We start from the raw sequence: 62,194 nt of genomic DNA on the forward strand, positions 1-62,194 counted from the left end.
AATATATAGAAATAAAACAATTTTTTCATGAGTAACATATTTGAATATAAATTTATTAATAAATTGAGATATATAATAATTATTTAAAAAACACACAACATTTTTACCCTTTTTCCACATATGCTCTACTATTTAATATCACACGCTATATGTCTAAGTGTAATACTGACTGTTATATAACTCGTGTGACACATATTGTGTCTCTCAGGGATTTTTCAGTCAGTCGTCTATTTTTGAAAGTTTTAATAATATTTATATTGTGTTTAACACTACTGTAGTTCAGTACTACTACTACTAATAATAATAATACCAGTCCTCAACTACTAATAACACAGACACCCGATGCCCAATGAGAGTGATTAACTCATGGCTTAATTTGACATCTGTTGTTATCTTGTATTACCTAATCATTGACTACAAGAGACTGATAATTAAATTATTAGTATTTTTAGTATTTTTTTAATTATTCAATTTTTGTTAATAATAAATTTAGTTAACACATTGTAATAATTAATTTAATTAAATTTTTGTAAAACAGTTGTCTATACAGTATATACTGTATATATATAGTCTGTAATGTTATTATAATTAATTGGTTACTTGACTTTAAAAATTATTTTATGCATCAGGAGATTACTGTTATAAACTGATGTATTTTACAAATAGAAATATGCAAATTAAATTCATAGGGATGTTTAAAAATTATTTTTGTTATTAAATAAATATAATTAAAAATTTAATCATTTTTAAGAATAATATATATATATATATATATATAACATACTCAAGTTTACGAAAAAAACATTATTACACAAATAAAGCACTTATAGTACAGTATAATAGTCGTGACAAATATATGGGAATTATTTTTAAGTAAAGACGACAACAACAAAATCAAAAGTAAACTTTTGACAGATAAGTATAGATTTTTTTTGAAATTTGATTACAAATATCGAGAGTAGTATTGTATGAGACAAACGATGACAACAACAACACCAGTCACTGGGTTTTCGGCCGCTTTTTCATAAGATTTTTGGTTTGGTTTTATCCAACAACAAAAAATTAAATAAAGACAAACACATACACAAAGTTTAATGTTAAATGACTGAAACACTTGTGATTAGATTAGAGAGAGAGAGAGAGAGAGAGAGAGAGAGAGAGAGAGAAACGGCACCATAAATAAATCAGCCACTAGTCGACCAACAAATGTATAACTTAAACATATATATATATATATATATATATATATATATATATATATATATATATATATATATATATATATATGTTTAAGTATATATATGGATGACCAACAAGATATATACGATAATAAGTATTGGATAATCTTTGACATTTAATTGTGATAATTAATTTTTTTATATATAATTGCATTAGTCTCTGATTAAACCTAAATTATTTCTAAGTTTTATATTTTCTAAAGCATTTTCCTAAATTAATTATTTGTGTGTATTAGTTGAAATTGTTGGAAATGTAAGATTTAAATCTGCTTTTATATTATTGGTTATTATTATACAATATAGTTATTTCTGTGTTAATTAATATTTAAATGTATTGATTAAAAACATTATTTAATTTATTTTACTGATTATATTTTTATTTTCAATAAATGTCGCTACAATTAATGGCGCCAACTATTATACGCTTTAATTACAGTATTTTATGCTAATTTAGTAAAAATAATAAATTAATAATATTAATAATAATAATAATATCTTTTTGTGTTTAAAGTTTTTATTGAAATTTATAATATTGTCAACAAAATGTATAATATAAAACAATAAATTTAGTTTATAATAAATATAAATAAACCAGTTAAGAATGCTAGAAAGCATTATTAGAAAAAAAACTTGAATATCATAAATATGTTGAAACCAAATAGTTGGTATAATTATATAGTATTAATTTATATAGTAACAAAAAATAAAAAACTGGTAAAATATACATAATTTAAATAATGTTATGTAGGTTATCAAATGACTCGGTATGACAAACAAAACTCAACTATAGTCATGTAGGGTATAAAATGACTCGGTATGACAAAATAAACTCAACCATAGTCATGTAGGGTATCAAATGACTCGGTATGACAAAATAAACTCAACCATAGTCATGTAGGGTATCAAATGACTCGGTATGACAAAACAAACTCAACCATAGTCATGTAGAGTATCAGATGATTAATATAATGAAATAAACAAATATAATCATGTTTGGTATTAAATGATTTAGTATAACAAAATAAACAGTTAAAATCATACTTTTGCTGCCATTTTTTGAAAAAATAATATAATTTTGATCTATTATATCTTATTTTTAATACTATATACAATTCTAAGCGCTAAAATTTACCTTAATTTTTTATACATGTCACCATTTTTTTTAAAAAAATAATTTTAATTTATTATATCTTATTTTTGATGCTCTATACAATTCTAAACGTTAAAATTTTTACCTAAATTTTTTTTTTATTTTGGCCGCCATTTTCTCTATGTTCCTGAAGAGATATCAAAATTTTAATGCATATTTTTATGCTTGCTTTTGATGCTCTATTCAAATTTATACTTAAAATATTTTTTCTTAAAATTTTCTTTACTTTGGCCGCCATTTTCTATATGATCCCGAAGAGATATCAAAATTTTAATGCATATTTTTATGCTTGCTTTTGATGCTCTATTCAAATTTATACTTAAAATATTTTTTCTTAAAATTTTCTTTACTTTGGCCGCCATTTTCTATATGATCCCGAAGAGATATCAAAATTTTAATGCAACTTTTCAATACATTATTAGTAGTCCTCTAACCGAATCTGAAGTCAGAATTTCAAAATTAGCAAAAAAATTGCTACACACACACACACACACACACAAAAAGGCTCGTATAGATTTCAGAAAACAAAACTTTTCAAGTTTTTTTTGAAAATTGTTTTCAATTAATTAATTTTAAGTTGGATTAAATAAAAGATACTTTTTCTATGTTGTCGTAAGACATTTGCATTTAATATGAAGTTAATTAATTGGGAAATCTCAACAAAATATGTTTTATATAACTATTATTATTATTATTATTATTATATAAATTTATATATTAGATCCTAATATAAATATTAGACTATTTTTTATAATAAAAATATACTTAAGTATTCTAAGACATAGGGATTAATTATATTAGAAATTTAATTTATGCAATGCATGTATATAAACATATAATAATATCAATTTTTTTATTAATTAATTAATTAAATAAATTAAGTTATTATTAATCTGCATACATAAATTTTGAAAAATAATATAAAAGTAATATACTAGATATTAACAAAACTATTATTTATTAACAAAACTATTGATAATATAATATTTTAATTTTTAATTCATAAATTTATCATTATTATTAATATATTATTAATATTAATAGTATTAATAATAGTACAGTAATTTAGTATATAATAATTTAGATTTAATAATTAAGTAAAATGCTAATTATTATTTTTTTTCAATTAAAAAATCACAGAATAATCTTTACTAACAATTAAAATATACAGATATTTGTTGGCAAAATGCTTTAAGCAGTACTAAACATAAGGCATAAGTTTTGTATTAATTATATTCACTGATCATATCTTACATTTGTTATGATATTAAAATAAATTTTATAATTTAAATATTTTTTTTAAATACGTGTTAATGACTTTTTCATGTTTGTCATTTATTATAAATATGCAAATATTATACGAAAATATTAATTTTAGACAAATTGATTTATATTATCAATGTTTATTTGAGATATAATTATTTAAATAAAAAAATATAAAATATATTTATAATAATTTAACATTGCACTTTATTTATTTAGTTTAAAAATTTCATGTAAAATAAATATTTTATTTTAATTAAAAAAATAATATTAATAATATATATTATATTAAAAATAATTTTTTAAATTAAAAAATATATATATTTTTAGTACATTTTTTAGACAACGTTTTTTAGACAATTATAAGAAATTAATAAAAAAATTATAATTTATAAAAATTATTGTAATATAAATCAATAAAATGTTTATACAATACAATAGTGTTTATTAACTTAATTTATATTTTAAAAAAAAAGTTTTATATATATATGCAATATGTTTGCCATCTATTGGTTGACTATTAGACAAAAAATAGTGTTTGAATTACGTTATCATTTGTTTATTATATAGTTATTTGTACTGTAATTATAGTTTAAATATTTATTTTAGTTTTTCAAAACACATCTTTACTTTTACTACTATTTTGATATAGAAATAGCTGTCAATTGAATTGTTTATCAAAATTTATTTTCATTTATTATTACATTAATTGAGCGTTTGTTTTGTTTTGAGACAACAGTTATATTAATATTAATAATAATAATAAAAAATACGTTTAAAATATCATTGGATTGACTGTCAAATCAATTGTTGTTTTATTTCTTTATAAAAACACGTGTTTTTTGTGGACAACATTTTAATCGGTAAATATTTTTTTGTTTACAGACGACTACACGAAAATTGTTTGACAATAACTGAATTATCGGTAATTTTTTTATGTCTATTATTTATCAGATGATAATGACATCCACGACGACGACGACGAAGATATCGATGGACTCGTCGGCGATGCCGACAACCCCTATCCGAAACACTTCTCAATTGGACAGACAATCGATGAGACAGAGTTTGGCCACCAGTCCGCGTAGTCCGTCGGCGGTCAACGATTCTTATCTCTACGAAAACGACTCAATCGAGAGGCCATACCTTCCCGAGTGTTGGACAGATACCAAACGCATGACATCGTTGATGGCTCCGTTCAGAGCCCGTGAGGCCAATCCGGAGGGCTGGGACTTGAAGATGAACTTTTGGATCAATTGTATTACCCGATGGTCATTGCAAACACATTCTGTGGTCTTCAATGTGGCCGACGTTACGAAAGCCTTTGAAAGAGGAGGCAAACGGCCGGACATTCAATGTTTACAACTGGTGTTCAGTCATTTGAAACGAAACAAAAGTGTTGTCTCATTGCACGATCTGAAGAGCAATCAATACAACAGCAGTTCATCCAAGAGTTGGATTAATTGGGGTTTTAGTACATTAGTGGTCAAACCGATTAGTTTTGGTCTGTCGATTGTCTCGAGCGGCGACAAAGATAGCGATGTATGCGAAGTTATTTTACCAGAAATCAGTTCCGACAGTAAACTAGTATTGAATGAATCACTGAAAGTGATGTCCGAAGAGATGAACAAATATCTAACGAATTTAGAAGACATCGATTGTATTCGTTTTGATAATCTTTTTAATAAATGCAAAAACAAGTTAAACATCGATTTGGAAACATTTTCGGTGATTATTAGCCAATTGGAGGCCAATAATAAACTCAAGATATTTGTCGAGAGTGGCATCAAAATTGTAAAAATCGGGAAAAACAGTGTAATCAGTGAATCGGACATCGGATTGATACGGTTGGAAACGGCCAAAGAGCTGCTCGAGTCCGAGATTGACAAACTTGAGTCGGAAATCGAGTCCATCAAAGACGAGGCCCGCGTTTGTGTCCGAAACAAAAATCGCGAGAAAGCCGTTATTTTGTTGCGACGCAAGAAGAGAGTGGAAGACAAACTCGGAAAGAAAGTGATTCAATTGGATAACGTGGACCTACTTATTGATCAATTAATGAACTCGAGTTCGCACAATATGCTTGTTCAGGCCTTCCAGAGAGCTAACGAAGCGCTAAAATTGGCCAATAATAGCCAGGATGACATCGAAAACACAATGAACGACGTCGAAGAAACTATCGAAACAGTCAACGAAATGGTCGCCGATGTTAGTCGACCACTGGTTGGTCAACCGATCGATGACGACATTGAAGAAGAGTTGGACGATCTGCTCAATGAGCTCAACGCTAGCGAACAACAGTCGAACAGTCAGTTATCAAAGCCGACGAAAATTATTGATAAAACCAAAGATGAAGAATTGGTTAACATTTTGAATAATTTGTCAGTTAATGATCAGTCAATTAATGAGTCCATTGAAGATACAGACAAACTACCAGTTTCTTTGGCAGCTAATTAACAGCCATTTATTATTGGTTTATGTTATTACTATTTATATATATATATATTATTGATAATTATGAGGTTTGAATGCATTTTTTAAAAGAACATTTTTTAATAGTTAATATTTCTATTATTATAAAATAAATTTGTATATTTTCAACGGCCAACTTAAAAATGTTTATATAATTTTGTGTTTTTTAAAAAAAATATTTGTTTTATTAATTTTTAATCATTTATAAATTATTGAATATTTTTAACTCTCTTTTTTTAAGTGCCTTACAAAAATGTTGTTAATATGCACTAATATTTGTTTTTTTAAATATATAAATTTTTTAATTGTAATAAATTGAAATAATTTTATTAAATATCTAGAATATATGCAAAGTATGGTATATCTGTTTGTTAATATTGTTTATAATTATTATTAAACTTATTTACTCATATAGTATACTGTACTATATTATGTTCTGTATAATAATATATATATATCATTTTATATATCATTATTATACTGTATATCATAATTATATTATAATATCACTATTACATATTAGTATATCCTTAATAAACAACTAACTCTAATATTGTCACAAATAATTTCCAAAAAAATAGTACCAAAATCCTAATCTCTGTGTTATTAAAGCCACTAAAACTGTTAGCAATATTTCATAATTGATATATTTCTTAATAAATTAAATACTTAATTATGAATTTGATAAATTGAATGTTTTGTGTGGCAACGATTTGACCATTTAATTGTTGGCCAAACTTAGTTAATCTCTATATAAAAAGCTATATAATGTTTATCATTAAGTGATGTTTAGATGCGAGGGTTAATATAGATAAAAAACAAACTATATATTAGTTTTAAGTAATTTAATATTTTTTCTATATTACCAATAAGTTTAAAATATAATTAAGAACTGATTATAATTTAAAGTACAATACAAAACGTATTATGCAATATAATACATGACAAATTTTGCATACAAACAAAATTTAGCGCCACCCAGTGTCAAAAGCATTGATATAATAAAAGTAAACCTTGTTTTAAAATAAATATAGATTTAGTAATAATTTTTTTATTGAATTTATATTATTTATTTTAAATTATTTTTTTGTTATTTAAAAACTACGATTATTATAGAAATAATGCATTTTCTATCAATTATATTTCTACTATATATTTTTAATAAATTTTTCAACATATTATATATTAGTTTTTTAAATTCTAGAATACAAACACTACAATGTATTATACAAAATGTAAATTCAAAACCCTGTATATTTCCAACACTGATATTGAGTATACAATAATTTATATAATAAATATGTTTAATAATTTTCTTTTCTTTTTATATTTTAAGCTTTAATCTAAACCAAACTAAACAATGTTGAATTCAATAGAAATTGTATAAATAAAATGCAAAAAGTATTGACTGTTAAGCCTATTAAAGTAAATAAATTTATCTCACTTTAGCTTTTAATTAACTAAGTCGTCAAACAAACTGAAATTGATTGCAAAAAACAAAATCAAAATTTAATCAATTTTTTTCAAAAACCACATTTTATAAGTATTTATATATTTATTAGTGACTCTAAAGATTTTTTTAAATATCTAATTTTAAATAGATTACTAAAGTATTTAAATTCATTTTTATTGTATTATTTTAATATGTTTATCAAATCATATGTTTTTTGTCATTTATTTCGACAAAAGCTTCTTACAAATAAAAATAAAATAAAAAGCATTATTTAAAAAGCATTTACTATTTATGACTTAATTTCATTGCATATTAATGTACATACAGTTACTTTCTATTAAAAAAAACTAAAACTTTCTATTCTATTGTATTGTATATATATATATACAGTATATACCGGTATATATTATAATATTAGTAAAATTTTATACATTACCGATATGTCCTAAAACATTTCAACTAATTAAATATAATAATATATATATATTGTATATATATATAAATTATTTGGTTTGTATATAATTTATATATATTCATAAGCCAAATTGCCTTTAGACACTGCATAAATTTATATTAAAGATAATGTATTATCAAATATAAGTAAACGAAATTAAATTATAAAACAATAAATTGGATTAGTTTATCTATTGTGAAAATAATAATAATTCTTATTTAATTATATAATTAATTAGCAAAATTTATTATTAATATATGTAGAAATAGAAACAAAAACAGATTCAAGTAGTGATAAAGAGAAAACAAAACTTAAAGAAATTATTCAATAAATAAAAGTAACGATGAATAAGGTCTATGATGTGCAACACATTTTAAGGAATAGTGTTCTCTATTTAATCTAGTTTTAGGTAAAAATTCAGGAAAATTTCTCGAAAATTTTTTATTGACAAAAAAGTTATCGAAACTGTATACCATATTTTATATTATATTATAACTTATTTAATATTTACTGTAGTTTCATTAAGCTATATTCTATTATTTAGTAAGTCTATACAATTAATTTTATATATATATATATATATATATATATATATATTGGATATTCATTAGGGATATCTGAGAGATTGATGATATGATTATTGATGACAATAGCACAGTAGACATCACTTAATCAGCGATTTGATTGTCAATTGGGTCACAGTTTTAATCTATAATATTACTAAAAGTTTTTCAAAGTAGATTAATGCAAATTAATATTATTATGTGATTGTGTCATAATGTATTTATTTATTTTTTTTGAATTATTTATTTTATTATAATTAGTTATTTATTGAGAATTTCATAAGTCAAGACATTTTCTAGTTTAAAATTAAAGAAAACTTTTTTTTAATTTCAAAAACTTTATAGAAATATTATCTGTATTATACAAATGAAAAACATTTATTCAGCAAACTCTAGTGTCCAATAGGGATGTCATGTCGACAAACCATTAATAGTAAAATACTGTATACAAAGTGAGAGAGAGTAGAACTATAGATACATTAGTAGTGGAGAGGAAAGAGTCTAAAAGTCAATATAGTAGTCAAAAGTATATAATATAAGAATATTCTGTGAGTTGATGTGTTTGCTAACGATTTTATTGGCAAACTATAAGCAAATAATAACCCTAACAATAGTCACAAAAGTATTAATACCGGAATTGTATACAATTTTATATAGTGTTTGTAATTAATTTTATAATTAATTATATCATTTTCATTAAGTCTATAATTATATATTCTGTTAATTTTAACAGACAGTTGTGACAGTTATGTTAACAAGTTTTATTATAATTAAATTTTAACAATTAATAAAAATAACGTTATAATTATTTTCAATGTTTTAGTTTTATATAATAAAATAATTAGATAATATATAATTTTTAAATAAAGATATATATCTGTATAAATCTGCTTAAAGTACATAATTTATTAATAATAAAAATATTTATAAAATTATAATAATAATTATAATGAGAAAGTTTTATATGTTGTTTCTATAAAATACTGCAAAAAAATATACAACAGTAATGTTTAATATCTATTACATTATTGAATTACCATAGTTTGAACAACAATATTGATATCATTTTTAAAACTATATATAATTTTTATAAATTTAAATATTTTGAATTTGACAAACAATAAAAAAAGATGTATGGATTAATATTAGAAAACATACATCAATATACGTGCAACAAATATGGCACTGATGTCTGGGATGAAATTAGACGACTGGCCAACATCAAGGAACCGACGTTTTCCATACATAAAATATATCCCGAAACATATGTACCACGAATTACTGCTCACGCTATGCAGGTATTTATTAATGTTGTTTTATTTATTTAAAAAATTATTTATCATCATTTTAATCAATAATTTTTTAAATAAAATCATAATTTTAAATGTTTAGCTAATTTTATTAAGTATTTTTGTTATTTATTTATTTTATTATTATTATTATCAATATAGATTTGTTACTTAGTTAAATTACTGGAAATTATGTTATAAATTATGATAAATATTAGATATTTAAAAGATAGTTATTTAGTGTTTAGTAGATCACACACATTGATAGAAATATAACATATAAATACAATTATTATTAATGCATACTATATTTTTTGCTGTTGTTGTTGTACCGGTATTTAATATAATCTGGAAGTAATAAATATTTATAATTTAATGTTAAGTATATTTTCATATAAGCATTAAAAGCAGTGTTAGAATCTATGTAACAAACAAATGAATTATTTATATATTAAATCGAAAATATATAAACATTTTATTTTTGTTTCTTTAGATAATAACCATTATTGACATATGATTTGTCAAATATTGAGATTAATTATCACAAACATTAAAATAATAGATTATTATGTTATTATGTCAATTGAGAAAATTTGATTATTAGTTAGTAAAAATTGTTCAGATATTAAAATAATATACATAGATTTATAAATATTTAATAATATTATAATAATATATAAATACTGATATATATACTGTATTAATAGTTTAGAATAAAAAATAATTAATTTATAAAATGCTGTATATTAAAATAAATATTTGTTAAATAAATTGTTTTTATTACGATACTGTGTTGTGTTAAAATTTTATTAAGATAATTAAATAAAAGTTTTAAACAGTTATAGATAAGCAACAATTGAGATTTTTAAAATTAAATTTTATTAAATAATTATATTAATATTTAACGAATAAATTTATATATGTATAAATAAATACAGTATAAATTAATATTGTTTTAAACAAATGCTATCTAACTAACTATAAAATCACTTTTTAACACTAATTATTCATAATTAAGTATTTTTTTTTTAAATAACTCAATAAAATTTAATTATCGCTAAATTGTTTTTATCGATTACTTGTAAAACACGAGGAAAAATTATAGATAAATATAATATTATAAAGATAATAAACACTATTATAATTATAAAAAATATTTAAAATAAAACTAATTTTCAAGTTTAAGTATTTAATCTACCCTTGTAAAAAAAATTGTATAATTATACAATTATTAAATCTGAATACTGTTTAAATAAAAAATAATTATAATGTTTGCTTGATTTTTTTTTTAAATATTAAAACCAATATGCAATATATTTTTTTACCAATAATACATAAAATAAAAATAAATTTTAAAACTAATCACTTTATTACAATAAATTTATAATTACAACAAAAAATAATAATTTTAATTGAATTTATTATAGTATCTATATATTATTTGCTTAATCTTAAGATAATATTATCGCTATTTTGATAAAATACATCCTAGAAATTATCCACAAAAAAATATTAATGTAATTATAATTAAAACAAATAATTGTTAGCTAAAGTCAAAAATTCTGTTTAATCTAAGTCTCTATCAATTCTCATGAGATTTTCAATATATAACACTTTGAACTTTTGTTTAGTTTGTCTGAACTAAATAAATCAATTTATCTTATTTCAAGCAATTTGACCCCAACTACAACAACAACAATAGCAACAATAACTGTTATGTTTTTAATTTAATGTGTTAATTATGTTCAACAAAAAATTAACACTATTTAAAAATTAATACTAAATAGAAATAGAAATCTTATCTAAATTAATACATACTGGTAATTATAATTAAAGGGTTTTTTTTAAATTATTTAAATTTTTATCATTATTTCTAATTAGATGTATAAGATAATTTTTATATTTTAACCATAAGAATACATTACTTGTTTTCATATTAAAAACAAATAATAATTATCAAATTTGATCAAGGTCAGTAATAATATTAATAATGACTATTTTTGTTGATTAAACTTATTATTGTCAGGTATTGGGAATAACTGAAAGAGAATATCTCTATAACATTGGTATCTCATTTGTATCAATGGTTGGCGCTTATGGTTATGACAAAGTATTATCAGTATTGGGTCAGTAGTTGTGATATATATATAATCATTGGGTTGACATTGATTGATGTCATTTTTTTAAGTAGTAAATATGACTATCAAGTTATCTGTTTTTTTATATATTCATCTAATAGGCCGACACTTTAGGGATTTTCTCAATGGTTTGGATAACTTACACGAATACTTACGGTTCAGTTATCCTAAACTAAAGCCTCCGTCATATTTTGTGAACAACGAGACTGATAAAGGAATGACACTTCACTACCGATCCAAACGACAGTACTTTCTATGGTATACTATCGGCCAGATTGAAGAAGTTGGCCGTCATTTCTATCAGACAAATGTCACCACAGATATTGTTACCGAAAGCTATGAAAATAATGAATATTATTATGTATTACAACTTTCGTTTGATAACAAAGGATACAATGATTGGCAACTGGTGTCCAACAGTAGGGTTGACACCCAGTCCTCTATATCGCAGTTACCATTAAGGGCTAACACTTTGCTCCAGATATTCCCGTTTTGTATTGTCTTTAATATTAATCTAACCATAAAAGCGGTCGGAGGTTGCCTTCAAGTATGACTATACTTTTTTTTAACTGTTTGGCATAAATAAACAATTAACCCATAATTTCAACATATAATTCACTTTTTCATCCCATTCCTCATCCAAAATAATATATCTAATTATTAAAGCAGATAATAAAAAATCATGATTTGTTATAAACAATATATTTTTTAAAAGGCATTAGCGTTTTTTGCCACTTATAGTAATTTATTAATTAATGATTTTTAAAATTTTTTGTACAGTGCTTATATTATAGTATAGTACAGTATATACTACTTATAATCAATATAAAAATTATAACTTATAGTCAAAACAAATTAACAAATTAGTTTTTTTTAATTATTTGATACAATAATTATAATTATTAATATATGATTTATACATTACATAATAACAAAAAACATATTTTTTATATTTGTAGGTTGTTTTACCCAATCTTGTAGGCAATGAATTGCCTAAAGTTTTTAAAATTTTAAAACCAAAGGTTGGCTATAATTGGTTTTCTGTAAGTTTTGTTATTTAATCAATATTTATTTTATAAAAAAAACTATAATTTTTTAAAAATAAAATAATAATGATAATAATTTTGAGTATTTTAATGCATGTATTTTATAACATATAATAACAGAAAATAAGTACATTGAGATTTTAATGTTTTATATAAACTTTTATAGATAAATATATATATATATATATAAAGTTAGATAAACAAATAGTGGTTAATCAACAACAAAAAAGTATTGATATACTGCTTACTGTATAAATAATACTCGTATTATATATAAAAACATATAATTTATTTTCAATTGATCTTTTAATGTTGTAATACAATGCCAGATATCGGGTCATTTGAACACAACCTTTGAATTGGCGTCAATTCAACCCTTAAAAAGGGATACATCTAAACATAATTTAGATTTTAAATGCGATATAAACTCGAGTGAAGATAATACCAATGATAGCATTGATAGCAATGAATGTAAGCATTAGTTTGTTTGTTAAATCTTTTTAATACTACAGTACTTTCATTGTTTTGTGTAATAATAATAATAATAATAATAAAATAACATACAATATTATAATTTATGTTTTCATTTTAATATTACTATGTATTTAAGTATTATTATTATTATTATATATATATATGTAATTTACATTTTTTATTGAAGTTGTTATACTTTAATATAAGAGAAAAAATTAAACTTTTTTTTAGGTCATGAATACTTGCTTAAACTTAAAGGCCAAATGTTATATATGGAAGAGTGGAAATGTATGATCTATTTGGCGGCACCCAAGTTAGTCATATATTATATATATATTAAATATTATCTCAATTAATAATATTTATATAATTTTTTTCCGGATTAATCATAATTAATTTCATATTTTATATACACTTATCGACACTTTTTAATCTTACATAAATATTTTTGTTTTTTGAAATTTTTTTGTTGTTGTAAAAATTATTATTTATTACTTAATAAAATATAAAATGACCATATATTTTTTTTAAAATATATAAATTATAATACTCTACATAGTTTCAGTAGAGTATAGTAGAAAACAATATTATAATTATTGACCACTACTAACCTAAATATTGTAACGTATATTGATGCCACTAAATTAATATTTAATTAACTTATATATATCCTAAATTGTATTATAATATAATATAATATTATAATATTAAATCATTTTATTATTATTATTATTTAAACAGTATTGCAGACATGGATGCCCTAACTCGTACCGGACTTTATTTAAATGATTTGAGTTTACATGACTTTAGTCGTGATATGGTATGAATTGTTTGATTAAAAATTGTTGTAAATAATATAATCAAACACACATACAGTACATAATTTTGTTTTATTATTATTATTCATGAAAAAACAATTATAATCTTCATGTTTTGTTTTTTGATATTATTATAAATATTTAATCTTAATATTATTGTAATATTTTTTTAAACAAAAAAAACTTTTTTTATATATAATTATGATTAGATTTTAAATATAAAAGCAAAATATTAATATAACCTTCTGTTAAAATACTTAGTTTTTATTATTAATTAAATCAAAACAATAATAATAATAATAATAAATCTAATGATTTTGATTTTGTTTACAAATATTATACAATTATCTAAATTTTTATCAAAAATAATAATTAAAGATTTGCAATTAAATATGAAAATTACTTAAATTGTAAATTATTAGCACAAATGTATAATTTATATTAATATTTTATTTTTTATGTAAAATACATATTAATATCATTTATAAATATAGTTTTATATTTATAAATGGAAAATATATCATTAAGCAATTTTAGTATAATTTGAAATTAATATATTCACTGTAAGTGTATGCAATAATTTATAATAAAATAGTATAAATATACTATACTGTATTTAACATACTATTAACTATGATATTAATATGATATATATTTATAAAAATCAAATCATAATTTTAATGAATTAATGTATAATACAGTAATATATAGTTAAGTACCAAAAACTATAATTTTTGCCAAATTTGCTTTTATAAGTCATTTATATATTTTAACAAAAATAGTTGCTTAACATTTTCAAAATGTATATATAATTTATGTTTGTATTTGTAGCCTTTTTATTATTTATTTTATTTAGTGATATAAAAGCTATAATAATATCAAATAACAATTTTATGGACATTTTAAGTAAATAGCCATTACGTGAGCTATAAATTTATCAATGGTAATTGACCAACAAAAAAATCAGCTTGCAGAAATATTAAACATTTTGCTTAATCAATAGTATTTTTTATAATAAATAATCATATTTACTGTACTATATATATATACTGTATATACAGTATATAAAATAATAATAATAATAATAATAAATAAAAACTAAAATACAGTATTTTATATTAGTTATATAAATATACGTATATTTATCATTATAGCCAAAACAATTAGATTACAGTTAGATTAGTAATACATTGTATATCAAGTATAATGTACAGTAAAATCTTTTAATGAGCTAAACTATTATATCTTTTGCAAATCTTTATCAACAAATTATTATTATAATTTAAATATTAAATCTATCAAAATATTAAACCTAAATATTTAGCCGATTTCTGTCTCTTTTGTGTCAAATATTGATTTAAGATATTGATTATATAAATGCTTAATATCAATATCAATATACAATATATACATTTGAGGAAACATGTTATTGAAGTCCCAATTTTATCGTTCAAACAGGTATTGGCCGGACAGCAACAAACAGCTGAACTTAAGTTGGCTTTAGGTATATATCTTTTATATCATACGATATATAATATTTGTGATACATATTTAATCTAAAAAAAATCCTGATTTAACGTATAATATTATTAACTGTTTTATAACTATATATTAAATCCTTAAACATAATATGTTCAGTGAATATAATTTTTTTGTTGTATATAAAAAATAATTAATTAATGCTTTTACTTAAATAATTTATTATATCTTTTATTATTGGTTGGTTATAAATATTATACATTTTACCTAAATAATAAAGAATTTATATATTTATAAAAAAATAAATAAACTTATATAAGTAATTGTATTAAGTATTGAATTTAAATATTTAACTATCAATTATAAAATCATTATAAAACTAAATTTTAAAAAAAATTATAGATCAAGAATTGCATAAAAGTAAACAATTAGAGGTATCAATGGTTAAATTGGATGAAGAAATGAAACGAACCGATGAATTACTTTATCAAATGATAAGTTTTTACAATAGAAAAAAATTTATATTATTATTAAAATTTTTATATTAGTTATTATAAAAGTTGATATAATTTCAATATATTTTTTCTTTTCAATAATAAATCCCCAAAAAGATTGCCGTTAGACTACGTAAAGGGGAGAATCCAATTGATACGTGTCAGGTATTGGTTACATATTTAGTAATCAAATGTTAAAATATTTATTTTTGAATAAAAATTTATAAAAAATAGTATTTAATTTTAATTACATTAATTTATTAGTACTTTTCATGTGTGACAATACTATTCTCGGATATCGTTAACTTTACGGTCATATGTAGTCGCATAACACCCATGCAAGTGGTCTCTATGCTTAACTCAATGTATAGTATGTTTGATGAGCTAACTGTCCGACACTGTGTCTATAAGGTATAAATATGAAAACTATTATTTATACTTTTAAAAAATAACTTATTATAATTTACAGTAATTATTAATTGTAATATATCTAATACTTTACAATATACAATATTATACTATAATATTATTATCATAGTAACCAAAAAAACCAATAGATTTTATATTGTATCAAATTTATCAAATTTCAACTTTTTTTGGTTTTCATTAATAATTATGAAAATTTATATTTATCCTTTAATTTTTTGATACACTTGTTTTATTTTGTTTTATATTTATTAAAGTATTGATTGTCTGATCAGATAAATACAAAAAAAAATAAATAAACTGTAATTGCTTGTTTCCAATTAAAATAGCGAGAAATAAAAAAATAATTTATAACTAATTATTAATTAAATAGATTTCTAATAGAAAAAACAAGTCATAAAAATTATAGTAATTATTTTAATAAAAATCTAATTTTAATTAAATAAAAAATTATTATAAATTTAAAAGCATTTATTTTTAATATATGCAAACTATATTGAATTAAAAAATCAATAATATGTTAAAATTTAACATATGATTACCAAGTGATCGGTTTTCAAGTAAGACTTTTGAATATTATACGAAAAAAACAAATAAATTAGAAATTAAGTGTAAAAATGAGCGATTGTTATGGTTGTCTCATTTAACTGACAATTTAAGTACATATTTTCCTTATGCTTATTTTAATAGGAAATATTGTGATTTTTTATGATTATTATTATAATTTATAGTTTTGATTAAATTAATTCAAATTAACATTTTTTTCTATTTAACTGTAGACACACATAAAATTGAATAATTACTGATAATCCAAACAAATGCAAATGTCTTATAAATAATAATGAATATATTAAGCAATAGTTTTAATCATTTTCTATTGTAATGTTTATATATATTTTATATTTAAATATATATGCATTCATTTCAAACTAATAAATATATATCGCATTTAACATCTATCTCTCTCTCTTTCTTTCTCTCTCTTTCTTTCTTTCTCTCTCTTTATCAAACAGTTATAATTGTTATTCAAATTATATATTTATACTGTATATAAATAATATTTACTATTTTTTTAAAGGTCGAAACAATAGGTGACGCATACATGATATGCAGTGGCGGCGGGATTCACGACTGTCAGGACGACAGTGTGAATCACGCGAACAAAGTGTGCCAAATAGCCATTGATATGATAAGAGTGACGTTCACACTGCCCGACCCCTCCGGTGACAATAATCTTAAAATCAGAATCGGTATTCAAAATATTTTAAATATATTGATTTTTATCAATTGATTTATTTTTATTTACAATAAAAAAACTACTGTACTGTATGTTTCCTAAGTGTAAACATTTTTGATATGATTGATTTTTTTATCCATTGATTAATATAATATAAATAGTATATTAAAAATTAAATAGATAGACAATAATTATAGAAATATTTATATAAAAAATAGATAAATTTAATAATAGTTTTAACTTAAACATTATATTTAATTTGATAATATATTTTTAGATATTCAATATAAACAATTTAAAATATTTATATTTACGTAGGATTTTTATCACTAATTTTTATATTTATATTGTTGTTTAAGCAATTAAAAATTATATTATATTATACATACAATTTTTAATTTATTATAGCATAAGTCTATTATCAAAAGTAACAAATACCAAAAAATACAATAAAAACAAGACATTTAATATTATACAATAAAATTCATTTTGTTTAAACATTGAACATATTGTTAAAAACAAATGGTTTTTATTTTATGATTATTGTTGTGTTGTTTTAAATCTCTCTCTCTCTCTCTCTCTCTCTCTCTCTCTCTCTCTCTCTCTCTCTCTCTCTCTAATGTTTAGATATATATTATTTATGAACTCATTTTTTAGTTTTTTAAAGGTATATATATATATATATATATATAATACACGTTGTTTTTACACTATTGAGAAAGTATTCAAAATGAAAATATAATCATTAAATAAAAAATATTATTTTATGTATTCATTTGTTTGAAGTTAAAGCCCTTGAAGTCTTAATAGTATTTAATATATTAAAAACAATTTGAATGTAGACTTTATAATTTATATACTGTATATACAGACATACTATTTATTTCTACAATAATTTTTAAGCAATTTTTTCTAATTAAAGTAAAAAGTAAATGTCAAACAAATAGATAGAAATTACTATTTTATGAATCATTCGTCAATTTTTTACAAATCTCTTGTTTGCTCTCAATTTGTATATAAAATAAATAAAAACCATTTTTTATGATTATTATACAACAACACACATATTTAATAATTATTATTTTTTTTATAAAAAATTATAATGAACTTGATTTCATTGTAAATTATTTAATGAAATGTTTACTAATTTTCAAATATTTTCCCTTTTCTCTTATATTTCTCATTAAAACAGGCATTCATACAGGTGTGGCCCAACAAATGTGTTGTATTAAATATTTAATTTATTATTATTATTATTTATATAAGTTTATTATTTTTAATAAACATTTATTATAAAACAAATTTATTTTTTTAATACTAGCCATAACAAAAAAATAATAATTTTATTGTATTAGTTTAATAAATTTACATTTAAATATTTATAATATATATATATATATATATTATATATATTATATATCATATTATAATAATATATACATACAGCAAAATGGTTAAAGTTTGATCTCAATTTTTTTGAACATTTTAATCAATCAATAATATTTATTACTATAACTAATTAGTATTTATTAGATTTTTACTTTTAATGATAATATGTATTTATTTCAGTAAATGTTTTATTCAAAAATAATATTAATTATAAATAGAAATATATAAATATCAAATTAATTAGAAAAATGATTTTAATAAGAAATAGATTTTACTATTAGATTTATTTTCTAAAAAAATAACTATTGATATAATAGATAAATTTTATAAAAAAATAATAATTATACATTTACGATCATATTTATAATAATAAAAATCTGACAATAATTTCCTATAATGAATATATTAGATATTAAAAGATTGTTAAAAATAAAATTAATATTATATATTATTACTTTATAATTAATAAATTACGAATAATATTATTTTTGTTTTTTGATTGCAATCAATTTGTAATTTGTATATAAATTTATTTTTCACGCAAACTATTAATTTAAGGCCCAGGTATGTTAAGCTCACGTGTGGTGATAATTTTTTTAGTTTTATAGTCATTTAATTGATATATAGATAACTAATAATATGCACGTTATTAACATTGACTTTTAATATTTTTACTTTTCTTGTTTTTATTTATTTTTGTTTTTTGAATTTTATTTATTTTTAACACTTATTTTTATTTTTCATCATCAATAAAAATTTATATTATATAATAATTTAATAATAAATAATTCAGTAGTAGGAGGTATAGTTGGTCAAAAAATGCCCAGGTAATTAATATTATGAATTTGCTTTAATTTTTTAAAAATAATAAAATTACTAAATTTTTTATTTATAGATATTGTTTATTTGGTGATACGGGTAAGTTTAATATCATTGATTATATATATATTTTTAATTATATTTATATACACATTGAAATGTACAGTCAATACGGCCAGTCGTATAGAGAGCTCGAGTGCGGCTCAAATGATTCAGATCAGCGAAAAAACAAAAGCAATGTTAGACCCAAACGAATGGGATATTTATGAAAGAGGAACCATACCATTGAAGGGAAAGGGATTTATGCAGGTTTGGTCATATAGTTTACTACAATATTATAATAAGATACTAATACATTACATAACATTACTAATACACTAATATTAATACATGTACTTATAATTATTACAGTATTTTATATTGCTAACAAAAATTTTGAGATTGATAGTCAAGTTTAGCTAAACAATAATTTTTAATAATAATAATAATAATACAGTAATTGTTGCATACATGCAAGGTTATTATTATTATTATTGATATTAAATTACCTTAAAGCTAAAGTTATTGATAGATTAACCTAATAATTTGTTGAAATATTATTATAATTATTATTATTTAAATAAACATATTTTTTATCAAATTCTAAGATAACATCTTAATGTTATTTATTTTGTTTTTTATTTTATTTATTTATCAAAAAATGTTTAGACCTATTGGCTATACGGAAGACATTCTAGAGATCAGTTGTCAGATAACAGCGACAACAATGATAGAGCAGTTGATAATAAAATGCTGATTCAAAAGGTATCGCCGTTTAATACAATTGTAAGCAGCGGTCAAATTAATGTCAGCAATGATTGTAAAAATTTAAACAACGATCAATTGAATTGCTTTTTAAATGTTAATTATGATAAACTACTACAACAACAGTCAGTATGTGATCTCATAAATAGTGACAATAAATCTAAAGACATTGTCGACAACAAAAATGCTGAGAAAAGTCTGTCATTGGTCTCTAGTATTGAAGGACAACATAACACTAAACAACACCACCGGGCAATAGATAGGGTTAATAGAGATAATAATAATACTATAATTAAGAATTCATGGATTTCTAATACGGGAGAACACGTGGATAGTAGTAGTGAAAGTCAACAAATTAAGGGAAAGGGATGCTTTAGGTTAAGCTCCTCTAAGCATAAGTCTAATAATGTTAACAACACTACTGGTTCAACAAGAAGGACACTGTCTTGTATTATCATTTAAATAAGTCATTAAATACTAATTATATATACTTTAAATATTATATTGAATTATATACAATAATATAATTGTCTTAAGAGAGATAACTCTTAAAAATTATTAATAGACACATAATTACATATGAAAAGGTCTTTTTTGTTTTGTTTTAATATAATACTTAATATAATACAATTGCAAAGATTAATTTATTTTAAAAAATTTTAATTATTTTATTTAATTTGCATATACAAGTATATAAGAATACAAATATACAGTATATTGCATAAAATCTCGGCTATTTACTACTTTCACTAAAAGTGGTATAACTTTAAATATAAAAAATATAGAAAGGGGTGATATATATCATTGGAAAGGTAATTATACATATTATTAATTATTATATACTTATTTATTAATTTTAAAAATTATTTTTTTCCTGTGATTTATTTACCGATTTTTATGAGCAGTTAAAAAAAGCCGAGATTTTATGAAATATACTGTATATATATATATATATATATATATATATATATATATATATATATATATATATTATATAAAAATTAAATATTTAAAAATATTTCTAACTAATAAATACTGTATAATTTTTCTTTGTGTTATTAGTGATAAAAATTTGTTGTTTTCTAAAGAAATATTTTATGTAATTAAACTATTTGATACATTGTTTAATGTGAACATTCATTTATTTTGACATTTTAAATAAAATTTATGTTGAAATAAATCTTTTTAGAAATTCAAAACTTATAAATTTTGTCATTTATTATTACAAATGTAGTTAAAAACTATTTAAAAAAAACTATACATTCTTTAAATTATATAGTAATATACAATACAAACACAAATGATTCATTAACCTTAAAAATTCATTAGTTATGGTTATAACAATATATTTATATTTTTTATTAAAAAATTAATTGATATTTTAAAATCATACAAATATTCAACACATTCATCAAATATAGACATACCATTACAACTCCCTATCGTTTCGTAAATAACATTCAATATAACTGTATATAATGTTATTTTAAAAAAACAAAAATATTATTATTATACAGTTATACAAAACCAAATACAGGTATTAATCTGCTATTATAAATACTAACCAAATATTTTATCAAAATTGTTTTTATTAACAAATAACGCAATCGATCCATTTTATTATTTAGAAATTTATCAAATATATCAAAACATGGCATAAATATTTTGTTTATACAATTGAAATAAATAAAATAAAAAAATTATACTTTTACTTTTAATAATTTTTTTAAAAATCAAATTTGTATTTATGAGATTAGATTTGTACGATAATCACTATTTTAAAAGTATAATTTTTATACATTAATGAAATAAATTATTTTTGTATAACAAACAAAATTTATAGTTTATATATTAAAAATTTTAATTATAAACTTTCACATTTAATATTTAAATTTCAAATAATATTTAATAATATTATTTTAATAAAATTAAAAATTATAAAATATTTTTTTACATAGAAATGTTAATTTAGATATATTAAATGCAAATAATGTATAATATAATATAAAAACTACATATAACTATTTTATACAGAATTTAGTTATTAATTTTTTAATATTTACTAAATAATTTTTAAAAAATAATTTATATAAATATAATAGTTATTTTATTGTATATTTAAAGTTTATATTAAATACAATTACATTGTTATGATTGACAGATATTAAATAATAATTAGCTATTTTTTATATAATTCAGTAATAATTTATATTATTTAAAATTAATTATGGGTAAAAGATAGTTAGAAATTCATTTAAAAATTGCATTATTTTGTGAATCATAATTTAGATTAAAATAATAATAATAAACATAAGTAGGTTAAATGTGATAGAAAATTATTTTATTTTTATTTCTTACATTGATCAATTTATATTTCAAAATTTATTTTACAAATACACTATATAAGTAATACATATAGTACTCTATATTATTATTATTATTAATATTATTTTTTTACTTATACTTTTACATTATCTTTCTTAGTGAAACATCTTTATTAAATAACATATAATTTATTATCCAAATTATGTGATCATTTAAATTTAAAATAATAAAGAATTTATATTAAAATAAATAAATTATGTGCCATTATTTAAAACAATTTGTAATATTATTATATAAATTTTAAAAATTTAATATTAATAGATAAATTATAATTAATTATGTATTCTAATGTGTAATATTAGCCAATGTTTTAGATTAGTTATAAAATTATATTATGCTTTTGTGTTTATATTTTTATTAAGAATAATTGTTTTACATTTTTAAATATTTAATGATTTTAAACATTTTAAAAATTTATATTTCTTATATAATTTATCGTATCATTTACTAAATATCTATTCATAATAGCTATAGTTTATTTAGTATTAATATAATTGATTAATGAATTATATTAAAACAAAATTCTCATTAAAAACAATATAGTTATTATTGTTTTATTTATTTATAAGTTTACTTAAACAAGTTATGAATACATATACAGTAACTAATAACTAATTTAGTAGAAAATATAAACAATAATATATAACAATATCTTTAAAAATATAAATTTTAATAAATCAAACAAATTTTCTTTTTATTTATTATATAAACTCAATAGTCTTAAGTTTTTTTAATACTTTTTAGAAAATACTTAAATATTGCATAACAAATACTAATTAACACATGTATAATATATATATATATATATATTAATCTAGTTTTTATGTAAAATTTTACACATTTATTGTAAAATATTCTATTTGCATAATATATAAACATAAATTAAATTTATGTATATTTGTATTACTTTATTTATAATAAAAACATAAATTTTGATATTACGTAGAAATTAAATATTTAACAAAAATATAAATATTATATAAAGTTGTTTGATATAAAATAAAAATTATATATATATTCAATTATATTATTTATACAAAATATACTTTATTTTTATTTAAATAAAGCTATGATGTATAATATAAAATCATATGAATATTTAATACGATAAGGCAAACACACATTAAAAAAATATAAGAAATAATATATAGTGAATATATCGGTATTAATGGCCGTTAAATTACTTACACTTTTGAACCGCTAAAAACACATAACAAATTCATGACTTTTATGGCAATCACATAAACCGATAGACATTATATGGTTAAGATTTTTTTTCTCTCAATAAAAATCTTATAGACATGTCTTTTATTATAAAGTTATATAATTCATAAACAGTTTTTTTATAATAAATGATCTGAGAATTCAATTATGACCCAAATATCAATCTTTGATTTTAATTTAGTCTCTCTCTCTCTCTCTCTCTCTCTCTCTCTCTCTTTATTTCTCTTTCTCTTACTCTCTAACTCTCACTCACTCAATGTCTGAGACCGACAACGCCTTTATGTCGACTTATAGTTAATATAATAAAATTATTTTATTTTGATGATTGACTATAAGTTTTGCGAATTTTTTGTTTACGACTAAAAACAAAAAATTGATGGCTTAAACAACAACAAAAAATGTTTGTATTTAGTAGAGTAACAAAATAAATAAATATTTACTAAATAAATTTTTAATTTGCTTTTAATGTTTTTTTTTAATTTTAAATAAAATATTTTAATATAGTCTACTAGTATACATACTAATTGCATATAATATTTATAAAAAAATAATATAAAATAATAAAATATTCTAATTTAATAAATTAATTTAATAGAATCATTACAATTGTATTGTTAAATATATTTTTTTTAATAAATATTTTATATACTGTATCTGTATAGTAAATATACATTTTTTTTAAAAAATTTTACTTAATTAAAAAATTTAATATACTATAAAATTCATGATTATGTTAAAAAGAGACGTGATTTCAATTTAAACAATAATAATTGATAATTTACTTTTTAAGTATTGTACAACAATTGTCGATTTATTTATTTTTTTTTATTTTATTTATCAGCCAAAAGGTATATATCAATAACACTGTGTGTTTGTTGTTAATGAATGTTGGTTTGGGAGGGCAGCTGTCAAAACATACCGTTTGCTTCAATTATTTGTTCACGTTTTTTGGTTTAAAGGGCACACAAATCAGTTTCGCATTTATTTTCTCATAACAATTGATTTTAATCGGACGGTTAATATTCAAATATATATATATATATATATATATTATTGATATATACAGTACAATAAACGTATTATTGTAAACATCTAGTGTTAACAATATACAACTATAATATACTGTATATATATATACTATTATATTATAACATTACTACATCATTACATACTACAGTAGAAAATTAATATTCAATAGACAATCAATTATTTTGATACAATTGTTTTTCTTGCATAATAGCTAACCAATGCTTATTATTATTCAAAACATTTAATTTACTCGTCAAGCGTATCAATGTAATGCATTTGTCATTTATATATATATAAATTATATATTTAATTGTTAAATCAAATAAGCATATTGAGTTTATTGAGCCAGGTTAACAATTTTATTGACAGCTGGGGTAATGGGAACAAGCATTTAATACAAACTATTTTTTTTAATTTTAAGCAAATTTTTTGATACTATAATAAATATTATAATATAAGTTTTTTTATATAAAAATTCTTGAATTTCATTGACAAACTATTTTTAATCTATTGTTTTTTTATTCACTCATAAATATGTACATAAAATTTATATTATCTTAATTACAGTATTATACAGTAGTACTGTATAAGATTAATCATTATACTTTTAGTATGATATAATAGGTGTATATTAATCTCATACTCACGTTATTAATAAGTACTGTATATAAACAGTTGAAACTGATAGATAATACTAAATAAATAGGAAAAATGTAACAATAATAATAATAATATGTATGTTTAAATAGTGGCCATAAGATTATTAGGTCACTTGTGGTTATTGAAAAGCCTTACATCTAATTGAACACAAAATTAAAACTTAACACTTAGTTAATATTAAGCCATATTAAAACAGTTGGTTTTTTGTAATAGTAATAGTGATAGAAAATGTGCATAAATTATTCAGGTTAAGGTTAGACCAAAAATTATTTCACGTGATTATAATATTATTATTCTCTCTCTCTCTCTCTCTCTCTCTCTCTCTCTCTCTCTCTCTCTCTCTCTCTCTCTCTCTCTCAACTCATTTAAGGGGAAAGTTGTCTATAAGTTTTTATATATATTTTTTTCAATGCAATCCACGCCTGGCTATCATAATTAAAACGCCCGTTAGATAACTGAATAGCAATAATAATAATAATATTGAATAGCAATGTATAAGAAAAATCGGAAGAATTTCTAGAGTAATCCTATGAGTGGTTTGGATTTGTTTGTAGTGCCGTATAAAGTATACTATAGTTTTATGTATTAATATTTTAATACATATACAGTATATAAAATAAATGAGAGTAAAAAAAAAGTCGGACATTGCCTTCGGATTGTTTCGTAATTGTATGGCTGTGTGTGTGTGTGTGTGTATGTGTAGTGAAAGTGTTTTTTTTGTACAGGTATTTGAAAGCCAACACTCCTGTAATACTTGACTTTCAACTGGCTTTGGACGGCTATGTCTTTAATAGTATATATTTTACTACTACTTTCACTTTGAAGAGAAGGGCGTGTGTCTCGTGAGACTCAGATGCCAATTGAATGAACCGTTTTTTTCTCTCAAAGAAAAACATAGGTAACTGTGCTTTACATCAAAGACATCGATGGTATATAAAAGCCAATGATTTGGTGTTTACTTTCATCAGTCAGTTTTCTCTGAGTTTTCTTATCATTTCATTAGTATTTAATACTTAAATTTAAAAAACCTCAAAATGAAGGTATATTGTAATATATAAAAAAAAGTTTGAAATTGGTTTAAAATTTAATCGTTAATATTGTGTTTTTATTATTATTATTTTCTGTTAGTTCTTCATCCCATTAGTGTGTTGTATAGCCCTATCCCAGGCTCTTCCAGGCGGACAATCAGTCTCGAGCCGAACCCAAGATGTAAAGCGACATAATAATGAAAAAATGTTTTTTTTATTAATTAAGTGATTGTTTTGTTTTTTATTTATTTCTATAAAGGATTGGGGAAACTATGCTTTCGGATATGATATCGTTGACGAAGTAAGCGATTAATCATTCATTCAAAAAAAAAAACAGTTTAAAAATTTGAAACAATTAATATATTGTTTGTTATGTCCCAATCACATAGTATGGCGCACAAAATGGTCGGGAAGAGAAAGGTGATGCTCACGGAAACAAAGTCGGTTCGTATACCATTAAGGACTCCGACGGCAGATCCAGACGTGTCGACTATGTTGCCGATGCCCACGGTTTCAGAGCCACCATCGGAACCAACGAAGTGAGACATTCAGATCTGAATACAAAAAAATGAGTTATTTATGAAAACAAATTATTTATATATAGCCCGGAACCGCCACCTCAAACGTTGGTGATGCCACTTACTTGAGCTCTGCACCGGTCATAACTGCTGAGCCCGCCAAGATCTTGGCCGCTGCCCCCGCCTACCACGCACCAACTTTGTTGGCCGCCCCCGCCGCCTACCACGCTGCCCCTGCTTACAGATCATACGCCGCTCCATTGGCTGTGGCCCATTCAGCCCCCCTGTTGGCCCACTCAGCTCCACTTATCAATTCTTACTCAGCCCCACTCATCAAATCTTATTCGGCTCCATTAGTGTCCCGATTGTCCGCCCCAGTTGCCTATGGTCACGGACCCGCTTTGTTGGCCGCCGATCCCTGGGCTAAAGCCTGGTAATCAATTATTACCATAGCTTTTAGATACCATTGATTTTAATTATATATTAATGACAAAGAAAAACCACTTTCTTATTATTGATTACTTATTTCTCATCTTTAAGTTATCTAATCATTTGATTTTTAAAGAATTATTATTTTTTAATATCTCTCAATTCAATTCAAATGTTATTATTTTATATATATTTGTTGTTATAATTTAAATAATTGTTGTTTTTTGAGATAAACTTGTAATTTATATAGAAATATTTGTAAAAATAAATGAGCATTTTTTAAAAGCCAAAAACATAATATAATTAATTAATTATAAAAACTTTTAACTATTTTAAACTATTTTTAAAACTACTTGCATAAAAAGTTTAATCTAATTTTTATTAATATTTTTTACTTAATATTTTTAATGTTATCAATAATGTTATAATTATTAATAATATTTTGTTATTATTAAGATTTCCATATAAATACAATATTTTTAATAAATTCCATTATTTTTATTAATTATTAATAAATTTGTTTAATTTTAATTTTAAAAATAACAAATAGTTTTGCATTGAAAATGTTGAATTTAAAAGACAATACAAACATTACCTTGTACAATTTATTTTTAAATTTATATTCTAATTATTTTGAAATCATATTTTACTTATAATATAACTATTTTATTTTGACAAATATAATTTATTTTTAATTGTTTAGTTATACTGTATATATATTAAAATAATGTTATATTTAGAATATTATTAAAGGAATTTAATTTTATTTAACAATTTAATTTAATTAAGTAATAAAACACTATAAAAAGTAATTAGCAAAGAGGGGGTCAATTTCTCTGCATTTACAATTTTTTTTTAATTTGACGTAATAAAATCTAGTGCTGGAAAAAGAGAAATTTCTAGAAAGTTTCTAAAATAAATTTCTATCTATGGCATCACCATGTTAATTTTGTTCTCTCGATATTTGATATATTTTAACAATATATTAAATATTATTATAAGTATTTTAATTATTAAATAAAGTTAAAAAAAATAATTAATTTAATTGTCAATATATTAAATTATGATATATTAATACATATATATAATAAAATGGCGAATAAAATTTTATGAAACTGATTATTATTAAATAATTATAATTATTTTATATATAGGTATCTCATTTTGTATAGTATTGTATATTAGTACAATAGCTATAGCCTATAGATATAACATAATGTAACAATAGAGATAAATTTCTATAGAAATTTATTCCTGAGAAATTTATTAGAAACTTTCTATTTTCCCATCTTTAATAAAATCATTAAAAAAACTTTTATCACATAAGGATGGTTGGACTTACCCCTCCCTACCCCACAGATTAAAACCTTGATTAATATGCAATAATTTTTATTTATTAATTTATTTATAATATATGCATTTAATTAATACGAAATTTTTAACTTACAACACATAAATCAAATATAGTTTTCACTCAATTTAACTCATAATTATTGTTAAGATTAACAAATATATATACTGTATATATAATTAATTTATTTTTTATTAAATTTCATTTTATTTCATCATAAAATATATTAAATTTTCAAATAATTTTTATAAAAAAAATAATTATAGATAAATATACTGTACTGTAATACTTGACATTCAAGTGGGCTTTGAGACGGCTATGTCTTTAATAGTACAGGTATTTACTAATACTTTCACTTAGAGTGTAAGGGCGTGTGTCTCGTTAGACTCAGATACCAATTGTATGAACCGTTTAAAAAACAGCATAACTGTGCTTTAAAATCAAAGACATCGATGGTATATAAAAGCCAGTGATTTTGTATAGACTTTCATCAGTCAGTTTTATCTCCTTTGAGTTTTCATTAGTATTTAATACTTAAATTTTTGTAAAATCTCAAAATGAAGGTATACTGAAATATTTAAAAAAAACTTATATTTTTTTTAAAAAAAAAGTTTGAAATTGATTTTTTAAAATAATAATTTTATTAATAATATTGTGTTTATTATTATTTTCTGTTAGTTCTTCATCCCATTAGTGTGTTGTATAGCCCTATCACAGGCTCTTCCAGGCGGACAGTCAGTCTCGAGCCGAAGCCAAGATGTAAAGCAACATAAAAATGAAAATTTTTTGTTTGTTTGTTAATTAAGTGATTGTTTTGTTTTTTTCTATAAAGGATTTGGGAAACTATGCTTTCGGTTATGATATCGCTGACGAAGTGAGTGATTTGTCATTCAAAAAAAAAAAATGTTTACAAAAATTAAATAAATATATTGTTTGTTATGTCCCAATCACATAGTATGGCGCACAAAATGGTCGGGAAGAGAAAGGTGATGCTCACGGAAACAAAGTCGGTTCGTATACCATTAGAGACGCCGACGGCAGATCCAGACGTGTCGACTATGTTGCCGATGCCCACGGTTTCAGAGCCACCATCGGAACCAACGAAGTGAGACATTCAGATCTGAATACAAAAAAAATGAGTTATTTATGAATACAAATTATTTATATATAGCCCGGAACCGCCACCTCAAACGTTGGTGATGCCACTTACCTGAGCTCTGCACCGGTCATAACTGCTGAGCCCGCCAAGGTCTTGTCCGTTGCCCCCGCCTACCACGCACCAACTTTGTTGGCCGCCCCCGCCGCCTACCACGCTGCCCCTGCTTACAGATCATACGCCGCTCCATTGGCTGTGGCCCATTCAGCCCCCCTGTTGGCCCACTCAGCTCCACTCATCAATTCTTACTCGGCCCCAATAGTGTCCCGATTGTCCGCCCCAGTTGCCTATGGTCACGGACCCGCTTTGTTGGCCGCCGATCCCTGGGCTAAAGCCTGGTAATCAATTATTACCATAGCTTTTAGATACCATTGAAATTGATTATCATAAATATGTTTGTTATAATTTAAATAGTTGTTGTTATTTGAGATAACTTGTAATTTATATATAGAAGTATTTGTAAAAATAAATGAACATTTTAAAAAAAAAACCAAAATCATTATATAATTAATTTTTATTCTTTTATAACTTTTAACTATTCATTATTTGAGTAAAAAACTATTTTTTAAATTAGATCAAATTATTTTTAATAATTATTTTATTTTTGTCAATAGTTTTTGCATAATGTATGTGATGGTCAATACTACTGTATTATATCTATAATAATAATTATAAATATTAATACTATTTATATTTAGTCATTATTTAGATCATTAAATAATTACTATAAAATCCTTTAATTTAATTACCGGTTATATCAGACATATTGAATTAATTTTATTACTATTAATATGTAATGATTTTTATAATTTATATTATATTCTTTAATTAATACAAAACCTTACAACACATAAATCAAATATAACTTTTAATTTAACTCAAGATTATTGTTCAGATTTTTTTTACAAATATATAAATTTATTTTATTTTATTAAGTCTTTATTTTTTAATATTAAATTTTTATAATTTTTTCAAATAAACATAGAAAAATATACTTTATAAAAAAACAATATAAAATGTTATATCATATATTTTTGTTAAAACACAAAATATAATTATAACATATAAACTATTTATTTCTTTTATTATTTATTTGCTAAAATAAATTAATATTCAATTATTTTTAAAAAATGTATAAAAAATTACATAATAATACACGAGTCGTGTTGATTGTTATTATTTTTGTCATCGTTTAGATTGAGTGGCAATAGACGTGCCGGCGGTTCCAAGCAATGGCCGTCCAAATAGATACGATATATTGTCAGGTGATGTCCGGCCACCGATAGGTTTGATTTGAGACACGAGTCAACTGTAGTGGCGATAGAGCTCGAGCTGAATGGGATCGATATGACAGTGGTTTCAGCTGACAATACATGAGCGCCTAATATAGATAGATATATAATATATATATATATATATATATATATATAGGTTTGGATGTCATATAAAATATAAAATATTTTGAATTAATGTTTTTTGAGTTCACATTTACAATGTTAAACAAAAGTTGTAAATTAACTATCATTAATAATGTTTCTCAAAATACTGTAATTATATATTACTGTAAATAATACCTATTATATAAAATTCTCATATAATCTGCAGTTAATATATTATTTAAATGAATGCTATTTAATATCATTATTATTATTATTCCTAATCCTAAGTTTAAATGTAAGTTATAGATATATACTGTAAATTTATGACATTTAAAATATGTACATTAAATAATTATATGAATTTAGATGCTATATTTTAAAATTATTACTAAAATTTTAATATTTTACGTTTTTAATTAATATTAATATATATATATATATTATTTAAAAACTACAACAATAAATGTCATACCTGTAGCCATAAGCCAGGCCTCGATTTTACGTTTACTTGAGGTCACGCTTTCAAATTCAGGTGAATTTGTATTCAAAGGGTTTGCAATTTTTGTTGGCACAAAGATTTTGCTATAAAATATTAATAAAATAGACATTTAATAATTAAAATTCACTATATATATTGTACTGTATATACAATATAAGATTGTTAAAAATTTAACAATTATTTTAACTATTTAGAAATAAAATCGATAACAATTATTTATTTAAATACAATATGTATGCTAATTAAAATCTTTTTAAATTGTTTAAACTTGAATTTTCTCTTAAATCTAACAAAAATAATTTAACTATACATCTATTATATATTATTTTTTATATATATATATAAACAAGTAATGTTTATAACAATAAAAATGTCAAATGTCTAAATTTATCATTTGATAATATCTTATATATTCATAAACAAATAAGTAATATATTCCCATAATACAAATGGTAAGCAAAAAAAATAATTTGATAATACAATAAAAGCTGATATCAGAAAAATTTACATAATATTCATAAATAATTAATTATTTTGTGCACTAAAAATGACAAACAAACAACAAAAAACAATGGATTGATTGTAAAAAAATTAATTGAATTATAAAATGTCTACAAAAAATAATTGTTATGAGAAAAGTATTCATAAATTGTATACCAATTTAATATCACAGGACTCGAGTCAGGACACGGCTCTTGTTGTTGTTGTTTAGCTACGGCTAGTCGTAAAAATTTCAATGAAAACTCATTGGTTACGACACCATTGGGTTTATCACCGCCAGTGACCAAACTATTATTATTATTATTATTATTTATATAAAACATTTTACGGCTATCGATACTATCATTGTCTTCGTTTAAGTTTTCTTTAATAGATTCGGTATTAACTGAGAGAAGTGGGAAAAAATAATATAATATAATAATAATATAACTAAAATATGAATCATTTTGAAAATTGTTTGAATGCAATATTCAACAACAAAAAAACTATTTATTTATCAATATATAATACATGCATAATCTATGGGTGTCTCCACAGTATTGGATGATAAAAATCTAATGTTTTGGCTCTCATTTCTTAGCCATTGCGACGACCGACTCAATAAACTATTTAACAAAAAAATGTATAAATTTTATTTTCAATTATTATTATTGTTATTTTTGTTGTTGTAATAAAAAAATGTGTCCACATTTTTTATCACTTTAATAAAATTATTATTTAAAATAAAATATATGTTTAATAAAATGATAAATTTGTTTTTTTCTCTAAGACAATAAATTTGCATAATATATCGTATTGTATATACTTAATAATAATAATAATAATAAATACCCACGTTTCAATTTTAATTTTTTTTAGAAAATAAAAATATTTATCATTTTGATACATAAATTAAAATCTTAAATTTGCATAAATAGGATTTAATAAATATATATATAAACAATTATATATTAAAATTTAGACTATTATTCATATAAACAATTTAAATATATTTTTTTAAAATAAAAATAATTTATAATAATATTAAACACTTTAATATTTTAATTTAAAGTATTGTAAATTATGTCAAACCTGGAAAACGATTCATAGACGGGTACAGCCAAAGGTGTGTCCCATATTTGGACTTTTGGTATAAAATCGATAATTTCTAACCTCTCATAAGCGGGGTTTCCGTATTCAAAATAAATCCTCAAAATATAGACAGTGTTATTATTTTTTTGATAGTCATACGACCAGTAAGAGGTCTCAGTGTTGACCGACCAGTTGGTACTCTCGACAGGTATGGGCACTGTCTCTACACTCAATATTCGTCCTAATAGTTCATAAATAATTTTATGAAACATTAAAATAAACAGATAATATTTTTCTATAAATATTTATAACAGTTTTAACATTAATTTATATAATTTTTTTGTAAATCTGTTTAATATAACTCTAAAAAAATTTACAAATAAAAAATAGAATAAAGAATATTCTATGAAATGTTATAGTATAACAAACATTAAATATTTTTTCATTTATATATTTCATACAATTTTTTTTTATATATTTAATTCTTTAAAAAAACTAATAATTTTTTACAGTATATCAATAATTTTAAAATAAATAAAAATTAAAAAAATATATTTAAGTTATACGATATAATAATAACTATTATTAGACATTTGTATTATATAACTAACCTTCTAATGGTTTTGTAGCAAATAAATCATTGACGCGAACCAGCATTTCATCTAATGATTCATATACTGGTTTTGACGATAACAACGATGATTGAGTGCTTTCATTAATTATATCAATCGGTGGCGACGATTGTGTCTCACTATCGATGTCTATATTATCTAAGTTTAAATCAGTCGACAAAATATCACTTTTGTCTGTGTCGTCGGTGTTATTAATATTAATATTATTAATATTGTTATTATTATTATTATTATTATTATTATTAGTAATTTTAATTCTGGGCACAACATTAATGCATCCAATTTTTTGTGGACTATTTCGTTGATGTGGTTGTCGTGGTATTAGCCATAACCTAATGTATAGACACGTATTTTTTTAGTTTTTAATCGTTTGTAATAAATGTTATCATTTTAAATAATCTGAAACTACATACATAAATTTAAACATAATTTAAATTCAATTTTATAAATACAATATAAAAATATATATACAGTATATTTTATTATAGCTTTTGTTAAATAAAATATAAATAAATAAAATTATTTTATTTGATAAATATAATGCTACTATATTTATTAATTGTATTTAGATTAAAATATACTAGTTCAATTTAACAATTTATCGGCAATTAAATTAATTAAAATATAATTAATAAATACTACATTTAATAAAAAAATATATATAAATAAAAAAAAATTTTAAATTTACTGTACTTTCTTAATATATGATTAAAAGTGACGACTATTTTATTACTATTATTATTAGTATATCTAAATAAAACTTTAATAAAAATCTTATTAAAAATGCAAACTTCGTATTTTAATATACAAAATAATGTTTAATATTATTTTATATCCGTTATAAAGTTTAACCAACAAAAAATAACAAAATTTAAAATACTCTCATTTTTAATATTTTGTAGACACTATTAGCACATTAAATCATATATACAGTATATGTCAAATATATCAAATATATAGTAGTGTAGTACATATATCAATGTATTATCTTTGATCATTTTGATATCAATAAATTTTTATTATTGTTTAGCGTCATTGTATATATACCAGTATATCTATACAAATATACAGTATCAACAAATAAATAAAATTTTTATAAATTATTGGTTTGTATAATATAAATAGTTTATATATATTTATCAATAATATTGATTCAATATAATAAATCTACTGTATGTATATATATATATATATATATATAGAGAGAGAGAGAGAGAGAGAGAGAAATAGAGTATATATATTGTATATTATATATAGTATATATTATTTTTATTTAGTCAAGACATATAAATCAAATGTTTTTATATTTAAAATAAATAGTTTTTATTTGTATGTATTTTAATTAATAACTTTAATACATATATTTTATCGGATCTAACTTAAACTATTCAATAGATTTTGACAAATCAAATAAAATATTCAAATTTAATTTGTTTTGAATTTTTAATTTTTATTATATGCTATTCAGTTAAAATTCAATAATTTAAATATTATTATGATTTATGCTATAATATAATAAAATGTTTGACATAAATATATACTATACATATCATATGTATTACACACAAACACATCAATTTTATAATAAATGACACCATTTTGTATGTAAATTTGATTGATGTTATTGAATATTGTATAAAACAAAATTAAAATTCATAACATTTTTCACGTTTTATTGAAAAAGACAATATTAGACAATATTAGATGTCTTATCAAATTTTATATATTTAATATATTGCTGTCTATTTTTAAAAAAGTATTTATCAAACAATCTATTATAATCACTGTATATTCTATTACTTTCTAAAAACTTAATTAAAGTTTTATTATTGTCTGCTCATTACTAATTTTAATTAGCATATTAAAGTATTATTGCATAATAGGTATAATAGCATTAATTAGTATAAATTACTTAATAAGTATTATGTAAAATAAAAATTATGCTAAAATCCATTATTAATTTTAGAGTTTTATTAAATATTCCTAATATTTAATAAATAATATTCACTGTAAAAACATACAGCGTCCGGCATAAAGAGCGCACGTAAATAAAAATTAATATCTCGAAAACTACAAATGATAAAAATCTGAAATAAATTTTATTAAAATCACATATAAATAGGGTTTAGTGTATTAGGTTTTAAAAATGTTTTCCATCATTAACTGCTGAAGATGCTGAAGAAGTTCTTGAAAGGAAACACAAACACGACGTCTCAACTCATCAGGAATTCCCAAAATGACTAGTAATGCGTTCTTCCAGTTCCTCCAAATTCTCCATACTCTTTTCATAGACTATCTTTGACATAACCCCAGATAAAAAATCTCAAGCATTTAGTCATTTTGGGAATTCCTGATGAGTTGAGACGTCGTGTTTGTGTTTCCTTTCAAGAACTTCTTCAGCATCTTCAGCAGTTAATGATGGAAAACATTTTTAAAACCTAATACACTAAACCCTATTTATATGTGATTTTAATAAAATTTATTTCAGATTTTTATCATTTGTAGTTTTCGAGATATTAATTTTTATTTACGTGCGCTCTTTATGCCGGACGCTGTATATTACTTTCAAGTGTATATTAATATACAAGTGTATAAGTGTATGTAATTTACATGTGTATTATTTTTTAAAATTTAATGCACCACTATATTAATGATAAACAGTATGTTTGAATATATTATAATTTATAAACTAAAGTTTAACAGTTTTTTTAATTAAACTTTTTATTTTTTGGTACAGTACAGTTTAATTTATACAGGTATGTCATAAACTAAAAAGTAACAAAAAAACTGATACCTGATTCCCCTAAGATTTCGTTTGAGTTGTTTACCGGCAAAAAACGGTAGTCTTTGACCGAAACCATTGGTCGAGTCATAAATCAGTGTCTCTGCTGTCTTCACCTGCCATTTGGGATTATCACTCAACCATTCATTGATTTGATGAAACACTTCACTATAATTAATATTTAGTTTTTTATATATAAATAAATTTTCAGATAGTGTTGTAAATATATTTTTATTTATATAGAAAAATATATAATACTAAATGTAATAATAATAATAATAATAAGGAATAGGTATTACAAACAAACCTAAATGTTTGATAGTCTGCCTGAAAGAACCAGGAGTCGGGTTTTCGTCGATATTGTGGACAAAAATCGATAAAAGTAAATGAGCCGAAAGGCTGACCTGTCTTGGATGAGACACTTGTGTTGTCGTCAACTGGTGTGGCACTGGTGTCGGGTTCGGGATAGGCATCCACTGAGGTGTCCATAGCGTCAAACTCGTCGCCAGCAAAAGCCATGTTATAGTGAGCCATAACTCATTATATGACACATACAGACACACAACTATACTATACATCTAACCATACCTTACAATGCAATTTATCAATTTATTTGGTGATTACATTAATAACACACAAAGTGTCATAAAAAATACATATTATACTCTACATTGAAATATACTGTATATATATACATGCATTTACAATATAAAAGTAAAAGATATACCGTAATACAGGTATAAACAAAATATTTAAACAATATATATGATATGTGTGTCTATTGTGTTTTTAGACTAAAAAATAATAATTAACTTTCGCTAAATAGATTGTTATGGGAAACGGTAGATAAATGACAGCCTTTTTCCATGAAAAGTGTTGGATTTACTCTGTATATACAGTCTTGTAGTTAGTCGTTGATTATCTCTCTCTCTCTCTCTCTCTCTCTCTCTCTCTCTCTCTCTCTCTCTTTGACTAAACAGATAATAAATGAAAACCAATGCAAAAGCCACTCATTATAACTGATATGACAGCCGTTTGCCAACCATTTGATGATAACAACGACTTTCTTTAGCAACACAATCATTAAAAATGCCTTTTGGTTACATTTTTTAAAACTTATTATATATATATAATATATAATATACACTATAATATACAGTATATATACTACATATTACTATAGTTATTATAGTAAAACACGATTACATAAAAAACTCAAAGAATCATAACTCATATTAAATGTAATGAAATCTAAAATTATGTTTACTTCACATAACTTTTATTATATAGAAATTTATTTTTATTTTTATTTTGTTCACTGATAACAATAGTACTTCAATGGAAATTGTGATAAAACCAACAAAAATAAATAAACAACTTAATAAAGAAACCCAATATTGTTATTATTATTACAATAATTAACAACTTTTTATATACCTGTATACAGTACTATAGTTATAATTATTATGCACTTTGTATTCAATAATATAACAAAATGCTAATAAAAGTAACTTTTTATTTAATTATTTAGATATATTTCTATAGACAAAGTTAATGCATTATGCATTATATTATATAATAATTTAATAATTAATTTTAAAAATAATAATTAAAATTATTTAATGTGCAAAATAAAATAAAATAAAATGTTTTTTTTGTGTGCCAAACATTGTATAAACATTTAATTTTTATTGCCATAGAATTTAATTTAAAGATAAAGGTGCTGATTGACCTTGAACTTGACCTCTAAGCCACGCCCCCAAGGTCGTCAAGGTCATTCAAGTCATATGAGAATGACGTCACTTTGATAAGGTACTCAGATAAATAATGTGACATTGGAATTAATGATGACGACATCCTAATGACCATCACGGTCATCACTTTCTAATTTTAAATTTAATATAGTACTAATAATACTTCTATTGCATAATTGATTAATAATTACAACTACTTCTACTACTAGTACTACTAAATAGCTTATTTCATTAATAATAAAACTACTACTACATTTCTTTTATTTCATTAATAATTACTACTACTATTACATTACAACTATATATACCATATTTCATTAGCAACAAATACTATTATAAAAACTACTAAACTTTTAATTACTATTACTTATACTACATTGCTTACAATAAAGTAATAAAGTTATAAATTATTGATACATTTTATATATTTACTTAAAATTATTATAAATTCTACTATTGTGTGTATATTTTATTAATAATAATTTAGATTCGTACTAAATTGCTTATAATTCATTTTTTCTATATAAAAGAATTACTATTAATAATGCCAAATGTATTTCATTTATAAATATAAATACTAACAATAAAACACATGTATTTTACTAAAACTTATTTTACACTAATATTTATTAATTTTACTATAATAATGTTTATATTTTATTAAAGATAACTTACAATTCTTATTCTTATTATATTATAATTATAATCATTTAATACTAATATTTTACATTATTTAATAAATATTAATTATTCCATTGCAATACTTATATTTTAATTAATTTTTATTAAATATTACTACTACAGTCTCTATATTTTTCAATATACTACTAAAAATATTAAGATAATGTTTACATTTCAATAATAATTACTAATATAGTCTCTATTTAATTAAAGTTACTAATACATTTTTAAGTTTACTTATATTTTATTTATATTAATCTTTTAAATACTAATAAATTTTCTATATTTATTTTAAAAAATCAATAATATTAAGATAATCCTTATATTTTAATAAAAATTATTAGTACATTGTTAATTTATTAAATATTTCTAATATTTGACTTATATTTACTAATTACTGATATGCAATTACTGCTATGTTAATTATTATTATACTTTAAGAACTACTAATGATAATAGAATGATTATATTTTATTAATTATTAATTAATTAATACTATTACTTCAACTACATAGTTTAAATCTAACTAATAATTACTATAAATAATTATAAAATAAGTATATTTTTAAATATTTATTATTAATGCTATTATATTGATTATATTTTTATTAAAAATTACTTATACTTAATTAATTTTACTATTAAATTACTTGACTTATACAGTACTAATAGTAAATTACTTTATTTTTTAGATTATTAAACACAATTACTACATCTAAATAACATATATTTTACTTAAAATTATTATAAATAGTAATAACTTCATTATAAATAATCTACTTTTTAAATAATAATAAATAAATAGTTTATATTTGTTTACAAAAATGTAAACAATCCATAAAAATAGTTTGCTTTTGTATTAAAAAATGTAAACAAACCATAAAAATAGTTTGTTATTGTATTCAAAAACGTAAACAAACTACCCTACTTTATAACTACTCGTAAACAAACTACCCTACTGTATAACTACTTGTAAACAAAACATATAAATAGTTTGTTATTGTATTCAAAAATGTAAACAAACCATAAAAATAGTTTGTTATTGTATTCAAAAATGTAAACAAACCTTAAAAATAGTTTGTTATTGTATTCAAAAATGTAAACAAACCTTAAAAATAGTTTGTTATTGTATTCAAAAACGTAAACAAACTACCCTACTTTATAACTACTCGTAAACAAACTACCCTACTGTATAACTACTTGTAAACAAAACATATAAATAGTTTATATTTGTTTACAAAAATGTAAACAAACCATAAAAATAGTTTGCTTTTGTATTAAAAAATGTAAACAAACCATAAAAATAGTTTGTTATTGTATTCAAAAACGTAAACAAACTACCCTACTTTATAACTACTCGTAAACAAACCACCCTACTGTATAACTACTTGTAAACAAAACATATAAATAGTTTGTTATTGTATCCAAAAATGTAAACAAACCATAAAAATAGTTTGTTATTGTATTCAAAAATGTAAACAAACCTTAAAAATAGTTTGTTATTGTTCAAAAATGTAAACAAACTACCCTACTTTATAACTACTCGTAAACAAACTACCCTACTGTATAACTACTTGTAAACAAAACATATAAATAGTTTATATTTGTTTACAAAAATGTAAACAAACCATAAAAATAGTTTGCTTTTGTATTAAAAAATGTAAACAAACCATAAAAATAGTTTGTTATTGTATTCAAAATCGTAAACAAACTACCCTACTTTATAACTACTCGTAAACAAACTACCCTACTGTATAACTACTTGTAAACAAAACATATAAATAGTTTGTTATTGTATTCAAAAATGTAAACAAACCATAAAAATAGTTTGTTATTGTATTCAAAAATGTAAACAAACCTTAAAAATAGTTTGTTATTGTATTCAAAAATGTAAACAAACCTTAAAAATAGTTTGTTATTGTATTCAAAAATGTAAACAAACCTTAAAAATAGTTTGTTATTGTATTCAAAAATGTAAACAAACCTTAAAAATAGTTTGTTATTGTATCCAAAAATGTAAACAAACCATAAAAATAGTTTATTATTGTATCCAAAAATGTAAACAAACCATAAATATAGTTTGTTATTGTATCCAAAAATGTAAACAAACCATAAAAATAGTTTATTATTGTATTCAAAAATGTAAACAAACCATAAATATAGTTTGTTATTGTATCCAAAAATGTAAACAAACCATAAAAATAGTTTATTATTGTATCCAAAAATGTTAACAAACCATAAATATAGTTTATTATTGTATCCAAAAATGTAAACAAACCATAAATATAGTTTATTATTGTATCCAAAAATGTAAACAAACCCTAAAAATAGTTTGTTATTGTATCCAAAAATGTAAACAAACCTTAAAAATAGTTTGTTATTGTATCCAAAAATGTAAACAAACCATAAAAATAGTTTGTTATTGTATTCAAAAATGTAAATAAAAACGTTAATTAACTATAAAAAAATTCATTGGTTATAAAAATGTATAAAGTATTTTATAATATAAATAAAGAAATTTTAATTAATTTGATAATTTTATTTATAAACAATAGCCATAAGGAATAGTTTGGTATACATCATGTGATTGTACTATTATACGTTTATCGGATACTGCTTGATATTTTTTATTAAATACTGCTGTGTTAATGTTATGAAATTTATCGCATCTAAATTGTTGTTGTGGTACTTGACGACTATCATAAATACCTCTACTGTATTTATCAGCAATATCTACTACTGTATAATAATTAACAATATGTTTAGCTTTTTCTGTTATTGCTAAACCTTTAACTTTCAATTTGTTTATTTCATTACCATTTGGTAACACGACTTTGTAACCATAGTTTTTTGGACCGCACGATACAAACTCCTTGATGTACGCTTCACTTCCAAAGTCTTTTTCTATTTCATCTGTAAGTTGACCCAAAAAATTACCAACTGTTGGTACACTCCAGTTTTGTGACGCGTTGTGTTTGAAGATAACAGAGTCGGTGTCAAAATATAATACACGTCCGTCAGCTTCTGATTCAATTGAATGTAGTATACTATACAGATGTAGTCTAGCGTAAGCAGTTACCATGGCAGCCAATGCCACTGATGTGTTACCAGGCTTTGATAAGATGTCGTCAACTAACTTATAGTTAACTATAAGTTTTTCACTATTGGGATGTACTTCACCTATTTATCAAATAATATAATTATTAATATATTAAATAATAACTAATTATAATATAATACCTGTTATTTTATACTTTGCATCAGTTAGCAAACTATAATAGTCATTATAATTTGAACATATTTTAACTTGACCCTGATTAGATAATTGGGCCAATTTTCCCCATAAACTATTGAGCATTAACTTAGATATTGTGCGCAAACCAGAGTTTTTAACCATATTATTGACATCTAATTCAACGTCTATATTAAAATATATTTATTAATTAAATATATCAAATAAATAAACAACATTTACCTTCTATTTCTTTAAATTCGCTGACAAAAGTATTTTTTTGCTCTTCAGTTACGCAATTGTCTGGCCATCCCGATGCCTCAGTTTTAATTTTTAAAAAAGTTTTAATATACGGAGAAAATATTTCACTTGATTTTTCTTCGTAATTTAATACTTCAATAATTAAATCAATTTTGTAACCAAAGTTTAATGCACATTTAAGCTCTTCGCTAAACCACGTGCCAACTAACATCCGTTCACAATCTGAATGTACACAATAAACATCTGATTTCGATTCTAAACAAGTCTTACATAATGGAAAATAAAGTTTTCCATTATATCTTACAGGAAGTATTGGAATATATAACTGTTTTGGCGGAATTACGCGGCACTTAATAAATCCAAAATAATTATCAATTGAAGTATTAATAAAATCGGTTAAAACTGACGGGTGTCCAATAGGAAATAACCGTTTCGATAAGACATACGGGTAAAGACTAGTGACATCTAAATACATTATTTTTTCATTTTGATTATTACATTTATAATTAAAGTATAAATTGTTAGTCCGGCCACCAAAAAACGCTTCTCTAATGTTTATTGGCTTGTATTTTTTCAATGACTTGTAAACTAATTGTCTGTTATTGACAAAGTCTGATATATTTTGTGGTAGACTTTCGAGTAAATCTTTGAACTGATGTCCCCATATTTGGACAACATTATAGCCACATCGCTGATAATATGAGAGCTTAAATAAATAAATACAAATTAATTTCAAAATAATAATTATATAACTAATTAATTACCTTTTTTATTGTCTCGTCATATACTTCATCATATGATTTACGTCCTACACCGCGAGAAGCGTTTCTTATTTCTCCGTTAAAGCAAACATGACATCCATGCCAATAACACCCCCAATATTCATACACAGTGTTGGTTTCGTGACAGAAACCATCAGCAAATTCATTACCTAATTTCACTTCTCGAGCAATTTTTTTATTGATTTCATATTCTTTTAAATCTAGCCATACATTTCCGGATATTGATTTATTTCGGCGATTACTGTATCCTTCAAGTGGCGTCACTCCAATTATATTTTCTTGTAATACTTGTGTTCTAAAGTATTCCAATCCAACACCAGCTAAAGTAAACTTTCGAGTAATTGGATCTAATCCGGTGATATCTTTAAATAATTTGCGGAACTCCATTAAAGCCATAGTTAATATTTTGACGTCATTTTGACAATATTTAACTATTTCATGTTTAAAGTCCCATTGTTGACCTGATTGTATGTACTCTTCGTGCCATTTTTGACATGAATCAGCATTTGATGGTGACATGTGATCAATACCAAAATACTTAATATCAGGTATTCTACCTATGTATTGTGTTGGTATAAATTCTTCAGTGGGTTCAGTATTAAATAAATGAGGAAAATATCCTTTTGTGACAACGCTTTCAAATCCAAATGATTTCGGTAGCGATGCTAATGGTTGTTGAAACAAACACAAAGAGTCAATAAACTCAATATTGTAGTAAACCATTTTCAATATTTTCATTCCAGTCATAATAAGTTCGGGTTGTTTTTTCTTGTAATTAGAGTTAATTAATTCTTGCAATAAAAAATGACTATCATAGCCTTTAGCATTGTGTGCGAAAACATAAACTTTTGCATTGTTGTGTGAGTCAGCTGTTTGTGATAAGGATATTAGATAATCAAAAAACGACTTAACGCAACTTTTGTTCTGAAAAACATGTTGACCTAAACCACATGTATTGCAATTATTTGTTGATTTTTGACGTGAATTTACATCCCAACAGTTATCGCAAACACATTCTGATAATAAATAATGAAATTATTTAAAGTATTTTATATATTTATTTATTAAAAATTACCTGAAATTAGTAACATTGGTTGGTGTTTACTTATGTTATCCGTTACCACAAGACTTGATTCGATATCATAACAAACTATAAATTTAATTTTGTCGTCTTCTTTCTTAAGTTTATCATGATTTAAAGGATTAATCATACAATTGTGTTGAGTCCATGAATTGTATTTGACACCACAATTGCGACACTTGAGATAGTTGCATTGATGTTTATTGATTTTGTCCACTTTATACCAAACATCGCAGTGTTGACATTGTTTTCTCTCAAGACATATATTGTTGTTTATATGTTTATCATAGCAAATATTTCCATTGAATGTTTTTTTACATACATCGCACTCGATTAACTGATCTATTGCTACTTTATCACATTTAACATTTGATCCACATAATGTACAATTTGTACATTTGTGATCAATTACATGATGTCTTGTATGACATTGATTGCAAACTTTTGTGTCATTTCTGTATGCATTAATGTTTTTAATAAAATTGTAATGACCAACTTTATTGAGTATAATATACTCAAGCCATATCTCATTGTCGGTGATTATATCTTCAGACTGATAAATAATGTTTTCATCATCAGAGGCATCAATAATCATAAGTTTATAAGGACCGATATTATTTAAATACTGTTGAATAACAGGAAAGTTATTAGCTTTTAGCGGTTGGCTGTAGTCTAAATTAGCGTTGAATTGACGATTTATTTTTACCACAAGATCTTGAGCTCCATTACGCTGTGGTAAATCTCCATAACTTTGACCAATTAATCTTTTCCACTCTTGATTGTTATGAAGTCTTGAAGTATTAAAACCCATTGCAAACCATTGAATACCCACATAAATAGCTCTATATCCGCAGCTATTATCTATATTGGTATTAATAAAAATTTAATAAAGTAATTATTATATAATAAAAATACATACCACTATTGTTAATTGAGACCACAGAGCGCTTTCTAATGCTTTTTGGATTGTTGTCTCTGGAGCTTTAGTTTTGCGTCCACTTCCCTTAAGCGTTTCCGTTACATATAAAGTAATATCAAAATTACCCATATAAAATGTTTGATTCGATTGAGCAATTTTGCTAATCAAACTCAGCGGTTCGTGTCGATCAAAGTTTTCAATTTTTCGGTTACCTTAAAATTAATGTTTTAATTAATATCAATTTTATTATAATTATTTAAATTACCGATAAATATTGGTTTGTTGAGGTCTTCATTTGACATAATTAATGTAAAGAAATCTTCACCAGAATGTTTTTGAAATATCGGTAAACAAACATCAGCAATGGCTTCCGAAAACTCTTCTTCAATATCGTTAAATCCATTCAAATCTCTTAAATTGTGGTTAAATTTAATTCGCTGAGTGTACTGTTTGCGCTTGAATTTGTCATAAGATTGGATTTGCGGTTGACGGTTAAATGAATATAGTAATTGACCTTGTGGTTCATTATTAGTCATCAGATCTTCTTCATCTTCATTTCGAGGGTCAGGAGCTCCGGAAATCATTGCTTCATTATCATCATGAGAGTGTTCACCGCCATATTGTGTATTGACTGATATATATATAATTATTAAAAATTTATAATTATTATTTAATATTTAATTACCTCTGGGATCCGGTTCAGCATCTGAATGTTGTGAAACATTATTCATGTAAGTACCATTGCTGTCATCTAATCGAGGGTCAACACCGTTATTGCTATCAAAGCTTTCATTTCCGCCATTTTCTTTGTTATTGTTTTGAGCGACAAAATCATCATTTCCGCCATTTTCTTTGTTATTGTTTTGAGCGCCAAAATCATCATTTCCGCCATTTTCATTGTTATTGTTTTGAACATCAATACCATCATTTGTGTCTTGTTTCGCACTTTTTAGCCACTCGTTAACTTTAGCACCTACAGGCATTGTACTTAATGAGTCTAATGCCTGACCCCATGACATACCATCTGGTATGTCGTCTACGTGTTGACTTAACAACTGAAACACTAAATAAAAAATAATTAGTTAATTATTATATAATTATAAAATTATCTGCTTACATTCACCCATACGGCGCTTATTACTTGTATTGACATCAGATGCTGATCGTTTCGACATAATTACAATAACAGTCAATTAAAACTCAAACAATTATTATCAAAAAGTAATATTAATAATAGTTGATGTGAACACTACAAGAGCACAAAAACAAATGTGTAGTTCAAGTTCAAGTGCAGCTTATATATTGAAACCTGTTATTGACATTGACATTGACTGCCCAGTAAACAAAATACATCTACATTTTTTATTATTGTAATGCTTGTTGTTAGAGAGCTACATGTATATTATTAGTATATTGTAATTTTTTAATATAAATAATATATAAGCTAAATATTACTTAATTATAATTTTTAAATTAGGTAATTATGAATACAGTAAAAATTCAAGCAAAACATTTATGTTTCAAACATCCATTTACTTGTATGACGGCAGGTCCTACAAGTAGCGGGAAAACTGTACTAATACGCAATTTACTAGAACATTACAGGAAAACATTATATTTTGAAACTACACCTACAGTGTTAAAAGTCATGTGGGCTTACGGTCAGTGGCAAAACTTGTATGAAAAACCTATAAATAATTGTGACGTAAAATATATAGAAGGGCTACCTTCCGAAGATGACGTCAAAGAGTATGGACCTCATATTATTATAGTTGATGATCTTATGACAGAGTTAGGCAATAACATTACATTAGCAAATTTATTCACTAAAGGGAGCCACCATTTAAATATAAGTGTTGTTTTTATTGCACAAAATATTTTCCACCAGGGGTCGCAAATGAGAACAATTAGCATAAATTGTCATTATTTGATACTTTTGAAAAATCCCAGAGATAAGCGACAAATAATATCATTGGCTTCACAAATATATCCAAATAAATCTAAATTTTTAATTGATGCTTATAATGATGCAACATCTATACAATATGGTTATATAAGAGTTGACTTAAAACAAGACACTCCAGAAAAATATAGAATACAGACAAATATAATACCTGTAGATAATATATTGGCTCCTATTGCTTATGTACCTAAATAATGTCTGAAAATTTAAAAAAGTATTGTCATGACTTGAAATTTATTGCTAAATTACAGTCACCTAAAGCACAAAAATCTATATTAAAATATATGTCCCGCGACCGTAATTTTTATTTAGCACTTAAAGAAATAGTCGTAAATATTATAAAAGGTAATATAGTATTGGATAAAATTAATGCATCTAAAATACTTAAACATAAAAAATTGTTTAATAAATTTAATAAACCTAATAAAATATCAGTGTCAAAAAAGTTGGTTGTGCAAAGCGGCGGTTGGTTGTGGTTAATACCAATAGTCACGTCAATTATTGATTTAATTACATAATGTCATTTCGAAAAATTCAATTATTATCAGATAGTGATCCTATTACTGAAACTAAACTTAATAAAGTAATAGAAACTATACCCCCTAAAACAGAAAATAATATAAGTGAAAATTTTTTAAAAATAATTGAAGATATTGTACAAAAAATTTTATTAAAAAAGTCTTATAAAACATCTGTTAAATCAATAGTAAAAAATACAATATCTAAAGTGAACCCTACATTATCAAAAAACAAAAAATCTATTAAAAATAAATTTATTAGTAAACTCAAACCTACTAAACATTTAAAAAAAGTTATACCAAATAAATCTGTAGATAATTGGTATAAGTTATGATCGATCAAATACTATCAAAAATTTATTATAATACTAAGCATAATGCATCATTTAGTTCAATTAATAAATTATTTATAGCTGCTAATAAAATAGATAGTAGTATAACTCTAAAAGATGTAAAAAATTGGTTATCTAAACAATTAACATATACACTTCATAAGCCAGTGATCAAAAACTTTAAACGTAATCGTATAGTAGTTAAACATATTAATCAGCAATGGGAGGCTGATTTGGTTGATATGAAAGAATTTAGCGGTACTAATAAACACTATACATATTTATTAACTGTTATTGATTGTTTTAGTAAATATGCTTATGCAATACCGCTAAAAAATAAAAATGCAAAAACAATAACTAGTGTTTTTACAAATATTTTTAAAAAACAAAAACCTTTAGCTTTAAGAACAGATAAAGGTAAAGAGTTTATTAATAGCGATTTACAAAAATTACTGAAAGAGCTAAACATTAACTACTTCACATCTAATGATCATCGAATTAAATGTGCTATTGTTGAGCGTTTTAACCGTACACTTAAAACACGTATGTTTAAGTATTTTACTGCCAAAGGTACACGTAAATATATTGACGTCATTAAGGATTTTGTTGACACATATAATTCATCATATCATCGATCAATTAAAATGCGCCCAATAGATGTCTCTACTACTAATGAAAAACTTGTGTATAACAACCTGTTCTCTAAAACTAAATTAACCCCAAACAAAATAAATACTGGTGATAAAGTAAGACGAGTATATGACATGAAAGCATTTGATAAAGGATATTACCCTAGTTGGACAGACCAAATATTTACTGTTGAAAATACTATAAAAGGTGATAAACAGTATGTTTTTAAGCTAAGAGATGAACAGGGAAATATACTTGAGCAGCGCTTTTATCCCCAGGAATTGCAACAAATTACTGATAATCTGTACAGAATTGAAAAAGTTATTAAAAAACGTAAACGCCGTGGAAAAACTGAATACTTTGTAAAGTGGTTAAACTATCCGGAAAGCTATAATAGTTGGACAGATAATATTGAAAATGTTTCGTAACAAAAAAGTTTGTCCATCAGACTTAATATTATTTTCAATACAAGTATTTTTAATAACATTAGTAATTGTCGTTAGTTTAGTTAATCTATCATTTGATTTCGGCAATAAAAATTTGTGGACAATCATATTGACCAGCGCATTGGGATATATATTACCTAATCCAAGATTACGTATTTGCAATAAAGTTATAAAAGATGTCACAAATAACGATTTGTAAAATAATATCTATTTTAATAACTTTATTAATTATTGTTTTAGTTTTAATTATTTTTTTATATAATAATAAAATTCATCAATCCAAGTGGAATTGTACAAAATTAAATTATACTATAATTTGTGAATAAAATGAGTTCATATATTACTTTGAGTTCTAATGTTAGTACCGGTGACAATACATTAAGCGATTTCCGAACTAAATTAGGAGCTGTAATGAAATTTGATCCCCAAAATGATTTATTGACAAGTATACCAAAATATACTGATTGGTTAGTTGGTATAACAGAAATATCATATACAAAATCATGGTATAATATTTTAAATGACTATAAAGTATCTCTATATGATGAGATGGGTAATATCTACAATAATGACTCCAATATTTATACAATTAAAGCCGGTTTTTATGAACGACCATCAAATTTAATTAGTGAAATAAATAGTATATTTGCTAAATTTAAAGGAATTGTACCTCCAAAACTGATATATAATGAATTAAATAATTACGTAACATTAATATGTGGGAAACTTGAAGACTCTGTTAGAGTATTTGTTAACTTGGGTGATGAGATTGAATGTTTGTTAGGACTTAAAAATAGAAATAATTACTATAATTATTATAATACTGAAAATGCAATTAATGATTATACAGTTAATAATGTATATACAAATGATGAAGTGAAAGCTCATCATCCAGTAGAAATATCTGGTGGATATCATTTATTATACTTATACACAGATATTGTATATCCATCTCTTGTTGGTGACACATTTGCACCATTGCTACGTGTAGTTGAAATACCACGTAAATCTAAATTTGGTGATACAGTGCACTTAAATTATGAGACACCACAATACAGACCCGTTAGACTAAATCAATTTGACACAATTAAAATCTATATAAGAGACGACAGTGGAAGACCTATACCTATTTAAATTCGGTAGAGTTACATTAACTTTACATATTAAAAAAGTATAAAAGATGGATAACCCATACATTGATTATTATAAATCGCAAGCCGGTAACGGTATAGTAGTATATAGTGGTCACAGATATCAAGGTGGTAATGGTATATTTGGTAAAATTTTTAAACACATACAACCAGCACTAAAATATATAGCAAAACAAGGTTGGGAAGCATTTCAAGGTATAGGTAGTGAAGTATTAAGAGGTAAATCACTAGGTGACGCCAGTAAAAACCAATTACTTAAAACTGCTGATACAGTACTCAGTGACGTAAGTGATAAACTCAGTACAATGAAACGTCAAAGAGGTATGGGTATTAGAAGAAGGAGACGCAAGCGCAGAATAAATAAATCTAAACGCAAAGTCACTAAAAAAGTATATAAAAGACGTAAACGTAGTCGTAAATCAGGAAGAAAACCAACACTAATATAATGACTACTATTCATCCATTGTCGTCTTTAATGACTTTACCGGAGTTGGATATATTTGGTGTCCCTCCAACTCAATTAATGATTGAAAAAGATATACAAACAGATCACAGACCGCTAACTACAATAAAAGCTGATTCACCCATTGAATTTGAAATAACTACTGGAATCAATGAATATATCAATTTAAATAAATCTGAATTGTACCTATGTTTGCAAATTGAGTTAACTAAAACTGAATCACCCGATATTACGGCTGACGATTGGAAAAAAATATCACCCGTTAATTATTTATTAAACTCATTTATAAAACAAATAGATGTAAAAATAGGTCAAACAACTATCACCAGTTCATCTATAAATTATCCATATATTGCTTATTTTGATGCATTACTTAATACATCTTCTCAATCAAAGTCAACACATATGCAAACATCAATGTGGGTTAAAGATAGTTACCCATTTAATGATCATAACTTAGAGCGACAAAAACGGTTATCACCAAAAGGTAAAAAACTAGCAGTTAGCCGTCATATTGAATTGTATGGAAAATTACATTTGGATTTATCTCAACAATTAAAATCACTAATAGGTGGTGTAACTATTAATATAAAAATACATCCAAACTCTCCCGATTTCTACTTAATGTATGATAAATCTATTGTTCCAAAAGTTAACATTATAGATACTAGACTTTATATTCATCGGTCAATTGTTCATTCACAAGTAGTACTAGCACATAATAAAATGCTTGAAGAAGATAAACCTGCACTATATTTTATTACCCGCCGTGAAGTAAAAACATGTACTATACCAAAGGATAGTATTGATTATTGTTTGAATAATGTTGAGAGTGGTGTTCTACCTAGGAAGCTGTATATATCATTTGTTAGTAATGATGCTTATAACGGCTCTCAAACACTTAATCCATTTTATTTTAAACACTATAGTTTACGGCATATTGCTTGTTATTTAAATGGTCAACAGTACCCGCATAAACCGTATACACCTGACTTTCAAAATGATAAATATATTAGAGAATACTTTAGTTTATTTGAAGTTAGTAATCAGCTGAGCCATACTACTTGTGACATTACAAAAGATGAATTTGCCGAAGGTTTTTCAATATTTGCATTTAATTTCATACCTGACCTATCAGATGGCGTTGCAAAAAGTGGTTATGTATCTCCATTACAAAGAGGTGGACTTAGAATTGAATTAAAATTTAATTACCCTTTAGCCGAACAAATAACTGCTTTAATATATTGTGAATACGATAGTTTAATTGAAATACAGAAAAACCGATTTGCTGTTAAAGACTTTTCATGAATACATTAGAAATAAATAAATATTTTCGTAGCTGTATCAAGTATTATGGCACCTATCCTAGAGATGAATTACCTAATACTATACCTAATAACAGTGGATTAATTGTAAATACAGATAAAGCTAATCAACCAGGAGAACATTGGGTTGCAATATATAAATATAATAACAGTGTAGTTTATTTTGATTCATTTGGCTTACCCCCACTACACAAAGAAATCATAAACTTTATAAAAGACAACAGTAGTAGTGGTTGGTTCTATAACACTATTAATTTTCAAAGTGTATACTCAACTACATGTGGAAAATATTGTGTATTTTTTCTATCAAATTATTTCAATGGCGCGAACTTTGATAACTTTTGTAAAATATTTACTTTCAGTAGTGATATTAATGATAAGTTGGCAGATATGTTATACAGATGGCAGCTGTAGCTTATCACATTTGTATAAAGATATACGTCAGTATAGAGTGGTTTATAAACAAATGGAGAAACTATATGACGAAAAACTATTGATAGTTTTGAGTGACGCAAATCTACACGCGCCATATTTGGTTGAACCGTCAACATATTTTTCAAAGGAAATTAAAAAATACTTTATAGAAGAAGGCAAGCAATTAAATGATATAAAAGACTTGGAAGAGTTGCTAAAATTGCTAAACTACTTAAACTTTAGTAATTTTCGTACGGAAAGACATAATTTTTTAGTAAGTAATGGAAAAAATTAATCAAATATGCGGTGTTATGGATGCACAGGGTTTCACTGTTGATGGCGTGTTTTATCCGCGGGAAGTATGTGTGTTATCACATACACTTAAACAGTGTGAACTGTGTGACACAGACCTTCGCTTTGTTGATATGGACCTTAAAGACCGTATAACTAATTTATATTTGGCTAACAATCTGTTTGGCTTTTCATTGAGAGCCCACAACACCGATATCACTCACAACTCATCTCTCGAACCTAATCAAGTGATATATATGATGTATCATAAAATTAAATCACACGATAAACCATATTTGGCCATAAAAAACCAACAATTGGCAATTATATTGGACTTATGGAAAATACCGTATATTAATCTCAATGAATACAAATGTCCCAACTATTCAAAACTTAAACAATTTTATGGTGGTCTCCCGTGTCATTTTCACAATAGAATTGTTCCCGATCGAAAACTCCTGCGCTGCGCTTCAAATAAATGCAATTTATTATGGAAATGGCTAAATAATTATTATCAATCACATTAATTTTTTTATTCAATAAATTTATTTATGTAATTACAATATTGTCTTTAATTAATTTAGTATAAGTATATATAATTAAATTATTTTTACAGTATTTATTCAATGGAGGTCCAAACATTGATACAGTAATTGTTTTGTCGGGGTAAGTCTCAGCTTTAAGTACCAATAAATCAAATAATCGTTGATTAAACCCGTATTCCATTAAAACGTATGTGGTTATATTTGGTTTCATTATTAGCGGCTTTAGATATTTGTCAACATTTAAATATATGTTTATACTTGTGTTGAGTATAACGGTTTCACAAATATCCATCATTTTTGTCTTAAATATATTTATACAAAACGGCTCTAGCATTCTGTGAGCAATAAATAATTTAAATTTTCTAACATAAAGACATTTGAATCCTGAGTTGACAAAATCAAACGGTGACAAGAAGTGTCCTTTTATGAAAAGCATTTTCAATGAGTACCGAACCATCTTATAATCGTCATACATCTCAATATTGTGTGATGAATTTAATGTAAACTGAATTTTATTTGGTGTAGTAGGCATAACATTGTACAGTTCTATGGCGTTGTAAAAGTCGACAAAATTCAATCTTAAATTAGTGATATTTTGATTATTTATAATTGACTTCCAATTTCCTTGACATAACTTTTGATCCACACTGAGAACTTTTAGTTGAGGTAGAGTCGCCAAATGGTTACATACAGTATTTCTATCAACTGATCCACCTACGTGTAATTCAATGGCTTTAGAACCGAATTTATTAATAAACTCAATAAACTGATTCATATTCTTGAAATTAATTGTGTTCATATAACGTATAGCTTTTATCCGTTCTGGAAAGTTTTGACGAAGTATCCCCCGAACATTCTCTATTGCTAAGCATTGAACGGCCGTATAAATATTAATTTGCTTCAAATGACGAAACGAATTAAAAAACGTCTCATTAAATCGATAAAACACATCAAATTCCAATAGTTTGATTTGCTTAAAATCTTGTGATACTTTTTGTAATGATTCTCGATAACCATCTGACCAAAGACTTATACTATTGTGGTCTACATCCCATTCATCATCAAACTCAGCAATTCTGAGTGTTTGTTGATTTGTAAATATCATTCGTTGCCATTGTTTACTAACAGTAAGTAAAGTAACTTTACTTTTTGCAGGTAAGTGTTTTATTATTAGTCCACACAAGTCGTCACCATAACGATCAAAACTATCGCGACCATACACTTTAGTCATTTTAAAGCAACTAAACACTTACTTGAAAAACACATTTGCTTTTATGACAGTGAAACTCAATAAAATAAACATTGATGAAATTTAAATCTCTTTATTTAATTATTAGTATACATTTTAAATATTTCATCATTAAGTATAATTATATTTTTGATCTCATATGACGTCAAACTAACACTAGCATATGTTAAGAGGCATTTTACAACAATAATGTTGTAAAAACCTTTATCATCTTTCTTGAACTTAATAGTCCTATCAATATCTCCAATGTCTTCAATATTGCCATCAATCCCTTTTGCTTTAATATCTTCAATTAGATGACGAAACTCGTCCACATTTAAGTTAACACCGCGTTTCGTATATTGTAATTTCTCATCTTCATTAGCAAAAGCCAGTCGTATATCCACACGCATTTGGTCTTCTGATTTACTCAATCGAATAACTTTTTTGAAATTAGATTTTTTATTTGTAATAATATGAGTGTAAACGTGCTCATAGTTAAAAACTCTTTTAGGCGTATCAACAATACTTGTAGACATTTTGATTGTTATTTGTATTGCTTTTGACTTTTACTTTTACAGTCTTATATATAATGCTACTTATATACTGTTATTTATTTTTAACTACTATATAAGACTAATTAATGTTGATGTAGTATATCTCTCATCAAGTATAATAGTACTATAATGAGCACTAAAATAATTCCCGGTTGTGATGGCTACGCTAAAGTCATTAAATTAGTTGCTGTTAAAAATAAAAATAGTGTAATACAATTAATTAAAATAACTCAGCATAGCCCTAGTTATAGACCATTATTGAGTGTTTGTCTAAAATTAGATCAATATTTATGGCTCGTGGGAAAACTAAAACAACGAAATAGTGGTTATCGTAATGAGAAAAATAATGAGCTATACATCACTAGAGACCCATATTTAAAACTGACAATACTTTATCAAAAACAACTGAAAATAGCTGCAATGATACTAACTAGAATGGATATTAAACACATAATTAAATTAAAACCTTGGATATGGAATAAATTTGTAGCTATTGAGTCAACGATTACACCTATTCAGGAAATAGTACCTGAAGAGTCAATGGACTTGGAATCAGAACCAATCACTATTGAGTTAACATAATAAATGCATATATCATTGTATTTATAACCAATAAAAATAAGTTTTAATTACATCAACATTTATTTACTTTGTATATAAATACAGTAGTTAACTTTTATTTTACCATTGAAAATGTCTCACACAGAAGTTTCTGGTTTTTTTCTAACTCTTAGTACTACTAATAATTTCAAAAGAGTAGTATCAGTAAAATGTGTTTTACATTTGAATTCAACACTTTTTTATATTATCATAACCGACCTAAAAGATGGTAAAATGTTTGATGATCTGCTGGTAATTCAATCCGACGACTTTTTTAATCTTATACGAGAAATTGTGTTTAAAGAGAAAAAAGTTGGTACCGTCAATGTGTCCTTTGGCTCACTTCAATTTGTTACAGACAATCACAACAATAGTGTATCAATTTTTCACCGCAACTACAGCAAAAATAATTTGGTGAATTTGCGATATAAAGAGCTGGAACTACTGTTTAACGAAAAAGACAATATTCTTAAACAAATTGACGACATCGCGGATAAAACATCAAAATTTGTCAATCATCAGCAAAATACACGATCGCTTCTTCCAACGCCACCTGGAATTAAAACTAAAAGCTATTTCGATGAAGTGTGGTCTTGGCCTGAAATTCCGGTTTCAACCAGCACAGGTATTGCGTCTACAGAAAACACTGGGAATGACGTATGTGGTATTCACCCTATGCCCATCAAACGTCCAACAAGTTTACCTCTTAGCAGTAGTCTTAATATTCTTATGAATAAAAATGTTAACAAATAATGATTTACAAATTACTAATGTATCTATGACTGCTAATTTGTTTAATTTTAATAAAGTATTGAATTTACGAAAAATTACAAATTGTTTGAATAATTGTGTGTATGATAATAAAAAATTTGTTCGCTTAATTGTGCGCTTAAGAAAACCAAAGGCAACAATTATGTTATATCAATCGGGAAAATTAATATGTATTGGGACTAATTCAGTTGATAACGGTAGAATAGCCATAAGAAGATTTGCGCGTATGATTCAAAAGCTCGGTTTTGATGTCCAACTAAACAATGTTACGGTAACTAATATGGTGGCTACTTTTGCACTTAACCGATCAATAAATCTGGCGGACTATGGATCATTTATTGGTATTCGGGCCTATTATCAACCTCAGAGGTTTCCATTATTGATCATTAACTACGGTGACAAGAAAAAAGCAAACATCTCCCGTACGGGTAAAGTTAATTTTACTGGTGTTAAATCATTATCTGAATTGAATGATTTATTTTATACATTTTATTTAGATTATTTAATTTATTAGTTTTTAAAAAATGTAAAATTTATTTATTTTTTGCATGTAAACAAACAAGTGTTTAGATGTAAACAAACCATTGAATAGATGTAAACAATCAAGTGTTTAGATGTAAACAAACCATTGAATAGATGTAAACAAACCAATGTTTACATGTAAACAAACCAATGTTTACATGTAAACAAACCATTGTATAAATGTAAATAAACCAATGTTTACATTATTTATTTATATGAAATCCTAATTGTATATTAAATTATTTATTAAATTATTTGAAATTTAATAAACTGAATTTAAATAAAATTAAATTCAACAAAATTAAATACAACTAAATTAAAATCAACAAAATTAAATTCAACGAAATTAAATACAACTAAATTAAAATCAACAAAATTAAATTCAACGAAATTAAATACAACTAAATTAAATTTAATTTAGTTGTATTTAATTAAATTTAATTCAATTATCGCGCGATGGTTATACCACGTGGTTATCGAAATGGTCACGTGGTACGTTAGATATTTTAAAAGGGGGGCGAAAAATTTTACGTTTTTTATGTAAGTACCCGAAATAGGGGGCGAAAATTTTTGGGTCGTAATTTATGTGAGTACCCGCGATAGGGGGCAAAAAATATTGCAACGTTTTATGTGTGAGACCCATTGAATTAATGGACGTCATTTATGCGCAGTACCATGTACATGTAAAGGTCAAGGGTCCAAAGGTCAATCAGCACCTTTATCTACTACTCTTATTATATATATATAATATATAATATACACTATAATATACAGTATATATACTACATATTACTATAGTTATTATAGTAAAACACGATTACATAAAAAACTCAAAGAATCATAACTCATATTAAATGTAATGAAATCTAAAATTATGTTTACTTCACATAACTTTTATTATATAGAAATTTATTTTTATTTTTATTTTGTTCACTGATAACAATAGTACTTCAATGGAAATTGTGATAAAACCAACAAAAATAAATAAACAACTTAATAAAGAAACCCAATATTGTTATTATTATTACAATAATTAACAACTTTTTATATACCTGTATACAGTACTATAGTTATAATTATTATGCACTTTGTATTCAATAATATAACAAAATGCTAATAAAAGTAACTTTTTATTTAATTATTTAGATATATTTCTATAGACAAAGTTAATGCATTATGCATTATATTATATAATAATTTAATAATTAATTTTAAAAATAATAATTAAAATTATTTAATGTGCAAAATAAAATAAAATAAAATGTTTTTTTTGTGTGCCAAACATTGTATAAACATTTAATTTTTATTGCCATAGAATTTAATTTATATTTTTAGACAAAACACACTTAAAATTGTTGGTTTTTATATGACAATAATGTTATAAATATTATACAAAAAATACAACACAATAAACACACACACAATCTGTTGTTTTCAATAAATGATTAATTTTTATTAGTTTTTCGCACAAATATAGGTACAATATATTGATGAATAAAAACATTGTTTGTTATAATTTTATATAACAGTTATGTGTGTTTGTGTGTATGCATTGAGTTATTGTGTTAATGCCATTAAATCGTAAATGTGTTGTATATAACATAACTTATATATATGTATTAAAAGTATATATATATATATATAATTTATATATCATATATAGTACTGTTTGTTGTACTCAATGTGTGCTCACCTCTAATATAGTGCAACATTACTTTGTGTCTTATATTATCGTTTATTTTGTAGTAATACATGAATTTTGTCAAATATATTAAGTGAACACAAGAATATTCTGGTCTTTACTTTTAGCATTTATATTATTATATAAAAATGACTTTCATTTTATTGCTATAAATAAGGAAAATACGTGATAAACACTATTTACTTTAATATTATAGATATAATTTTGCATTATAAACTCTTTATACAATAAATATCAGAAATTAAATATTATACAGAGTATTTAATATAATACTTTATTTATATTATATAAATATATATATATATACTGTAAAGTTATATTAGTTTGTACATTAACAATTATATTATTGTAATTTTCTTTTATATATAAATGTTCAACAATATTTCATTTATACTAATAATAATTATTGTAATACTAATATTTAGTTATTTATATTATTCATATTTAAAGTTTTTGCTAAATATCTGAGATAGCATTTTGTCTAATAGTCCACATTTTAACTAATCTTATAAGTAATAAATACAGTATATTAAATAGTTTGTTAGTATAGTAATAGATATGCTATTATATCAATATACTGTTTATATAAATTTTATTTATATTGAAACAAAATATCCGTTTAATCACAACTATTGACAAAACACAATAAATATTTAATCAAAAATACAAATCTATAATATTATAGATTACATAATAATTTATTAGTAATCTTAAGTCAAATATATAATATTTTTTAAATATGTATCTTTTTTAAAAATCTTTGAATAATTTAATACAAATAATAAATATCATAAATATTATACAAAAATTTTAAAAAAAACTCAATGACTTTTTTTTAATCGATATTAATTTTTGAAAATAACAACTATTTTAAATTAAATAATAAATAGTAAAATAAAATTAACAATATGTTATAAATGTAAATATTGTGTAAACTTTCTTAAAATTATGGACTATTGACAAAATGTTAGATCATATCCTTTAAATAGTGTTTTATTTATTAACATTTACTATAATTATTTGAATGTTAGGGAAAAAACATTTTAGTTTTTTATACATAAATATAAATATATAAATTATTTAATATATTATAATTATAATTATGATACAGTATATTAACAGTCATTTTAAATTAATAAATCATTTCAGTAGTAGTAATATATAATATATACAATATATTGGAAAATTTTATAAATTTGTCAAAATACTGTATTAATTATTATACTGTATAATAATTTTACTATAATATAAGTATTTTACTAATTAAATAAAATAAATAAATAAATATGCTTATACAGTATACTTCACTTTTACTGTTATATACTGTACATATTACTGTATTTATATTTATATATATATATATATAATGCTAAAATAGCCAAATAAAAAATCTTTGCAAGATAACAAACCAATTTTACAAACATTGACTGTGCAATATTTTATTTTAAATATTTTAATTTATTGTATTACAATTATAATAAATTTACTATAATTAATCAATTTCAAATTTAAATTAAAAATAATATTCAATTATCATAAGATTTATCTGAATAAAAACTATATTTTTTTAAAAAAGCATAATAACTCTAATCATTTATCATAATAAGTGAAATTAGTTTTTTTAAATTTGTTATTCAATATATAATATAGTAGTAATATTAAATATTTAGTTTACTTTTTTCTACTTATATTATTAACTTATAATTTATATAAAAAATACTGTAATAATACAGTAAATAATTTCAAATTTTTTTGTATAAAATTGCATATTATCATTATAAAAATTTAATGTTATTTTTTATTAAGTCTAAGTGCTCAGAAAAAAACCTATCTATTACAACAAATAAGTAATCAAATCATTTTGTGATAAATAACTCTTGAATTATATTAAAAATTAAATAAATAATGAATATTCCGGACATTAACCTAATTATTATAGAATAAAGTGTTCAAACAATTTGTAAATAATTTGCTCTCAATATAATTTCATTTCAATTAATACTATTTTAGTATAAATATTATTTACCAACTATTTAATATTATGTATAAATAATACAAGTAATAATAAAAAAAAGTTAATTAGTGAATCTATTTTTTATATATATAAACTGTTTTATTGTATTTTTTAATTAGTTAAGTCGAAAATGTTATTACACATAAAAATAATTTTAACTGCACAAACATTTTTTTTATTTATGCTAATTTGTTATTTATTTTATTGTATAGTATAGAGTTTACCATCAGATGAGAGTCAATAATTTTGTTGCTAAACTCAGATCTAGATTTCACTGCAATTTTTTTCATATCTATGCATAGATTTGATGTATTCAACATAATTAATATCAACTGTTTAATTAATACCATTCAATGTTATATCAA

General features: G+C 23.2%; 8 protein-coding genes across 8 annotated transcripts; 6 read left to right on the forward strand and 2 right to left on the reverse strand.

The window, feature by feature from the left end:
* Positions 1-4,431: 4,431 nt before the first annotated feature.
* On the forward strand, positions 4,432-6,147 carry LOC128964544 (charged multivesicular body protein 7-like). Its single transcript, XM_054311167.1, has 2 exons — positions 4,432-4,514; positions 4,606-6,147. The coding sequence occupies exon 2, from the start codon at positions 4,606-4,608 to the stop codon at positions 6,103-6,105; it is 1,500 nt and encodes a 499-aa protein (XP_054167142.1). The 5' UTR covers positions 4,432-4,514; the 3' UTR covers positions 6,106-6,147.
* Positions 6,148-9,720: 3,573 nt separating this feature from the next.
* Positions 9,721-21,465, forward strand: LOC128964697 (soluble guanylate cyclase 88E-like). The gene is made up of 17 exons (XM_054311332.1): positions 9,721-9,888; positions 11,906-12,005; positions 12,119-12,564; positions 12,977-13,060; positions 13,393-13,534; positions 13,769-13,850; positions 14,279-14,357; positions 15,814-15,859; positions 16,237-16,328; positions 16,434-16,493; positions 16,593-16,739; positions 17,833-18,004; positions 19,184-19,195; positions 20,174-20,207; positions 20,276-20,298; positions 20,366-20,508; positions 20,908-21,465. Exons 1-17 carry the CDS (start codon positions 9,721-9,723, stop codon positions 21,463-21,465), a joined length of 2,388 nt encoding a protein of 795 aa, XP_054167307.1.
* Positions 21,466-27,335: 5,870 nt separating this feature from the next.
* LOC128964698 (adult-specific rigid cuticular protein 15.7-like) lies at positions 27,336-28,284 on the forward strand. The gene is made up of 5 exons (XM_054311334.1): positions 27,336-27,341; positions 27,430-27,510; positions 27,589-27,630; positions 27,719-27,868; positions 27,934-28,284. The coding sequence occupies exons 1-5, from the start codon at positions 27,336-27,338 to the stop codon at positions 28,282-28,284; spliced, it is 630 nt and encodes a 209-aa protein (XP_054167309.1).
* A 1,900-nt stretch (positions 28,285-30,184) lies between these two features.
* Positions 30,185-31,045, forward strand: LOC128964699 (adult-specific rigid cuticular protein 15.7-like). Its single transcript, XM_054311335.1, has 6 exons — positions 30,185-30,190; positions 30,306-30,386; positions 30,460-30,501; positions 30,583-30,732; positions 30,799-30,876; positions 30,992-31,045. Exons 1-6 carry the CDS (start codon positions 30,185-30,187, stop codon positions 31,043-31,045), a joined length of 411 nt encoding a protein of 136 aa, XP_054167310.1.
* A 17-nt stretch (positions 31,046-31,062) lies between these two features.
* LOC128964813 (probable serine/threonine-protein kinase DDB_G0276181) lies at positions 31,063-38,379 on the reverse strand. The gene is made up of 9 exons (XM_054311451.1): positions 37,955-38,379; positions 37,660-37,815; positions 34,845-35,197; positions 34,234-34,474; positions 33,673-33,767; positions 33,319-33,547; positions 32,635-32,744; positions 31,930-32,164; positions 31,063-31,118 (listed from the first exon to the last, which is right to left on the reverse strand). The coding sequence occupies exons 1-9, from the start codon at positions 38,179-38,181 to the stop codon at positions 31,112-31,114; spliced, it is 1,653 nt and encodes a 550-aa protein (XP_054167426.1). The 5' UTR covers positions 38,182-38,379; the 3' UTR covers positions 31,063-31,111.
* Positions 38,380-42,624: 4,245 nt separating this feature from the next.
* Positions 42,625-47,532, reverse strand: LOC128964700 (uncharacterized). Its single transcript, XM_054311336.1, has 10 exons — positions 47,475-47,532; positions 47,043-47,420; positions 46,623-46,988; positions 46,354-46,569; positions 45,433-46,299; positions 44,340-45,373; positions 44,110-44,281; positions 43,558-44,040; positions 43,323-43,502; positions 42,625-43,262 (listed from the first exon to the last, which is right to left on the reverse strand). Exons 1-10 carry the CDS (start codon positions 47,530-47,532, stop codon positions 42,625-42,627), a joined length of 4,392 nt encoding a protein of 1,463 aa, XP_054167311.1.
* Positions 47,533-51,842: 4,310 nt separating this feature from the next.
* On the forward strand, positions 51,843-53,168 carry LOC128964701 (uncharacterized protein F54H12.2-like). The gene has a single exon (XM_054311337.1). The coding sequence runs from the start codon at positions 51,843-51,845 to the stop codon at positions 53,166-53,168; it is 1,326 nt and encodes a 441-aa protein (XP_054167312.1).
* Positions 53,169-57,733: 4,565 nt separating this feature from the next.
* Positions 57,734-59,079, forward strand: LOC128964702 (TATA-box-binding protein-like 1). The gene is made up of 2 exons (XM_054311338.1): positions 57,734-58,019; positions 59,060-59,079. Exons 1-2 carry the CDS (start codon positions 57,734-57,736, stop codon positions 59,077-59,079), a joined length of 306 nt encoding a protein of 101 aa, XP_054167313.1.
* The last annotated feature ends 3,115 nt before the right edge of the window (positions 59,080-62,194 follow it).

The sequence above is a fragment of the Oppia nitens genome, unplaced genomic scaffold (genome assembly GCF_028296485.1).
Source record: "Oppia nitens isolate AA-2021 unplaced genomic scaffold, nextdenovo-longstitch-racon4-pilon3 scaffold9_pilon_pilon_pilon, whole genome shotgun sequence".
Taxonomy (NCBI): Eukaryota; Metazoa; Arthropoda; class Arachnida; order Sarcoptiformes; family Oppiidae; genus Oppia; species Oppia nitens.

Excerpts from the sequence above, each read along its gene's own strand:
- LOC128964702 (XM_054311338.1), top strand. The coding sequence starts at position 57,734 with ATGTTATATCAATCGGGAAAATTAATATGTATTGGGACTAATTCAGTT. Across the intron at positions 58,020-59,059 it reads AGCAAACATCTCCCGTACGG|TACTTCAATGGAAATTGTGA; the intron begins GTAAAGTTAATT and ends TGATAACAATAG.
- LOC128964544 (XM_054311167.1), top strand. The coding sequence starts at position 4,606 with ATGATAATGACATCCACGACGACGACGACGAAGATATCGATGGACTCG.
- LOC128964699 (XM_054311335.1), top strand. Across the intron at positions 30,502-30,582 it reads GTTATGATATCGCTGACGAA|TATGGCGCACAAAATGGTCG; the intron begins GTGAGTGATTTG and ends CCAATCACATAG. Across the intron at positions 30,733-30,798 it reads CCACCATCGGAACCAACGAA|CCCGGAACCGCCACCTCAAA; the intron begins GTGAGACATTCA and ends ATTTATATATAG.
- LOC128964698 (XM_054311334.1), top strand. Across the intron at positions 27,511-27,588 it reads TCTCGAGCCGAACCCAAGAT|GATTGGGGAAACTATGCTTT; the intron begins GTAAAGCGACAT and ends ATTTCTATAAAG. Across the intron at positions 27,869-27,933 it reads CCACCATCGGAACCAACGAA|CCCGGAACCGCCACCTCAAA; the intron begins GTGAGACATTCA and ends ATTTATATATAG.
- LOC128964697 (XM_054311332.1), top strand. The coding sequence starts at position 9,721 with ATGTATGGATTAATATTAGAAAACATACATCAATATACGTGCAACAAA. Across the intron at positions 13,061-13,392 it reads TTGGCTATAATTGGTTTTCT|ATATCGGGTCATTTGAACAC; the intron begins GTAAGTTTTGTT and ends ATACAATGCCAG. Across the intron at positions 20,299-20,365 it reads TTGTTTATTTGGTGATACGG|TCAATACGGCCAGTCGTATA; the intron begins GTAAGTTTAATA and ends TGAAATGTACAG.
- LOC128964700 (XM_054311336.1), bottom strand. The coding sequence starts at position 47,532 with ATGTCGAAACGATCAGCATCTGATGTCAATACAAGTAATAAGCGCCGT. Across the intron at positions 47,421-47,474 it reads TAAGCGCCGTATGGGTGAAT|TGTTTCAGTTGTTAAGTCAA; the intron begins GTAAGCAGATAA and ends TTTTTTATTTAG. Across the intron at positions 43,263-43,322 it reads TGCAAAGTATAAAATAACAG|GTGAAGTACATCCCAATAGT; the intron begins GTATTATATTAT and ends TTTGATAAATAG.
- LOC128964701 (XM_054311337.1), top strand. The coding sequence starts at position 51,843 with ATGACTACTATTCATCCATTGTCGTCTTTAATGACTTTACCGGAGTTG.
- LOC128964813 (XM_054311451.1), bottom strand. The coding sequence starts at position 38,181 with ATGGCTCACTATAACATGGCTTTTGCTGGCGACGAGTTTGACGCTATG. Across the intron at positions 35,198-37,659 it reads CGAAATCTTAGGGGAATCAG|GTTATGGCTAATACCACGAC; the intron begins GTATCAGTTTTT and ends TCTATACATTAG. Across the intron at positions 33,548-33,672 it reads GACACCCATAGATTATGCAT|TTAATACCGAATCTATTAAA; the intron begins GTATTATATATT and ends CACTTCTCTCAG.